Genomic DNA, 60,948 nt, shown 5'->3' on the forward strand with positions numbered 1-60,948 from the left:
ACGTGTCAGGACGCAGAGACGCATCAATACGATCGATCCGCTGATGGATCACACCCGGGGATGAATTACTCGCCGACAATTAGCTAAACAGGTAGCGGATTGATCTACGAGCGGGAACGGATCCTCGTTAAGGGAATGTGACGCTGGGCGGCGGCGAGGCTGGAGGAAGAGAAACGCCGCAGAGATGCATCGGGTGTAGTGAAGGGTGAAGGGGAAGCAGGAAGCCACCCTCTGAGACGGCGTATCTGTAACTCAGGATGACGCTCCGCAGGCCCCGAACGAGAGCGTTCCTCGGAGCGCCTGTCAGTTTGTGTGCAGGATGAAGTTTGACTTGCGGGGTTTCTGGAACATATTGTTTACAAAGTGCTGCTGGAAGCTGTCTGCACGCTGCACAACACGGGAACATTTTGTCTCTTTGCATGCAACTCGCAGGATTTGCCTGTTTGTTGTGGCACATTGAACTTAGGCAAATAGCAGCTTTTATGTGCTTTAATCCTGCAGCACATAATAAATGTAAGCAGAGAATTTACCAGACAAATATGAGTTGAGGTCAGAGACTGGAAAATAAAACAAAAAGGGTCCATCTGCAGCCAAAGATTGTCTCTGAATTGTAATTACGTTGCTTTCTGAATTAATTAATGGCTTTCGATAGAATAATAAACTAAACTGCACAGCTGCATTATTACCCGCACCAATATCGGGTATTGGCCCGAAAAAAATTGGGATAAAAACTCCCAATTTGATCAATCTTGGGGAATTACTGACTTAATAAAGGAAGAAGGGAATGAAGAAATGATCCATACATAACCAATGAAAGACTTAAAATTAGTCCATTAGATTTATTTATTCAGCTACGTTTAGGATAAATTTCATTTATATCAGTTTAAAATAAACTATTGTCACTGAATTTGACACAGAAGCTTCTTTCATCATGCACTATATTGTAAAATCTGTATAATTATCATTTATAATTCAGAAAAAACCCAGAAATTTAAGGAGTTAAATAAAATCAGCATCACAGTGTTTCATCAGCCTGGCGGGCTGCCAGGCTTTACTTGCCTCCCCGCCAGGGTGAGCATTGTCTGTTTAATAATTTCAGCATTTTTATATACATTTGCCTTTTCTAAAACTTTATAGTTGGTGTTTAGGCATTGCTAAGAATGTCTTCCAATTATAAAGTGATATTTTTAAATTTACTATCAACTTTTATCATTTTCTGACTGAAACATGTCGGGGTGCTGGATGCCCATAACTCGGGGCTCAGCAGGTTTTCTGGGGGAAACTGCATCACTTGCAGCAGTAATCATGAGGCCTGTTGTGTTTCTGTAATGAAAGAAATCTAATTCTGGCAACAATGGCAGGTGGAGCGCCGCTCTCCTGACAGACGTACGCGGCTATAGAAAACCTCAAATTGTCGCCACAAATCATTATGTGAGTAATGAAACAGCACGCCCCGCACTCTGCTTCTGTCTTGATGGAGATGAATTAGAGGAAGAAAGAAAAATGGGGCGCCGCAAAAAGAAAAAGCAAAATAAAAAAAGAGAAAGCAGCAAGACGAGTGTGACAAGAGAGACGGCGGCAGCGGGTGAGGAGCTTCATCCATTTGGCTTGGCGGGCAAAGACACAAACACATTCAGTCTGCGGGAGTAAAGTAGACTTCAATCAGCTAAAAGGTGATAAAACGTAATTAATTCAATCACCCACACACACCGAGGCGCTTCCTGCACGGACGCATTCACACATGGGAGTTAATGGGAAGCTGCGCTCGCTGTCTTTCTAAGCCTTTCCTCGTTATTTATCAGCTGCTCGTCTGATTCTGTGGGATCACAATGGGGATCGGCGCCATTAAAGGGCCGGGCGGTCACACGGCCGCCAGGCGCAACGGACCGGCCCTGGTCATGGGGAGCCGCATGTTGAGACACCGCCGCCATTAACAGAGCGGCCAGGAAGAGGAGGGATGAACGACTGGAGAGAAAGGACAGCCGCTGGATTCAGAGAGAGACCATCAATAACCAATCAATACATCGATCAATCAATCAATTTAACATCCAAGAAACCAAAGTTACATCCACGAGTGTCCATGGAAGAAGAAGGATGGAAGGAAGAAAGGAAGGAAGGAAGGAAGGAAGGAAGGAAGGAAGAAACGGCAAAAAGAAATAATTATGTACTGGAAAAGTAAGGAAGGAAAAGCATGAAGAAGAAAGGGTAGAAAATGAGTGAAGGAAGGAAGGATAGAAAATGAGTGAAGGAAGGAAGGCTAGACCATTTGTTCAAGGTCAAAGATTTGATTAACAAGGAAAAATTGAAAAAGAAAATAAGAATCAAAGATGCAGAATGGAGTCAAAGAAAAACAGGAAGTCAAGAGAAATGGAAACATTTGGGAAATTGAACCGCTGACTGCTGCCGCCATCTTTATGGTGCGCCTTCTCTACCATTGGTCCACATGGCGGCGGCCATTTTTTCTCTAATTCTGAGCATCTCCAGAACCCAGCAGAAAGAGAAAGAGTTTGACGCTGGGAGAAAGTGCAAAGTGAGGATGTACCAACTCTAAAAACGAGCCAACATCAGGCTTCTCCTCGTCAGGCAGGTGTGAAATATGCACCGGGAAAATTAGCTGTTTGTCTGTGAAGATGAGGGCGGCCTGCAGGTCGATGCGCAGAGATCAGAGGAGTGTGTGATTTGAGAACGGGAGGTAAAAAGGCGCTGGAGCGAGAGACTCCATGCTCATTTGTGGAAGGAAGTATATCCCTGAGAACTGGAGCGCCGCTGAAAGTCTGCTTGTTTCCCACCGGAGCACGGTGTGAGGAATGAGAACAATGGCTACCGAGAGCGGAGTCGTGTTTCCGTCTCCCATGACAACCAGGCGCTGCGCTCCAGGGAGCGGCTGGTGTTACAGGAAACGGTTTGTCCTCCCCAGAGTAACCAGGGGATCACTGTCACCAGAGAATCCAGCAAATTACTACAACAACCAGACTGGTGACTACAGGGGCTCTGAAGGGTCAAACTGCAGGTTCAAATTAAGACTTTTAAAGACATTTTTAATGGCATCAAATGTAATTTAAGACCCAAAAAACTGTAAATGTAGAGGATGGTTGGAGAAGCTTATTGCATTACAATCAGGTGTATTTAAAACTGTGGACCCAGCTTTGGCCCACGATAGAGGCAAGGAAGAAAGGAAGGAAAAATGGTAGGAAACAAGGATTGAAAGAACAAGAAAAAAGAAGGAAGGGACAGAGGAAAGAAGGAAGGAAGGATTGAAAAAACAAAGGAAAGAAAGAAGGAAGGAAGGTAAAAAAGAAGGACAAAACAAAGGTAGGAAAGGATGGACTGAAAAAACAAAAGGAATGAAGAAAGTAGGGACGAATTAAAAAACAAAGGTAGGAAAGGAGGACAGAATGAAGGAAGCATTATGAAAAGGAGGGAAGGAAAGAAGAAAGGACTGTAAAAAGGAAGAAATGTCAAGTGAAAAAGCTGAAATTTGAGACTATAAATATAGGGAATGTTTGGAGAAACTTACTGCAATCTGGCTCATTAACAGCTATTTGCCTGGGATCGTGCTAACAATAGAGGCAAAGCAGCTAGCTAGCAGTGGTATATTAGCAGCTAGTTAGCAAAAGCCTCAACTGCCGCAAGTCACAGATTGCAATGAAGATGTTTCAAACTTCTTGCCTGACAGAAAAGTTCTGTATGAAAAAAAACATTAATTAGTCCTGCTACAACATTTAAGACCCCTGATTAATGTATTTAAGGCCAGTTTACCATTTTTGTACGGATTTAAGACATTTTAAGGCCTTATTTTTCTTTTACAAAGCAGCTGAGCTGTTTGGCTAAACCCCAAGAGCGTAGCTAAAGACTGATGTTAGTTTCTGCAGTAGTGCTAAGATGGTTTCCACGGTGTATTAATAATACATGTTAAGGTATATTTGGTATTTGAACTATTAAAACAGCCAGTTGTACACAATTTGTAGAGGCAATATTTGTGGATTCTCATTATTTACAGTTGCACTCCAACCTGGACTGAATCATTGTGAACTAAAATCTTCTTGTTCTCACGAACCCAGTGAAATATATTAATCGCTATACTGATAGCATGAACCTGTCATTTACTCTGTTTCTGTGACCCTCTAGGCTAGGAATCGCCCAAAGCATTATATTTTATTTCAAACATTCTCCATGTTTTTTTCCCATGTTTCCCATATTGGATTACTGCCAAACTTGTTGAAATCAAGAAGTTTTACCAGATGGGAAATCAGCCCAAGTGGAGGATGTTCAAAACAAATACATTCAGTGAACGGTTTCGACAACACAACTGCATTCAATATGAGATTTTGAGAAAGTTTCAATGAAGCAAAGATAAATCAGTGGAAGGTTTTGAAGAATTAAGCACATGAAAGCAGTGAAAACCATTTAATGTGACCACATTAGATTGGACGATTAAAACCTAAGCTTTAAATGGACAAAAACATTCAATATTCAGTGGAAATTAGAAAAGGAGCAAGGTTTTAGTTTTCTAACATTATTTTAAAGTGAAAAATGGTGTGACTTGGCATCAGTTCAATACAATATGCTGCAATGTATTGCAGTTTTTCTGTCATAAGAGTATCCAATATTTTTTAGCATCTAAGATCTAGTTAATGAGCGTAAACGAGATTAGACGGTAAAAACAACATTTATAATAACAGATTTTCCCTGAGATACAGCTTAGCTCTGTTTCTGTGCACCAGCTGCTGATTTTTGCTCTGGAAGAAAATAAAAGCAAGCAGTGAGAAATATTGTGGAGCCGGGAAGAAAAGCGCAGGTTTCTGTTTAAATGCGGATAATTACTTTACCACCTTTCTCCGGCAGTTGCGTTGCTTTAATGCTCATAATTAATTTCATTATTTCCCGCCTTGGCTGTTGAGCGCAGATTAGTTCTGTCTCCGAGTCTGGAGGATGAAAAAAAATTAAAAATTAAAAAACGCAGTAATTGCTTATGACTCTCAGAGCTCACATTAAATTATAGTAAAGCCAACGAATTAGAAAATATCCAACCACCTTCAGTTAAATACAAGACTGGCTCTTGTTTCTATTGGAGCTTTTTTTGTACTTCGGCTATTCAACTTCTTTCCTGTCTTGGTGCTGAAAATGTGATTTTATCCAATCTAAATATAAAAAGGAGTGAAACAAAAGTAAGACATTTGGATGATGTACAGACGGGAAAGCAAAGTTTATCGACTACTGAGCAGTTTCTTTTTCCAACCAACATTTCAACATTGTTTCAACTGCAAGATTTCTCTTTCAAGTTTGATTTCTGATTAAAGTCTGGAGTGAAAATGTTTCACCTGGTTTTAAAAAGTTCTGGGGTACATTGCTTTTAATAATAATATCTCCATCATGCTGCTTTAGGGCAATCCTCTATCCTTCCTGTTTGTGGAAGCTGTTGCTTGAAATATTATTAAATATTTCTTTTTGTTTTAAAGCTTTTCTTCTTGAACAAAATCAGAGAGAGAAGGGAACAATATCTAGCAAAGGTGTCAAGATTGGTAATTGAAATCAACATTATTCTCGCTAAATATTTGGAAAAACTGATCATTTAACCTTCCTTTACGTCTTAAACCAGAGGTAAATACATTTTGTCCTTCTTCCGGTTTGAGAAGGCTCAGATTTTTTACGCGCTTCCTTTTTAGCATAAACTTTTTCCAGAAAACTAAAACAATATTAACTAAATATTGTATCACTACAACGGTGTATTAGGACTGTTATCAATAGAAGGAAAAATGAGCAAATTTCCACACAAAAAAATTCTTAAAATTTGAGATTAATTTCAGAAATTTTCAAGAAAAAGACATGGACATTTCTGAACAGTAAAAGATGGAAATTTGAGAGAGAAAATTCAGAAATTTTAAGAACAAGTTCCAAAATTTTCAAGAAAAAAACTGTAAATGTCTGAGCTCCAAAAGTCCAAAATATGTGTGAAAAAATTCAGAAATTTTTGATGATTTTCAGAAAATTTAAAAAAGTAGTTTTTAGAAAATGTCTGAGTTGTTTTCTATCAAATCTTCGACTTTCTAAACTCCACTATTGCCAAGTTTTTTTCTAGAACATTTCTGAGAATAATCTCAAAATGTCTGAATTTTTAGCCATTAGGCAGCCATTATGCAAATGTGTTTCATTGTGATGTTGGCAAGTAAAAGAGCAAAAAGTCTGATCTGCAAAGGGAAGAGTTTCAGTCTTTTCAACAGGCAGAAGGAGCAACTGCCTCTGATGTGGCAAAATCCCCCGGAAGTAAAACCGGGACAACCGTAACGATTCTATTCCCATTCGGTTTTTATGTGGTTTTTACACAATTCACACATATTTACAGCAGATAAACTACATTGTTTGGACATTGTTTTGTTTGCTTGAGCCTCCAAAAGTCTAACAACTGATAATTAAAAAAAATGAACGAGTTCCACTGGCTGATTATTTTAGACATTTTGCCCACATTATGTTACATTTTATATCTTGTTGAAATGTTACTTGCAGTTCAGCTTCGTTTTATTTGAAGTGCACTAAGAAATTTGTACAAGAAACTAGAACAAAAAGACTTGGTAAGATTGTGTTTTTGCAGTGTAGTGATGGACTCAGACATTCAGAGTCACATAAAAATGGTTACAAAGTCGGCCTTCTACCACCTGAAGAAGATTTCCAGGATTAATGCCCCAACCAAATATTGAGAAACACATCCATTCATTTATCTTTAATCGCATTTTTGACAGTAAAATTCTCCTCACAGATCTGCATAAAAATTGTAAGATTTATCATGATTTTTTTTTTTTCTTTTCATGATTCAATATTATTGTCAAGAGAAATTGCACAAAATCACAAAATCTTGCCAAGTATTTTTGGTCTAGCTTCTAGCGGAAATATCTCAGTATACTTGAAATAAGACAAAACTAATTAATAGAAAACCTTTCAGAAAGATACAGGAACTTGCTTTAAGTAAATAATTCCTTAATATTGTTAAAAGAGTTATAGTTCCACTAATAGATTATTTCACTTACAACACTGAAAAAATGTCTTGTTATGAGTTAATTTATCTGCCAGTGGAACTAGAACCTTTTCACCAATATTAAGGAATTACTGACTTAAAAGAAGATCCTATTTCTTGCTGAAAAGACAAAAACTAGCTTACAACTAACTTTTCAGAAAGAAATACGAGTTTGTTTTAAGTCAATAATTCCTTAATATTGATGAAAATGTTCTATTTCCATTGGCAGATTATTTCACTTACTGCAAGACATTTTTCTCCATGTTGTAAGTGAAATAATCTGCTAATCAAACTATACTTTTTAATCAAAATTAAGGAATAATTTACTTAAAACAAGGTGAGATTTTGTGTTTTTGCAGTGTATTGATTAAAATAAAATCCTCTTGCCTCCAACCAAGCCACGCACAAAAACAGAATTGCCACAAAATCTAACATTATTTGTTAAACTGAAATCTGAATGATTAGTTTATTGTTGAGCTGGCAAAAATATTCACAATTTAATTTTTCAGCACTTTTGACTTGCTGATTTCTATATAAAAAAAAAGTTTGGTCACCACTGATGTGTCACTGCTTTGTAAATTGGAGAGCTTCTCCCCTTTAAAGACGTGTCCTAAACCCTGACTTCACACTCTGTTGTGAGGCGACACTCCCTGCCTGGAGGCTCAGTATGCAGCGAGCTCTGTGTTCAAAGGAAGAAAAGCAGTAATCTGTCAGCGGCAGCAGAAAATCTACCTGAGCGGCACATCAGAGGACAGGTTGTTAAGAACGGGTCATAACTTCAGTAACAAGATCTCCACACATCTCCATCAGGAAGGATGAGAGCGTTACACGGGCCTCTGATGATGCCTCTTTGTACGTATTCGGGTTTTAATGCGGCTCAGTGGAAAGGCAGCGTAACGAACGCTGACCCAAATAGACGGACAAAAAGGAGAGCAAAGATCACAAATAGAAAAACATCTTTACTCATGTTTTCATCTTAAGTTTGGAGATTTGAAACAAAGTATTGCCTCTTAAATTTAATGTCTGACTTCTTAAAGGGGCGGCATCGTGTAAAATCGACTTTTTATGAGCTTTACATTGTGTTATAATGTTATTCCCTTGATTTGCCTCGATTATTTCATGAATGTTTGAGGAATCCTTTAATCTCCATGGCAACCATTCAGCTGGATGGACCTAGCCCCGCCTCCGAGACGCAGCTCCTCCCCTTCTCAGCTCCTTCAGACTAGCCAGCAGCAATTAGCAAACAGCTAGAGGAACTGCGTATCAATAATAGGAGTTACTTCTCAGAGCAACGCTGATAAAAATGTTGTTAAAGGGTTAACGGAGGAGCCATGTTGGGATGACTTCCTGGAGACGGAGTTTCAGAAACAACAGGAGATTTTAAGGAGACAGAGAACCAATTTCAATGAGTTAACTCATAAAATCACATTTCTTTTAAGTCATATTCGATATGCATGTCATTTTTACAATAACTGACGGGAACATATTTGCTTTAATGTGGTATAAAAAGGCTCAATGTGTCTGGAAAACACAAACTACTGGCCATTTGTAACTTCTTCTGATCGTAAATATAAAGGCTCATTATGTGGCAGCAAAACTAGAAAAGTTTCCATTTTACATGACATGCAACCTTTTCAGTTATAGCTGACAATTTCCCCCAAAAGCCTCTGATATCCAATAAGAAACCAAACCGGTCTCAGGTGTTTCTCCTGTAAAACACGCAAAAAATTCACTCATTTCAAAGTGAAAAAACCCTAAATATTAATATAGCAAGACGTTATACATTAGTTTCTACAAGTTTTCTCAACAAAAATCGCATTAGTGAAAGGGATGTGGAGATGAAATGGGGCAATGCGGCTCACTTACTCTCTGGAAGATTAAATCTGTTTTGGTTGATTATGCTCGTTTTAAGTTTTATGTCTTTGAACAAAAAGTCCATCTGAATTTTGAGTTGTGATTGAAGACCAATCGCTTTAACTGTAGAGCATGAACAACATGTCATCTTTCATCTATTTGTAGTTTATTTTATGAACTTTAGAGTTTCATGTCGACCGCCTGGGAGCTAAATGAGCTAAGCACTGAAATAAATAACCTTTCATTATCTTATGAACCTTGACAAGTTCACAGTCGATGGACTCAACATCTCATTAATATATTCCAGGTAAAAACTAAATCTCCATTTGCTGTCAAGACCTCGTATATGAATAAACATAAACCTAAGACATGGAGGGGTTCTTTTGGGATGCCTGCCACTACATGTAGTAGGATTAGACAGCTGCATATTCGCCTTTGAAGAGTAAAACAATATCAAGGTTTGGATATCGTAGAGAGGTGAAAATGGAAAGTTTTTGGTTTAACTCAGCAAACCCGACCGTCATGGAAGAGAGGAAAAAAGAAAGATGATGTTCAGCTTTCAGAAATTTATTTATGGTAAACGTTTAGAATTGGGCGACACAAGGTGGAGGCAGTATCATGATGCGGGGACGTGTCTTCAAAGCAGGTTTAAACTTTCACTTTCACTTTTTAAAAAAGCTCAATTTTAAGTTTGAATTATGACTTCTGAGCAGGACATTTATCGCATCGTTAATAATTTATCGTGATAAATTTCTTACTGTGATAAGATTTGTGGTTTATTATTGCCATAATAAATTCCTAATTAGGATGTTTTTTAGAGGGGTCTCAAGTATTCAAGATTTTATTTATTCATGGTCTCTAACAAATAAAATGGGTCCACTGTATTTGAAAACATGAAAAAAGGTGATATTTGTGCTCTTTTATGCAGTTTATGTGTAATAGTGCGCTGAAGTAGCCTTGGTGGTTTTGAGGTTTCATTTCAGGGTCAGCATTTGTGTTTGTGAGGCTTTTTATATAAGCACATACAGTCATAGTGGTATAATTTAGGTCTAAACAAATATAGTGTATCTTAAAATACTTTTTATTGCAACTTTTTAAGCACCATGATAAATAAATCTTCAATTATTTGTAGTATACCCTAAGAAGTTTAGGTCAGAATTAGTGCCAACCACTAAATTAACCCTTTATTATGGATCTTAATGTCAATGAAAACGTACAAACCACCTACTTTATGTAAATTGACTCACCTTAAAGGTACAGTGTGTAACTTTTATAAAAAATATTTTTTTACATATTTGACTTTCTCTGCAGAGAGAAGGTCAAAGGTCAGATTGGAGACTAAAGGCTGATAAAACTCTGATATTAGGATCATTATGATCCTAATATCAATCTCATACTAATATTAGTATGAGACAGAAAATCAAGCTCTACTCCTTTCTCCCAGTGCTAACTAGAATCAACCAATCAGAGCCAGGAGGCGGGTCTTAGTGCTGCCAATCATCCTGTTCACCTTCTCCTCCTTCCTTTCTGCTACAATACAGCTTTTTCCCCAACAGCATAGCCTTTTATGAATGCTAAGGCTAGTTAGCATGTCTACCAATAACAGAGTTGTTTCTCTGCCATTAGCACATTTAGCTGCGTGTTCACAAAGTGATTGACAGCACTAAGACCCGCCTCCTGGTTCTGATTGGATGATTTAGGTGCATTTATTCAGACAGCAGAGAGGAAATGGAGGATGTTATTTTTAATAGATTATCTTTCTCATATTGTGACATGGCAACAGTTTTAACAAATATATTACATACTGCAGCTTAAAGGAGAAATCTGAATTTCTCTGTAGCTTGATGTCGAGTCCATATGTAAACCGGGTTCAGAGATGGAGGAGTTCTCCTGGGCTGCAGCATCATAGCCGTGCTGTTAGATGTAATAGGATTAGACAGCCGCGTGTTAGCCATGTATCATCTCCTCTGACAGACACTGATCTGAGTGGCAGCGTTTCCGTACCTGCTCCTGGCAGGCACGCCCGTACCGAAGAGAGCATTCGGCCATTTTACTACCTTAAATTCAGTTTGCTGACCTTTACTTCTGTTTTCAATTACTTTTTTAAGTGCAGAAAGATAAAACTATTCTTTATTAAGAAGAATGACTCTGCTTTAAATATAAACAAGAACAGAAACTGAAAGTTGCTCATCTGAACAAAACAAACAGGATGCTGCTAATTAGAAATGTAACAAAAGCGCCATCAAATGTTTGTTTTTCAACAAAGACAAAACTGGGGAAAGTATTTCTTCTGTTCTTTGTTTGCTGCAGCTGAATGTTTTGGATCAAATAAATTGAGTGCATGCTAAAATCTTGACACTAAATGAAAAGTAATCATCCTCTTGCTAACCGTTAATTAAATATGATTAAACATATTTTTAGTTCAGAATCTCAAACGTCACTCAAACACTGATGGTGTGGGAAACTTGAATCCTACTTTCTTTTCTAAAAAAAAAAGAAAGATATCAAGCTCAAATTCAAATTAAGCTCACAAAAAACATACAAAATTAAGTTCTTTGAGCGGACCAGTCAAAGTATATATTTAAATCCAACAGAGACGCTTAAGATTTTACAGAGGTGTGAAAACCGTCAGGTATTCAACAATACGGGAAAAGTGGGTCACAGTGATCATAGAGACTCACTGCCAGTTGTCGTAAACAGCTGACGAAGGGCAGATCTATTCAGTGTAATTCTACACTTAAAAAAGGACAAAACTAACTCATATGTAACATTTTAGCAAGACATAGAAGCTTGTTTTAAGTCAATAATTCATTAATATTGATAAAAAGGTTCTAGTTCCACTGCTAGATTGTTTCACTTTCAACATGGAAAAAATGTCTTATCAGTGAATTTATCTGCCAGTGGATCGAGAACCTTTTCACCAATATGAAGGAATTACTCACCTACAACAAACTCCTAATTCTTGCTGAAAGGACAAAACTAACTTAGAAGGAACTTTTTTCAAGTGTGCTAAAATATTTGCCCTAGAAACTGGACAAAAATACTCAAGAAGATATTGTTTCTTTTCCAGTGTTGCTGTTATACTCCTAATTATTTTTTTTACATGTTTGACCAAGATTGTGAAGCTACTGGTGTATTTAAGTATTTAAATTTGTAATTTATAAAACATTGAAAGCCAGTTAAGCACTGAGACTAATCCTCAAATATCGGTATTGGCATCAGAAGTGAAAAAAGTGGATCAGTGCATCCATGTTGTCATTGTCTGATATTAAAGTTTGCTTGGTGATCTGAAACATTTACATGTAATAAAACAGGAAGGAATGAAGAAATCTGTAGAGGAACAAATACGAACGTAATGCTGCTAACTCACAGTTAGCATCTTTTCAAGGCAACAAAGCTCTCCAGTCACAGCACTGTTCTTCTGCTTTAAGCTTCATAATAATATCAGGGGAGCAGAAAATGAATTCCTTCGTAGCTCGTAGTGATTAATGCTGCCTGACTGAGCAGGAGGAAATTTAGTTTCTCATTCAAGGACACTGCTGGAGCACATGTGGCAGGTGATGGACGTGTATCCAACCTGTGAGCAGACGAGTTCTTTAAAAGGGAGAGGGGGAGATAATCTCATCAATGAAGGGAAAGGTCAGCCAAAAGGAGATGCTGTGTTTAAAAAGGCACCTGAGATGGATCACATTTTGTACCGTTTACAAAGTTTGGAGACTTTTTTAACTGTTTACTGGAGATTAACAACGTTACTGCAACATCAGAGCTTCAAATAGTAAAGAATGTTGAATTCATCCAGTGGTCTTCCCTACAGTAATCAAATTTATCTGTGTAGCACATTTCAGCAACAAGGCAATTCAAAGTGCTTTATATCATAAAAACTCAAAAATAAAGTCATAAAAACATTGTTACAGCCACCAATTGAGAAACCAGAAAAAAGCAAGACATTTTGTCAAATCCCATCATCAAAATGATCAAAACACACCAAATATGGCGCAATGTCAAAACACAAAGTCTTACTGAGTGCAAATATCTTCGTACCCTTCACAGCAAGAAATAGGAGCTTGTTTTAAATCAATAATTCCTCAATAATGATGAAAAAGTTCTAGTTCCACTGGCAGATAATTTCACTGATAACATTAGAAAATATCTTATGAGTTTATGTGGCAATGCAACAATTACTTTTTCATCAATAATAAGGAACTACTGACTTAAAACGAGCTCCTATTTCTTGTTGAAAATTTACTTGCAAGTCAGAACACTTAAAATAAGACAAATATAAGAAATTTGCATTACAAACTGGACCAAAAATACTTTGAGATTTTGGTTTTTACAATAAGACTTACAATATCTTAAATTCATATCTTAATATGAATTTAAGATATTTTAAGGCCTTAACTTTAGATACATGAATTAAATATTTTGTTAAGACTCTTTAAAACTGCAGTAAAAACAACATTTTACATATCTGTTGTATCCAGTAGGCGGGTCTTAGCGCTGTCAATCATACCCAGCAGAACTCGTCATGAATGCTAAGGCTAGGTAGCACAATCACAGTGGATAAAGGTTTTCCTGTAACTGTAACTTGCTTCTCTGCCGTTAGCACATTTAGCACAACCTTTACGAGGATGATTGACAGCCCTAACGCCCACCTCTTGGATCTGATTGGTTGTTTTTGTTGCATTTCTTCAGACAGTGAAAATAGCTCATCGAAAAGGTCTCTACATGGTGACAGATTTAACAAATATCTAAAAGACATGTTTTCTAAAAGCCACATACTGCAGCTTCAAATTGACACTTGGCTTAAAGGCTCCAAACGCGCCGGGAGGTTAGGGTTCTTGCTCGTCTCCAAGATTGTCTTTCAATCAGAAGAAAGATTTCATTAGATAAGTTGTCCAAGCTAATCCAGGTCTTGGAGTCCCAACTCCATGGTGGAGTACATCCGGTTCACTTTGCATAAAAATACTCCTTCAGGTAGAAAATATCCCTCCTGGTCAGTTCTTCCAATTATGAGGTTTAAAACTGTCACATTCTGCTCCTAATACATCATGCCAAACTGACTCTCTGGCTGTAGCATCTCTACTAAATTTGCAAATGTCACTTCGGTGAATGTGGATGTGTCACTTATTCCCAGGTTCTGCATAGAGGATGGATTCTGGATTAATTTTCCCGCGGATAATGCCCACATCGGTCCCAGAAGTGTCACATCTTCAAACACTTTGGCAATTACTCCCAACTTCAAGCATCTTCAGCCCGCTTTCTTCAGCGTTCGTCGCTACCAAAAACATTTCCAAGAGTGTTGGGGTAGTCTTTGTCACTTCCATAAATGAGGTATTAAAATTCCTCTTTTCTCTCTGAAGCCGTCTATCCAGCGTAATAAAGTAAGGCTCTCCGTTTGGAAACGAGCAGCGGCGGCGTCGGAGGAAACAACGCCTCCGGATTCAGCAGCCCCGAATCCCGCCTCGCAGCGGAGCCGAGCGCAGCGGCGGAGTCATTAGAGCAGTTGGAGGGATGATTTCAGATCAATCTGTCAGCGGCTCCCGTGATGCCGCCCCAGTGTTGCATTAATGGGGACATTATTAAATCAGCACGAGAAACAGGTGCCAGATTTTACTGGGAATCAAGCTGCCACTTAAACCTTTGTTTCATCCCACTCTCCCAATTTTATGAATATTTTTTCCTCTCATGGTTAAAACCCTACCAGCACTTGAAAAAGAAAAGTTTATCATTTACTGAGATGCGAGATAAAAGGTTTGCACTTCAATACATGTGGAAAGAAAACAAACCTTTTCATCCTGAGGTGTAATTTAAACATAAAAGCTTTATCTTTGTAACTTTTCTAAACTTTGTTCCTGAGGTAAAAAAGGGAGACACCGAGAATCAGTCAGCTGAAAATGATACGTTACATCCTGATGGAACAATTTCAATGATTTCTGAACAAGCATCCAAATCACTGAATGGGAGCGGGCCTTTTTAGCGAGTTTGTATCTGGATTACTCAGATAATGTCGCGATCTCAAATGTTTCAGCGTGCTTCGTTATTGTTCTGAGCAGGTTTTACAACATTTATTGGTATTGTGTTTGTAAAGTTGCTCGTTCTGCACCGGGGCTTTTGTTTCACATTTGACTCATTTTCATGTTAATTCATTTTCAAGTAGTAACAAAAATCTTGTGTGTACAGCTTATTAATTAACAAAATCATCAAAAGTTAATTAATTTCTGTAAATACATTGAAAATGTTTTATGTGGACAGTGAAGTAGATGACATTTTATCCAGGAGGCAATCAGTGATGCCATCCATGAGAAGGTGCTGTAGAGTATAATAAAGGAAAGTTGAGTGGAAGGAAAAAGTGTGATGGGAAAATTTTTACATGAAACAGGACAATTGCTTATTTTGGGAGGGAGGGAGGGAGTAGGGCTGAAACGATTCCTCGAATGATTCGAGTACCTCGATTACTAAAATTCCTCGAGGAAAATTTACCTGCCTCGAAGCTTCGTTAATTTATGTTTTATTAGTTAGCGCACCGTGTTCCGGCCGGGACTTCATTTGCGTTGCGCGGAGCTCTCACTTCCGCCTCTGAGTTGTTGACAAAAGCTAAGTCTCAGCGGCATAAAGTCCAATCTTCAAGATTGGCCCGTGGGGATTTTATTGATTGATGATAATGCCCGACTTTTTATCGTTTTTGGGGAACCAATAAGCATCCTTAAAATGACTGGGGGAATGCCTGGAGTACGGCAGCATTTCTCCTCCGGGGCTGCTGGTTGAAAGCGAACGGCGGGAAGAGCGCTGAGGTGAGCGGATAGACTGAACAGGGCGGGCGGCTGAGTAGCTGATGCTTACCGTGTAAATGTAGCTTTACCGACGAACCGCACAATAAATTTCATATCCCGGTCTGAAGAAACGGGTGGCGGAGCGCATCGTACATGGCTGGTAGATGAGTTTCTGAGTGTGACCAGTGAAGGTGTCGTAAATATCCCATATTGCTTCCCCCCGTGTTCGTCCCCCGGTCTAACTGTTCGTCAGTCCGCTGGTCTATTTCCTCCCCTCCACCCCATGTTCGTTCATTCGCCCTCTCCTCCCACTCCAGGCGGCATTTCCCGTATTTTCAAACCCAAAGCGTGACAGGTTAGGTGGCAAGGTGAGTTTAATTAATCTATTAAACTCACTGAAGATGAATACATAAACTAAAAGCTGGATTGTAGACATTTTTTATAAGCATATTTGTGAGCCTGCCTCTTTGTTATTAAATTCAATATAATTTCAGATTTTTCTATAACTTTTCTTCTGGTTAACTTAGAAAGTGAGCTATTATTGTTACAGGTTAGTTTTCTAAACTACAAAAAAGCAACTGTTAGGGATGCTCAAATATGAAAAATTGGACTGATATTGATATCTGATAGTAACACCGGTATTATGCCAGATTTACCAATATTTCATTTTACTTTTTTTTTTTATCCGATTACTCGATTAATCGTAAGAATAATCGATAGATTACTCGATTACTAAAATATTCGTTTACAACAGCCCTAGGAGGGAGCATGGTAAACAAGCGTTTCATTAACATAAATACACAAACGTTTATGTAACCTTACATGTTTAAGAATAAAAAATAATAATGGTGTAAACAGTGACAATAATTATGCTGAAATTAGCATAAAGTAGCTAATATGTTGCAGTAATACAAGTCTATTTCTTCAAAAGCAAAATCAGACAATGATGTGTGTGAAATAAACTGCAGATGCCTGAAAAAAATACGTAACTAATTTCGTACCAAATATGAAAGTGGTACAAATCAGATTATTTGGGTGAAAAGATTGAAATTGGGCCGTTCAGACTGCCGTGAAACCCCCCAAAAAGGTTAGTCTGTCTGTGCCCTACACAAACCATGTCCAAAATCATTCTCAGAGAATGAGATTTTAGTCATAATGAGCTGTTTTAGGGCCTCCTGCCACTTTAAATCCAAATAAGCTGCTGCTGGCAACCCAACCCAACTCAACATTTACACTCGCACGCGAAAATTTTCTAGACACCAAGAACAATAACTTTTTTGCCAAAAATTAGCCAAGTGGTTTCTTTTAAGTACTTTGTTTTTAGAAGCAGTTGGGACCCAAATGAAAGTAAAGAAAATGTGCAAAATTCACATTTTAAATTAAAATTCAACAAAACAGAAACCTAATGCAGTATTGTATTGATTGCAGAGTTTTTATGTTTCTTTTAGGACATTAAACAGTTTTCAGTTCCAAGTAGCAGGTGTAAACCAACGCGGTGGGATGCAGTTACGCGTTTTGGTGTTGAGCTGGATTTTAGGAAAACAATCTGTTCTTCTGCCTCCATCTCTCCGTCATCATCCAGGGTGTCTAACTTATTGCTCCCTAAGCAGGAAACAACCTGATAAAAACAAACACCTACCTTCTATTCATCAGCAGCACCTTGTCAAAGGAAACATCAGGGTAGCCTTCAGATAAAGTGCAACAATGAGAAAGTCGTGTTCTTTGGTAAAAGGGTTCACTGCATAAGTTTTACCTCCAGGTTGTGTGAGTCAAGCCACACTGCTCAGGATCTGTGAATGCAGGACCTTTGGAGGTGAGCAGGTCCTGTGAAGCTTTTAGTTGCCAGGTGACAGAAGAGTAAAATGATTCTCAGACCGAACGCGCTGCCGCAGACCCGCAGGTGGAGGGACGACCTCATAACTGTCCTAATTGATTTTTTCATGCTTCGCTGGTTAACGAGGAGCCGGCCAAGATTGTGGGCGACAGCTCCATCTCCAGCGCAGCACGTGTTTCACAGGAGGAATATAATGGCTGTTTGGATTCAGCGTTTTGGAGAGAGAAGTTTTCATGCGTGCAGCTTCTAAATGAATCCTCAGTTCTGATAAGACGGGCTTGTGTAGTTCCCCGTCTGATTGTCGGATCAGAATTGAACTACCAAACAAAGGAGACGTTTATTCTTGGTGTGTTTGTTTCTGGTTAACTCTGGCAGCCGAAGCATGCACCCCAACCGCATACCAAACATGCAACGCAGCGGGAACACTCCCCCTAATTATTATTCTATTGATTCAGGGAAGTGGGGGTAGGGACTCAGTCAGACCTGATGATATGAGACACGTGCACGTACTGCTGAACAAAGCCATGTCGCTGAGAGATACAAGATGGAAAAATGACTCTGCATTTGAAAATAATCGAATCAAAGGCCGATTTAACCCTTTCAGATCCAACATCCACTGGAATATTGGCATTTCTGGGCTGAATCCAATAAAAAAATGGGGATTTTGTCATTTGGATGATTGTTAGTTTCGTATTGACCAATGACACAGTTCACTGTCATCCAACAAGACAAGCGTAAGTGTCCATTTTCCATCAAAAATATAAAGTGCATTGGTAGCTTAATAATAAATTGCTCTTATAATTTTAAATGATCCCAATGATTGTATTTAAAGCTATTTTTAAATATTTTCCATCAAAAAAAATGATCCCAATGATTGTATTTAAAGCTATTTTTAAATATTTTCCATCACTAAATTATAGGGGGTTTTTTTTCAAAGGTGAATGTCCAACCCAGTGGTCATCAGGACTTTGGATCTATTTCTTTTTTGAGACAACAAAAAGTAAAAGCAGAAAAAATAAGACAATTTGATATAAAGTTGAATTATTTAGTGTTACCATGCAAAGAGAAAAAATGATCTACAAGCATTTTATAGCTTATTTTTGGTTTCATATTTCATTGTTTTACTTTTATGTTATTTCTGAGTATAACATTATTTTTTCCTTTTATTTTAATGATGAAATGGAGGAAAAAGAAGTGTTTTTGCTCTGAAGGGGTTAAAACGTGTCATCTTGAGATGCTAGCTTTCATCGTCAGGGACTTTAATTGTTTTTGTTAGTTGCGTTTAAATAATGAAACGGGGCATAATTTACCAGACGGAAGAGTTTAATAATTCAAACATGTTTCGTGTTAATCTGTGTTTCTTGCTTGCGTCAGTCAAAACATTTGCGATGCTTCAGAAGTTAACTCCCGTCTTTCATTTGGGATTCAGCTGCAGAGATGGGGGTCACAGGAACAGAGCAGCGCAGCGGTTATAAGAAACGACAGAGCAGGGAGGGGTAAATATCAGAGCAAGATGTGCTGCTCCTTAGGTTTGTGGTCCTGCCGCTTCAAGGCACCACGTCTCCTCTGCTCCTGTCAGCTCATCAAGGCCACATCCCAGCCGATCCCCGCAGGAATATTGCATCAAACAGCCCGGGGAGCCTTTTATCCTAAACAGAACGCCGCCTCGTGTCACGGCGCCGGCTCCTCCACCAGTCGCACGCGGATGGCGGAGTTTAACGCAGCGGAGAGAAAGTCAATAACCCTGCTGAGGTGGCGGAGCGCAGACATGAGAGGGGAAACGGTGAAAAGGTCGGCAGGGTAAATGATATCCTGAAGGTTGTCAAAGACAGAAGCACAACTGGGGGGCGGGTCAGACGAAGCAAGCCAAGCTAATGTCAAAGGTCAATCCTTTAAGACAAAAAACAAAACAAAAAACACCAGAGCTCGGAGTTATGATAAAAAGGACTTTGACTCGGAGTTTCCAAGATCTCACAAGCCAAATTTTATGAAGAAACACAAAATACAAATTAATTTTCAGTGACAGCAAGTCAGAATCTCACCTGCTGCAGAAAACAGACCGACTTCAGTCCAAATGATGAACTTTGTATGGAAGAGTTAAGCTAATAAGTAGCAACTTAAGCAAACCGCTCTTTGCCACTACATTGGCTAACCAAAAACAAGCTAATGAAAATAGACAACTAGCTAACCATTCCCTAAGCTAATTGTTGCAGAAGATATTTTCCACTTGAATTCCATCTGTGATTTAGGTGAACAACCGATCCACCTCATCGTTATTTAAGCTAACAGCTGCTAAAGTTAAAAGCTGGCAGGATTACATTTACTTGAACTTACTGTTTAGCTAACATCTGCTAATGCTAAAAACTGACTGGCTAACATCTACTTTCATTCATTTACTTATGGATAAAACACTAAAAACCAAAAGCAATCAATGTGCTGTAACGGCCAATCAGGAAATATAAAGCTGACACATACAATCGCTAATAAAAACTATAATGCTCTCTGGAAGTAAAAAAAGTGAGTAGCTAAAGGACATTTAAATCCTACCTGAGGTTGTTACTCAAGCTAACTGTTGCTAACACTAAAAGTTGACACACTAATACCCATGACCTGACCACCTTACCACCACTTTTTAAATTGCTTTACGTTGCATTAAGCAACAATTGTACCGCTACTTAAATCCTTAGCCAACTCTTACTGCGGTCCAGGCAGTTCTCCCAGATATAAACACTACTTTAACAACAGATTTGCAACATATTGTGCTGCCTGAAAGTAAATTGTACAGGTTTTCTAACAGGTTCTTCGTCTGCACACAAGAAAAATATATTTTGAGGGTTATGAGTCACGGCCAACAGGCAGCAGTATATGCTCAGTAATGCAGAGCAACTGATACAGTTTATGGCACAGATAACAGTTTTATAAGAAAGAACTGATGGTTAAAATTCTTAAAACAACTCTCAGTAAACCACTTGATGTTAGATGCAGCAATTTGTATGTTTTATACTTATTTCTTTAACAAAACCTAACAGCATGTAAAGCAATTCTTGCAATAGAAAACTGAACTATTGCCCTGATCCAACAGCAGCACAACTTTATTTTGTTTGTAATTATATGAAACCATTTTCTTTTGTTTAAAGGTGTGGTCAGATAAAGAGCACAGTGTTGATGAGGCTGCCCTTTAGATGCAACCGATTCTTTTTTAAAGGTAATTACCTCAATGGAAGAAACATAAATTCTTGACAAATTGTCTGATGCTGAAGTTTTATTCTACCTTTGGAGATGAAATATCTCATCAGCCCCGACTTTAATGAGACAACGTCTATATGCATTGTTTTACATTAGTGCTAAAAATTTGATTACAAATGCGTTTGCGTCTCTCAGTTGCTTGAGAATTTAAAAAAACCAATAGCATGCGTGCCCTGTGGCACTGCTGCTGTTTCACAATTAAGGCCAACCATGTTATATTTATCTTTTCACCAATTACTGTAAAGGTTAAGGAAACTTTACTTGGTTTCTTCTGGGCTTTTCCATCAACAAAGATGCAATGACTTCCCAATCTAATTTTCCTTTGTTGCAATTCTCAGCCAAAAACACAGACATGAAAAGCCCCAACTGTGGATCCCAAAGACACAGAGTAGCTCTTTGTACCCTGACTTGTTCTGCTGCATGCCATTTTTAATCTTGGGCAGAAGGGAAGAGAGCTGCTGCTCTTATCTTAGATGACATGGAGGCTTTGCTCCCTCTCTCTGGGGCTCTCTCGTCTTGCTCTTCTGAAACCTAACCCTCTTTTATGCTCTTCCCTCTTGGTGGTTTGGTGGCGAAGAGATACAGCGAATGAGACTGGCTAACTTTTGTTTAGCTTATTCCATCTGAAGTCTGTTACATGATACAGGGTGTGAAGAGGCCGGGTGTTGCCGTTCTGTGATAAATTGTGTGATTGCTAACTCCTGTTGATACCCTTAGCTCTTCTTTTATTGCCCAGGGCCGGTGGAAGCTCATTCAGCAGGTAAAGAGAAGTTATGATTTGGAAAATAAATTACTGCCTCCTTATTCCACATCTCTGAAATGTTCAAAATCCATGCAGGTCCTGGCAATAAGGGGAGGTTTTACAGTGCCGTGAAAAGATTTTTACACAGACTGCATCGGTTTCTGTCACAGAGAAATGTTTCAGATTCTCCAATAGTTTTACATGGAAATGGAAAATAGTTTTCTAATAATCTGTTTATTCTTTAAGAGGGCAAAAAAAACTCACCCAAAACAAACTGGTCTAATGTTAAAAAATAGCTGTCCCATTTTGATGAACAACTTACTGCACAACAAAGAAAATCACTGAAAGAAAACCCGGCTGACTTCATAAAACAGGCTGAAATATTTCAAAACCTGCTATAAATCCCAAAACGGATAAGAAGTAAAGCTTCTTTTCCATTACTAGTGTGTGTAAAACTCTGTCAATATTCCACTAACTTTGAAAAAACACAACTTCGCAATTGCTATGTTTCCATTAAAAAAGAAAAACTATTAAAATCACACGTAAGTATGTTTGTTTGCAACTTCCTGTTTTCTTCTTCTCTGTGGTTTGCGCCAGTGGCAACATCCTGTTGTTGATCATGTGACTCGTGTGATGCAAAAAGAAGTGTCTCCATTGAAGTTTTCCAAAATAAACCAAAAAAATCACCTCATGCTAGCGACAAAACTTTTTATCAAACAAAGAACGAGTGTTTTTTTTGTTGTTTTTTCAGAATTGGTGAAAAGCAGATTTATTGTCAAAATGTCAAATCGGTCGATGGGAACGCAGCTAGTGACATCATCACTCCAGAATGGATTATATATTTCTAAAGTTTTGAAACTACACAGTGAGCCAATATCCAGTCACATACAGGAGCATGTTTCAAGTCAATAGTGATGAAAAATTACTACAATAGGCAAACGTCTTGTAACAAGTGAAAAACATCTGTCAACTAGAATTTCTATATCAAAAATAAGTTATTTTCTTAAAACAAGCTCCTATATCTTGTAGAAAAGTTACTTGTAAGTCAGTTTAGTCTTACTTGAAGTGTACTAAGTTATACTTGGTAGGATTTTGTGTTTTTGCAGTGTGCATAGAGTATTATTCTAATGTCACACACAAGAGGAAGTGGATGCGAATGTCAGGAAATACTTCTTGTAAACCAATCGTTACCTCCATGTAGGTCTAACAGGCATGTAATGTGCTTTTCACTCGATTGTCGGGAGTTGCGATAAAATCTTCTTGTAGGTGTCGGAACAAGTTTGGCCTTTATAAACCGACTTAAGAAGAGGCGTATTTGTGTCCCTAAAACATCCCGCCAAACCAAAGTCCAGAAACATGCAGAACACAAGTGTATCCAATCTATTTCTACGCCGTATCCAAGCTTTTGTGCCGAGGCCTGAAGGGACTTGTTTTCCAAACGCCTGCAACTATAAAAGACTTAACTGACAGAGGCGCTTCCACGAGTCCAATGGGTTCAATTTGTTCTGCTAATCATTACCAGCTTCTCCGCCGCAGTAATGGGAGGCGTCGTTCAATGAGCTTCAATGCCGCTCTTTGCATGGACGGTCCAGACAAAGAGGGAGACCCCTGCTTTTATTTCTCTCTCTCTCTCTCTCTTTTTTTTTTTAAAGGGGGGTCCAGTGAAGCATTCACAAACAGATTGGTAACCAGTCAGGTCTTCAAAGACACAAAGGCAACGGGGTGGGCCGCAATGATGGGAGGGTGGGGCGAATGTGAAGAAGAATGACCTGCCAAATGAGAAAGAGGACTTATTGAAAGGGACAGAGTGGGAGAAAGGAAAAACATATTGAACCGATGGAGAAGCTCAACCTTTTGACCATCTGCCTCAGTGGGTGACAACAGCCTTCATCTGTATTTTTAGAGCTGTACAACACACCAAATTACTCTGTCAGAAAGATTAAGGAGAGTCAATGGGCTGTCGAGTGGAAAAACAGGGCAAAGTCATCCCAGTGTGGAAACTTTGCATGTTTGTGTCTGCAGCAACTTTATGGCGTCAAGGAAATAATTCTGAAAAATTAAAAAAACAGAAGCCTGAGAAACAAATTGTGGAATAAAAATCTCATTTATGTTTAAACATGGTTGAGTACATCTCCAAAATGATTTCAATTTCATCATCCTTTTCCTCCTGTGGAGAAATTTGCAAAGGACTTGACTCTGAAAACCCTTTTTTTTGCTGCATTAATTCCATGATTGCTTTAAAGCAGAAATGCTATTTTCTCCCTCTGAGCTAAACAAGAATCAGATCTCCATGACTAATCTCCCAGTGTGGGTATTGTGTTTTGTTCTGTACCTAATATTTGAGGCTTTTTCTGCAGATTTGGAAAACTAATTATGCTTTTTTCAATAGTGAAGTGGCCAAAATTAATGCAGGTAAAAACTGCTCTCAAATTCAGACATGGCTTAAAGGTAGCATATAAGCTTTTCTTCTAGCTTTGGAAAAATCTGAAGAAAAGTCTGATCCAAAAGTAATGTTTACTTTAATGTCGACTCAAGCTACTCAAGTAACATTTAGACGGCTAATAGGTATTCAGGTTAAATGTAACTCCACCAAACACTTGAATTTACTGCTAAAAAACTACATTTGTATGCAACATCAAACCTCCCCTAGAAATAAAACTCTATGCAGATGATTTGACACAAACTGGCAAGAATTTCCAATCCAAAACCAAATCTCAGTTATCGGTAGAGCTGGACAACATGGCTGAAAAACTTATCACGATATAATCATTTCATATCAGTCGATATCAATAACTGTCGATAATAATAATTGATTTATTTTTAGTTTTAAATATCTGGTGGTGTGACCTTTAGCACAGTTTTCACTCCACACTGTTTTTTTTTTTATTTTCAAGCAGTTATGACCCGCGGTGGCAAAACTTGAAACTGCTGCTGCGCAAGTTCCTCAAAAGGTCGTTGCTAGGTAACGAAAGAGTGAGAGAGAAAAGAGAAATTTATTATCAGATTTGTTATCTACTGATATTTGTTATTGATTTATTGTCCAGCTAAAAACAAACGGGATTAGAGAAACAAAAAATCATAAAGAAATAACAATGAACTATAATGAAAAACCCAAAACCATCATAACCCTGAGTACCACCGTCTCTCCTCTCATTCCTCCATCCCATGCTCGCCTGATTTTCCACCCCTCCCCTCTCGCTGTAATTTCACCCCTGCCCTGCTGTCAATCCCACTCCCCTCCCTCCACTCCATCTACTTTCTCCTCCTCTCCTCTTTCCGCTGCTCGTGGTGGGAGATTGGTGGATTACGCCGGAGTCGGGGGGGAGCTCGTGGCGCTGATTGTAAAAGAGAGGGACAATAGGTCCTTTAGTCTGATTGGGTCCCCAGGTTGGCAACACCCGAGATGAGAGTGCACAGGAAGCCGCTATAGAGGGAGCATGAGAATATGCACGTTTATTTATATGTAGATGGAGAAGAGGGGAAACTTTACCGAGGCCAACAAGGCAGAGCACCAACTCAAGGTGACTTTTAGAGAGATTTCATACCTTTAAGAAAAACTTCAGGCAAAGGAAGAGGAAAGAAAAATTAGCAGAGGATAAATCAAAAAAGCGGTAAGGCACTGATTTATTATTTGAGTTTTGTTTTAATTTTTTTATTTTTCACAGATGCTGATGAATTTGCTTTATTTGATAGTAACTATCTGCAGATAAGTAAGAGGTTTGCATGCACTTTGGAAAGTTTGAGGCTTTAATTCTGAACACGTCTGCACTTTTGCGTCTTCAAACAAGCATCGGTATCTGCCTTTTACGGAGCGTCGTTTGGCATTCAGACCTCATTCCTCAGTCTGAGCCAAGGTTCTACTCTCCCAAAATGAGAACTCTCTTTTTTTCCATTTTACTGTCAAACCCATTAAAGTACAGCCTGTCTTGTAAGGAAGAAAATAAGGTACGAGATTGGCATGTGTACCCCGGCTGGAGCGCGGAGACGCTTCTGTGATATTATCATATCAGGGGAAGGGGGTGAAGATGGGCTTCGGGTTGAGATATCTTCACTGACATTTGCAGCATCTGACAAAGGGCTTTAAGAGAACATGAACCTTTTTCTTTCTAAGGAGATCCAACGTAATGCTGTTTAATTAGTGACAGACTGCAAACTTTTCCAGATGACGCTTATGAACGGTGACATCACTTCCATGCACCAGTGGCTGGGATGAATGCCAGTTAGTGTAATTTAATGTATACACAAATGATGACAGTTTGTCATTTCTGAACTACAGTGGCTCTCTAAACTTTGGACACTCCTCTTTTAAAGAGAGTTTTAATGCAGAAAATAAGACTTTGATAAATAATTTCTAAACTTTTTCCGTCTTTAATATGAATATTTCAACTGCTGGAATCTAGAAACTGCAACTACCTGGTTACATAAATGTCTACACAATAAAACTAAGGGTCCATTCACACCAGCTCTGTTCGGTCCAATGAATCCAACTCCAGGCCGTTAGTCTAGAAAGTTTGGATGCACAATCAGACCAAAAGAAACAAACTGGTTCCCCTAAAAAACCTTGGTCTCGATTGAGTTGAAGTGAACTCTGGTACTGTTCGGATGGTCTGGAGACCGCTCCAAAAGCAGGAAGTGGACTACAGCGCAGGGCATCGTGGGTAAACACAGCCAAAATAAATGTGCTAGTGCTAACAAGAGGAATAGCTACAACCGCTAAAATATGAATCAACTCCATTTTTATTTACATTTTGTAAAACCATAAGTTGTGCTCAGTCTTCTTCAGCATCGTTTCCTTCAGTGGTTCTTAGTGCAGCGCCCCCACAGGTGAGGAGAGGAACAGGTTTTTGAATTAGTTTGGCTAATTTGGCACAGTGCAGTTTGAAAATGAACCACAGCAGCTGAAAATGCAGCAAATGTAGCAACTTTGGTCCCTAATCAAACCGACTCTACTGGACTATCCGGTAGGAAAACATCATAAGACTTCATCACAACAGATTTTGATTTAATTTTAACTTTGACTTTTCTAGAGGATTTCATCATTTACAGATGTTCTGATTAATGAGAAATTATGATAATGAAGGATTACACTGTACAAAGGTACCAGTCAGGACAAGAGAAAGAGAGAGAGAGAGAAAGAGGTAGAGAGATAACTTGAAATAGAGATAGCTAGCTAGAGAGAACCAAATGAATATATACAGACAGAGAGACGGAGAGAAATAGAAAGGAAGACAGACAGACATTTCTCCAGTTTCTTGTGTTCCTTTTTAGGAGGTTAAACCCAACCAAAAGGTTATTCTACAAAGTATTAATTTAAGGTGTGTAGCTTTAAATAACTCACTGAAGTTGAAGGACACTTTCCAGAAACGTTTATCATGGCCTCCCATTTTAGATCTACTGTAAACGTACCCTGAAGAGGAGGGGAAGGAGGAAACAGATGTTTTAAACAGCAACACAGATGTTTAATTGGGCAAAATGTGCATCAGGTTTGCGGTTCAGAAACCCAACTGGTGCACAAATATTAAAAAAAGGGGTAGATGAGAAGAGGAGGGAGGGCCGGGTAATTAGAAACACCTTGCAGTAAACGAACCGCAGGGAGGGGGACGGAGGCTGCGGCGTGCACAGCTGCACGACCCCAAAGCCCCGGGAGCTCCCCACAATTAAGAGAGGCCGGTTCAAAGCCAGCGCCTCGGTCCTGGGGGGGCAAGGATAAGAAGGCCGACACACAGAGCGAGGCACGTTCTGAACTCTGATTCAGACCAACACAAACAGGCGTGTGATGTTGGGAGAGTCTGGTCAGGATGCTCTCTGCCTTTGAAGGCTGCATTCCTGCCCTGAGAGCCAGATAAGAAACTGGGTCCTTCCTCCAGGCGCCGATGGGATGGACCCTTCACTTTAAAAACCACAGAACCTGCACGACTTCACCCAGACCAATCCACAGGCTGTGCTGCTCATTAAAAGCTGGAAAAGCAACTGCACAATCAAACTTCACTTATGTTTCAGTAAGCAAACTGAAACACTTCTGCATGGAAAAGAAATATGGGACGGAATCACGGAAATGAAAAACCAAAAAGGAATTCACAACAAAACGCAGAATTTCACAAAATTACCTAATATCCACAACGGCGTGTTGTGGCCATCTAAGATTTAAGAAATTTATGACTTTGAGAAGTCAAAAACGTTTAACGTTCTCCGCTTTAAACCAGGGATCGCCACACTTTTGAGAGCCGCTGCAGGCCAGAAATAAAGAACTGTCAACATGTGTATGTCAGTTTTTTCTAGAAAATGTTTTAGGTCAGCCATAGCAACAAACTCTCTGAAACACCAGCAGCTTCGCCAAAAAATTATTAAGTAACTCGAATCTTAGCGCAAAATTCAGTGCCACAAACTTCTATGAAACGGGATAAAACCTTTACGTACATTTTATCAGAAAACGGTTGATTAGAGGTGCAAAGAAACGACGGCCCTCAAACACATAAGGAAACTACCAGCTAGCCGCTAGCTAGCCGCAGCTAGTTACGTCTGCTAACTCTTGAACATTTAAATAAATCACTAGAAGTGAGAGTTGAAGGAACATTTTTAGTAAACAATGATCCTGATCATTGTGGAAGTGTGAACAAGCTTTTACTTCCAATAGTTTTCATTTCCTCCATGTGATAATTATTTTGGTGTCGCATTTTTAGAGATTCTTAGTTTGTACAAAATGTTTGAGTTCTTCCAAAACATGAAACACTTTAGCACTTTATTAAGCCATTTTTCTGTTAAATCATAGCAGTTATAACAGGAAACACGGACCTCTAGCTAATTTTCTTTCATCCACACCATAATTACGTTTTATCTGGTTTAATAAAAAGGGTCAAAACAGAAAAAATGGTTTAAAAAAAGTTACATTTCTGCATTTAGTTTCAGATCTATAGCCGTCTCTGTGCTGACCCCCGTGCAAAATCAATTGTGGTTAACAAATTGGCCGTGACGTCTCACCCCTCCATGATGGGCGGGTCCAGTTTTCATGGACCCGCCCAGTTGTTGCTGTTCTCCGTCCTGGGAGGCCTCTCTTTAAAAGCCGAGGTTAAGTTAAAGCCGGTGTGAAATCAACAGCAGACTGACCCAAACGGACCCGCCACACACAGAGGCTCCTCTGGATCAGCAGATCAAAGGTTGGAGGCTTCACCAAACCTTAGGAATCAATTATTTCACATTTAAACTGACACACAAAACTAAATGTGGAAACATATTAAACTTCAACGATTTCCCCATTAAAATATCAAAACTTTACCTCATCATTATATATTTTTTAAAAAGATTTTATAACTTATCCTTGCTCTTCAGAGGCTTCACTAGTTTGTTTTTCTTGTTGACATATTTTACATGTTTTAAAGATAAATACAAATAAAACTGAGAAACTGCCAAAGAAACTACCACTTCTTTAACATTAAGGCCTTACTGATTAAAGCAAGCTCCTATATCTTGCCGAAAGGTTATCCGAGTTAATTGTGTCTTATTTTAAGTGTACCAACATACTTCCACTAGAAACTAGACCAAAAATACTTGGTGAGTTTTTGTTTTTGCAGTGCAACATCTCTACTTCCTTATTTTTATAATTCTGTTGGAAAAACATGAATTATTCAAAACAATCTGAGCTCCTGATCCCTAACCGGTCGTCGTGGCGACCTCTCACGTTGCTGATGTTTGATTTCTGATCAACCCGAGTTTCATGTGTGCAACCGCAGGGATGGCGCCGGTTTCGGCTCATTATTCCCAACAGGTGGAGCGGGTCGCATCCAGCTGAACCGTGCCTCTCGCTCGCCGTTTGTTTTCCTCCCTCAGAAGCAGAGCTCACCTTTCTCCCTGGTGTCGCAGCAGTTTGATGTAGTCTGCTGTTGACAGATCGCAGTTAATGGAGCAGCAGGTGGACTCGGAGTGCGATGATACAACAATATGGCCCGTCATTTTCTCACGCCAGCTGCTCCCCCCCTGACAATCACAGCCTCCTCCGCTGTCACTCAAACTCTTCCTCCGTCTCGATAAACACCTCTGCCTTTCAGGGCTTTCTCATATTTCAAAACAAACGCACAACAAATTGGATGGCTCTGCGGCTCCTTTGCCACGGTGGCTTTTCTTGCAGCGTTTTCTAGATAACAACTTGAAATTGGGTTATTTTTTCTTGAGAATGCAGGAGGGGAAAAAACTCCTCTTAGTCGTAAACTTTTTTCATACGACCGACTGTCCAGGGATTCCTGCAGATGAAGAGGTTCAAGACTTTTCCAGATTCAACTTCCAGAGTTTCCACTTCCTCATGTTCACTTTAAAAGGAACAAAGAAAGGAGTTAAGGAAGGAAGGAAGGGAGAAGGAGAAATGAAAGGAAGTGAAGAAAAACAGAGGTAGGACACGAGAAGGAAACAAAATTAAGACTACAAAGGAAGGGAGGAAGGAAGGACATGAAAAAGGATGGAAAGACATGAAGGATGGAGGAAAGAAGAAAGGAATGGAGAAAGGACGCAAAGAAGGAAGGAAGAAAGGAAGGAAGGATAGAAAGAATGGACTTTCTTGCTCAAGGCGGGCAAGGGAAGAGTGAAAGAAGAAAGGAAGAAGAGGATGACATCAGCTAGGAAATCATAAGGAAGGAAGTGAGGAATGAAGGAAAGAAACAATAAAGGAAGGGAGTAAAAAAGGAAGGAAGCAAATAAGGAAGGAAGTAAAGGAGGACATGAAGTAATTCATAAGGAAAGAAATGAGGAAGAAGGACTGAAAAAGGAAGGGAGATGAGGCATGAGCAAGAAAAAAGGGAGAGGGTGATAAGACAAGAACATGGAAGTCAAGAGGAAGGAAGGAACAATATGCAACAATATGCAAATAAAAGAAGCTGGAAACAGAGTTTTCTTTACTCTCCTCCAGATCGATGCTCCTTTAGACGTTTCCAGAAGAGCAGCTGCTAAAACAGCAAACACTGTCTGCAGGCATCAACATGTTCTGGTGGAGCCGTTTCCGTATATCTTGCTGAAAAGTTACTTGAAAGCTAGTTTCATCGTACCAAGATATTTGCACTACAAACTATACCAAAATTACTGGGTAGGATTTTGTGTTTTTGCAGTGTAATAAAGTAATTACTCATTTATCTCCAGTGATATCGACTTTAACCAACATGATAGTGTGTTGCGTGTTTTCCAGGCATCATGTGTTATTTGTAGGAACCCCATTTATCCCGTCTGTCATCCGTCAGCGGCTTGTGCAGCAGCTGCTTCCTTAAACAAGCGAGATACCATCACATTACCAGGAGAAAGGACTGTGAAATGTTTTACTTTGCACGTCGCCTCATTAAGCTTAACAAAACGGAGCAAAACGGCCTGGGTGAAGGTCACGACCTTTCACTGGGCGTGGCTTGGAGCGGGGACTTCATAATGGAGACCAGGCGGCATGAATGGGCTGAAAACGAAGGGAGCAGCCGGGTCGAGGGTCAGTCGTCCTGCTAAGCTGAGTTTTCTTCAACAAACACACACCAACGCACACACACTTTGGCCAGGCGCCCGCTCACAATGCAGCCAAGCCTCCCACCATTCGCTGCCTTTTGTGCCTCCACCACAATGACTAACTGGGTTTGGTGATTCAGAGAGTCTACAGAAGCACAATGCTCTCTTTTACAACACATAATGGAGTCGGTCCATGAGTCAAACAGTCTGCTTTTCATTCCTTTCCTTTGGAGGACCAAACTTTCCTTTCTGCCCCCCGCTCGCTGCCTTTTCACGCCCCTTGTTCTGTTTTCTGCCGATAAATTTGTCTATTTTTTCCCTCAAATTCATTAAATCAAGAAGCAGGCTGCCTTTATACATATAAACAAGAAACATGTGGAAATGTAGAAAGTCAGGCTCCAACTAACAATCATTTTAGTGTCCGATTAATCGATTATCCGGACGATTAATCAATTGTTCTGAAGTGTGATTGATTAATCACATTTTTTTCACTTTTTAAAATGGCATATTGTACAGTTTTTTCATTTCACCACTTAAGTTTTGTATTATTTATACAAAATTAGAAATACGTTAAGAGATGCAAATGAACAGTTGGATTCCTTTTTTAAATGAGAAAACAAACACTTTAGTGCCCAAAATGCAACAACATAACATGTTTCCATTAAGAGGATTTATTTTTGAAACATCAAATTGTGCAATTATGTGGTCATTATAACATTGGCGATAATCTCATTTATCAATTAATCGTGATTAATCTGATTAATCGTTCCAGTTCTAGTGAGAAAGTATCAATCAATAACTTCTCCTGGAAGAAAACCATAGAGCTGACCTCCCTGGTCTTAAGTATCCCTTTGATTTGAGGAGAAACGTGGATGGAGATGGCGTTTAAATCTCAAGCAGAGTCAGAGGAGTTTCTTACAGCTGAGATACGGAGGGAAAAATTGAGAAAAAAAAAAGGAGCATTCTTGTAATGAGCAGCGTGCAGCACTGAAGGGAGCTTGTAGAACATGGTGCGAGTGCAGCTGAACAGGAGTGTTGACAGAAACACTGCAATCTCAGAACATCACACCCCGGGCCAATTACACGAGGTGTGAAGGAGCGCACCTCTGCTGATGACAGGAAGGGGAGGAAGGAGAAAAGAGTGTGGCTCCTTGTGAAGACGGCCTGTCCAGAGCTGGAGGGAAGCAGCAGCAGCAGCAGTTTGGCAGGTTTTCTCCGGCTGTTAATGTATGCGTCATTAAGAATTTGGGCAAACTGTTTGAAATTTTGAACAGGAACACTGGGAGGGTTTAAAAATTAAGCAAGCAGCCATGATTGAGTCAGAGGTTTGGTGAAACCAGCCCTGAAGGCCGATTGCAGCCCGTCCCCCCCTGCCGTCCGAGCAAACGCTGCCACTCCTGTTGATAAACTCAGATAAGGTAAAACCTCCTGGTCACAGAGTGGACGAAATCTGGTGGCGGTTTTTCTAACGTCAGTTTGTTTCACGTTGCCTGGAAGGTTACAGAGTTCCTAGAAAAATGTTTTAATGATTAAATTCCCAACTGACTGGACGGATGGATGGATGGCTGGCTGATCGATCGATAGGTGAATGTACGTCCTGATATAAACTTGTATTTTTGACGTTTTTCCTTCTCGTGCCTGAAGCAGGACTTTGCAAACACCAATCAGCCGCTCCTTTCTCAGCAGCAGGTGAACGCTCTGCTCTCTTTGTGTTCTCTCCTCCATTCTGTGTGACTTTACTGGGCTCAACAGGATCCCTTCCTATTCAAACACACACAGGCAACCCAACAAAACCTCAGCAGTGGAGAAGTAATCTTGATGCTGAATAAAAGGACGGCTGCTTTATCCACAGGCTTCCAAAAATAAAAATGATGCACACTCATCTGTCCTCTCCTTTTCTTTTCTTTCCTCAGAAAGTCTGCTGCAGGAATCAGAAAATAAGAGGAAATAACACGTGAACAGCACGAGTCTGTTCAGCATCGCTGGGTTTCACAATGGGGGTCCAAGTGCATCTTCCAGCCACTGCGGGCAGCTTTTTGCTCCCCGTGACCCTTTGCATTTTGACCCTTCTGCCTCAAGGCCTCCTGGGTAAATCAGGAGACGAGGAAAATACCAGAAGCTCTGCGCTGCTGCAGAGGGTGAAAAGAGGATGGGTGTGGAATCAATTTTTCGTCTTGGAGGAGTACACCGGACTGGAGCCGCTTTACATTGGAAAGGTCGGTGCCGACTGAAAGCATGGCTACACACACACTCACACACAGTATATATATATTTATATACATATATGACAACATGAAGGTACAACCTGAGGAAATGCGAGGTGAACAACTTTTCAGCGTGACCTTTTCAGTCAGTGTTGCTGGTGTGAAGAGAAGCTCAGTGTAGGAGTTGCTAAGTTTCCAAACTTTCAACCAGAGCAGAGCAACAGATCTTCCAGAGAGCTCAGCAGCCTGCAGGAGGAGGGATGATCAGACGAGAGGCAAAGGGCGGCTTCAAAGGTATAAAAAAAATCCAGATTTAATCCTGAGGTCTTCAGGCCCTCAGCAGTGCTGTCGTTGGAGCTTTGACATACCCCCGACCAAAGAAACAGGCAAATAACACGCTCAAAATAGAAACGGTGAGAGGATTATTGTCTGATCTGGTTTCATTTGACCTGAGATGGGATAAATAGGTAAAACGGGAAGTTTTAGCAGACTGAGTGAAACTTTGGGAAAGACTTACTGGCTGCAATGTAGAGGCTTTCATTGTTCATCCCACTTGGAACGACAAGGCTAAGTTCTAACCAGATAATGCTCTTACAATCGTACAATGCTTCGTCATAATCGTACAATGCTTCGTCATAATCACGCAACGCTTCGTCATAATCATACAATGCTTCGTCATAATCGTACGATGCTTCGTCATAATCACGCAACGCTTCGTCATAATCACGCAACGCTTCGTCATAATCGTACGATGCTTCGTCATAATCACGCAACGCTTCGTCATAATCGTACGATGCTTCGTCATAATCACGCAATGCTTCGTCATAATCGTGCGATGCTTCGTCATAATCACGCAATGCTTCGTCATAATCGTACAATGCTTCGTCACAATCGTACAATGCTTCGTCATAATCACGCAACGCTTCGTCATAATCGTACGATGCTTCGTCATAATCACACAACGTTTCGTCATAATCACGCAATGCTTCGTCATAATCGTACAATGCTTCGTCATAATCGTACAATGCTTCGTCATAATCACACAACGTTTCGTCATAATCACGCAATGCTTCGTCATAATCGTATGATGCTTCGTCATAATCACGCAATGCTTCGTCATAATCGTACGATGCTTCGTCATAATCACGCAATGCTTCGTCATAATCGTACGATGCTTCGTCATAATCACGCAATGCTTCGTCATAATCGTACGATGCTTCGTCATAATCACGCAATGCTTCGTCATAATCACGCAATGCTTAGTCATAATCGTACGATGCTTCGTCATAATCACGCAATGCTTAGTCATAATCGTACGATGCTTCGTCATAATCACGCAATGCTTCGTCATAATCGTAAAATGCTTCACCATAATCACACAACGTTTCGTCATAATCACGCAATGCTTCGTCATAATCGTACAATGCTTCGTCATAATCGTACAATGCTTCGTCACAATCGTACAATGCTTCGTCATAATCACGCAACGCTTCGTCATAATCGTACGATGCTTCGTCATAATCACACAACGTTTCGTCACAATCACGCAATGCTTCGTCATAATCATACGATGCTTCGTCATAATCGTACAATGCTTCGTCATAATCACACAACGTTTCGTCATAATCACGCAATGCTTCGTCATAATCGTACGATGCTTCGTCATAATCACGCAATGCTTCGTCATAATCACACAACGTTTCGTCATAATCACGCAATGCTTCGTCATAATCGTACGATGCTTCGTCATAATCGTACAATGCTTCGTCATAATCACACAACGTTTCGTCATAATCACGCAATGCTTCGTCATAATCGTACGATGCTTCGTCATAATCACGCAATGCTTCGTCATAATCACACAATGCTTCGTCATAATCGTACGATGCTTCGTCATAATCACGCAATGCTTAGTCATAATCGTACGATGCTTCGTCATAATCACGCAATGCTTAGTCATAATCGTACGATGCTTCGTCATAATCACGCAATGCTTCGTCATAATCGTAAAATGCTTCGCCATAATCACACAACGTTTCGTCAATCGTACGATGCTTCGTCATAATCACGCAATGCTTCGTCATAATCACGCAATGCTTAGTCATAATCGTACGATGCTTCGTCATAATCACGCAATGCTTAGTCATAATCGTACGATGCTTCGTCATAATCACGCAATGCTTAGTCATAATCGTACGATGCTTCGTCATAATCACGCAATGCTTCGTCATAATCGTAAAATGCTTCGCCATAATCACACAACGTTTCGTCATAATCACGCAATGCTTAGTCATAATCGTACGATGCTTCGTCATAATCACGCAATGCTTAGTCATAATCGTACGATGCTTCGTCATAATCACGCAATGCTTAGTCATAATCGTACGATGCTTCGTCATAATCACGCAATGCTTCGTCATAATCACGCAATGATTCGTCATAATCACGCAATGCTTCGTCATAATCACGCAATGATTCGTCATAATCACGCAATGCTTCGTCATAATCACGCAATGATTCGTCATAATCACGCTCTGCTTCGTTAAAATCATGCACCGCTGCTTTCTAACTATTTAGACTATTTCATTATCATGTAACACTTCGTTCTAACCGCGTAACGCTCCTCTCTAACCACACAACATTTTGTCATCACATAATGCTCCGTTTCAATCAGGCAACATTTTGTTATCTCGTAACGCTCCGTTCCAACCACACAATAGTTTTTTCTAACCACGTACCATTTCGTTATCACACAAGATAAACTGACCTAAAATTCAGCAATCCGTGTGTTTTTCTCCTACATAACACTTTCTATACTCACTTCTACTGTTTTTACATTGAATTACTTAACATTTTTAATAATGTTCTAAGATAAACACATTCTTAAAATAATTTTTGTATTTTAAACTGCACAGCCTAAATTTCTTTCACTTTGAAAAAACTTAAATGCTGACACGGCTTTTATATGGGAATGAAAGAAACCTGCCAAATTTCTATTCTTGATGAATTTCATTTGAAAATATTTTAGAAAATTATACATTTTTAAAGCCAATGGACAGAAACTCCAATGGTGTTTTACATGGATTGATTTACGTGCTAAACGCTTTTTAATTTACTTAGTCACTTTAACATTTTGTTGTTTAATTTGCTATACTGGTCAATTTTTTATCTTGATCTGAGCTTTTTAATTTCGCTTACAGTGGTTTACCGAGTAACATTTCATGAATGATTACAGTGGTTCAAACAGGTCAGTCACCAACAGAGGGAATAGAAAACATGAAAAATATATGGCATAACCTCATCTTTTAACATATTTCACCTCGATTCAAAGCTCCTCTGAGCTGTTGTTCAAAGCCTTTAGGTTGGGAGATGAAGCAGGTAACTAATACCCTAAGTTTTCAAAGCCCTTGGAGGTATGAAGGGATTAGTGCTGGAGGTGAAGGAAAAGTTTCGGCCTAAGATGCATCAACATAAAGAAGTCTAAAAGCAACAACACAGTTTTGATTAAAAAATTCTGCCCGAGCCTGATGGGTTTGCAGGTGGAGTGCAGGTGAGCATGAGGTCCAGAAACAGAAAGGGACGCTCCATTGTCTGCTGCACAGGAATGATAGGTGTTGCAAAGAGAGCTGGTGAAGCATCAGCGGCCTGACAACAAGGAGCTGTTTTACAACCCTGTCTGGGTCTCTTCTTTCAGAGGCCACAGATGATGAAAGGCCAGAGCCAGCGTCTTGAAAGCAGTGTGTTTTCAGATAGAGTGCTGAGCCTGTGTGCTCGCCTGTTGATTATATACAGCGCAGATACCAATGGAGGCATTGAATTTCACTCTGCCAACGTGATGGCAGTAAGTACTCGTCATCATACAGAGAGGCCCTCTTAGTACAAAGTAAAGGCTGATTGCACATCAACAGGCTGGCATTTGCACTTAGAGGCCACAAAAGGCTGCTGATTGCACTGCTGGGTCCATAGCAACAAACAGGGAGCGAGCTGTGATTACAGGTCTGCTGCCTGTTAACAGATTAAAGTTATGCATGTGACCACACACCACCCCTCTGGTCTACAGTTAACTCATCTTCACATCCAAACTGGACATGTACAGGACCTGTCAGTGTTGTCAACATAACGCCAAATCTTAAATGTACGCGTGATAATACAAAAGGAAAAGGGATGCAGTGAGTCGATACGAATTTTCAAAACTACGACAACTAGATAACAAGGTCGGGAAAAAGTTTTAATCAAAAAACTGAAGGATATGGAAGTAGGCCAGTTATGCTAGCTTGACTTTGGCAACCTTACCATGTAGATGTGCGGTGCAGTTCAGTTCGACCCACACTGCAACTCCAACAGCTCATCAGTAGAGCAGGTGTTTACATTTCTAATCTGCTAATGTGCTACCACATTGCTAATGTGCTGCTAATTAGCTACCACAGGCATAGCTAATCTAACACAGCAATTAATAATCGCAAAACAAACACCAAGCCTGAAAACATAAAACTGTAACAGAGTGAATGTTCTGTTCTGTGTGTTTGTTTTTTGGTGTTGCATCCTGATACATTAGTGGTGTTGTAGTCAGTCAGTTGCTATGGCAACAAGCGTCAGTATAGCATAACCGACACAGAGAGTAAAAAAAATTAGAATACATATGGTTTGGAGTTGTTCAACGGTTTTTCTGCGTTATTTTCCCTTTGCTGTGGCGAATTGCACTAAATAATACGTACATCTCTGGGTTTCATTTTCATAAAGGAGTTCATGGAACACTTTACAGAAAAATATATTGGAGATACTTCAGAAGAAGGAATTTCAAATAGCTTTAAGAATGTATTTGCAACAAAAACGATTATACCGAATGATTCTTCTTAATCCTATATGGCATGCTAAATGCCTAAAGCATGGCATTATATCACCACCAGCCTAAACCAATGATACCAGGATGGATCATTGTTTTCCTGTTGTTTACACCCAGTTCTGACTCAGCCGCTGAACTGGTGAAGCTAAAATTGAGACTTATTAGACCAGGCATCAATTGTTCTCCAATGTTGGGGAGGCTGTGTGAATTGTAGCCTCAGATTCCTGTTATTGGCTGACAGGTGTGATACCCATTTTGGTTTTCTGCTCCGAGGCTCAGCCTGTTGTGTGTCCAGATGTGTTACTCAGCGCACTTTGCTAGTAAACAAGTGGATGTTTGAGCTCCTTTTTCTACTTTGTCATCTTGCACCAGTCTGCTCATTTTTCCTCTAACATCAACAAGACCTTTTCAACCACATAACTGAAGCCCACTGGTTATTTTCCCTTTCTAGGACTACTTTTTGTAAAACAGAGATTTTTTTGTGCTAGAAAATATCAGTGGAGCAGCAGTTTCTGAAAGACTCAGACCAGCATGTCAAAGTCACTGAAATCCAAGTTCTTCCCTGTTCTGATGCTCACTTTGAACTTCACTAAGTTATCGTCACCACAGCTAGAATCCTGAATAAGTCTACCATCATGTGATTAGAAATTTCAATACTTTTGTTAACCAGCAGTGTTCACTGCTGGTAGGTGTAGCTTGTATGAGGTATTGGGGTTAGGGTACAGAGTCAGGGTAGGGTTAGGTGTATGTGTCAAAGAATGAGAGCTAATATTTTTCTGAATGCATGAAAGTGAAAATGGCTGACAGTGGTGCCTGCTTCCTATCTCCTAAAATTGTTAATGAAGTGTCAGTTCTGGTGTCAGATGAGTAACTAATTAAATTATACAACTAGAACTCCAGAAGGAAGCAGTTAAATGTCTTCAGTCTGTATTTTTATGTATTTTTATCCCTTAAAAGGACAGTTGAAGGTCAACTACATATGTTGTAAACTTTAAATTCAGTCATAAGCAGATGAGATTTAGGCACATACTGTAAGTGTTGATGCATTAATTAGCATAATCAACCAACTTCTTGATTTCTGTTCACACCTGTCATTAATCTGAGTTTATGCCACCTACTGGTTATTTATAGTTTCTGCCGTCTTGCCTGATGAGAGACCTTTATTAAACATGAAAACCTTCTATAACATTGTGGTATTTTTACAAGCGTTCTAAGTTAGCGTTTCTTTACTTGGATATTAGATTTCATACAACTTTCCCAGAAACTAACTTCATGTAGTTTGAATCTGAATTTATCTTCATGCAATCATCCAATCTGGTCCAGCACCAGCTTTAATTTGAAAGCTTTTATCAGCCAATACTGATAATGTGCTGATAATATTGTTAAGCCCACATTTCCACAAATAACTGCTGATTATTTTCTGTTTAAATCAGCTCATGTTTATCTCTGCAGGCATTTTCTTTCCTCCAATCGGTCTGCTCTTCAGGGATTGAGGCACATGTTAACTTGGACAGAGATCATAAGGCTGATTTGGCCTGGAAAGTTATTTGCTTGTCTTATCTTCATGTTTAGCAGAGCAAGGCAGCTTTATTGTTGTAAAACTGGGAGATGTGACCCATTTGAATGCCCTCAAAAAACACATCACCACCCAAAACACTGAGCTTGTGGCTGAATTTAGAAGCATTCACTGTTGGGATCAGATTGGTCATAAGAAGAGTTTCATTGTCTTAAAGTGTTGTTTTCCTGCAGCTCCACTCGGACATGGACAAAGGTGACGGCTCCATCAAGTACATCCTGACGGGCGAGGGGGCGGGAACCACCTTCACCATTGACGACAGCACCGGGGACATCCACGCCATCCAGAGGCTGGACAGGGAAGTGAAGTCGCAGTACGTTCTCCGGGCCCAGGCCCGAAACCGCCTCACTGACCGACCTCTGGAGCCTGAATCCGAGTTCATCGTCAAGATCCAGGACATCAACGACAACGAGCCGAAGTTCCTGGATGGTCCCTACCAGGCCACCGTTCCAGAAATGTCCAGAATAGGTCAGCAGAAGGGAAAAATCACGGCAGCTTGGGTTTTATCACCAACAAATATCCTCATCAAACTGTCTCTTCTTCCAATTTGCTCAGGAACGTCTGTGATCCAGCTCACTGCCACAGACGCCGACGACCCCACGTATGGAAACAGCGCTCGTGTCGTCTACAGTATCCTGGAGGGGCAGCCATACTTCTCTGTGGACGCAAAAACCGGTACGACCGCAGACATGCTGCAAACCTTCCTGATTGACTTTCAGCATCACGGAAGTTGTTTTTGGGGAGAGTTGTTTTTGCAGATGCTGGTTTACATACGCTACAAAGTTAGGAAAGTAGCTGATCTACAAAGTTAAAGAAAATCAATGGAGGATTTAACTTTCTATGTATTAAAAGTGGAATTTATGTACAGAAAAATAATTTCCCAATTTAAAATTTGAAATAATGGAAGAAATGCTTAGGATACACAATTTTATCTTAAGTATCTATTTAAAAAGCCAAACAGAAAACTTTTTGAACAACCCTGCCCAGACATGTTCCACCTACCAGATTAAAATTAGGCATTCAATCTGTATCTCTACTCCTTGAAATGATTTGACAGTGATGATTTAAATCAAACTGTCCAATCAGATGGCAGATAATCAAGTCATTTCCTGCTCAACAGGTGCTTCATTTAAACAAACTTTACTTATTTCACCTCAACCTTCAATCCAAATTCAATTTAAACCAAGAAGTGAGCAATTATTCAGCTTCATATTTTCCTTTATTCAGCCTGCCTCATTTTAATCTACACCACTGAGGAGAAGCTTAACTACTGATGCATATAAAACTACCTTCACACAGCATCCTTTGCTGAAACCAGATTTCTTTTTTTTTTGCATGGTCGTTCATACTACTAATTAAATGTGGCCGCGGTCTATGACTCCAGACTGACTAGCAGAAGAACAACGTATTTTTTCCAGGACTGCATGTGTCCTTTCTGTCTTGTAACCCAAAGCTGAGCTATATGGAGAACAAAGACGACTGTTGTCACTTTGGAAATTCCTGCAGGTCATTCAGTGTCTGTTTGCCTCTTGGTGGAACAGTTTCCATCTCATCTTTTCATCCGTTTTGCAGAACTTTCCAGTTTTTGTGATGTCCTTCTCGTCTCAAGTTTCCTTTTATTGGTGACCGTTTAAACTTTGTACATTTACAGTAAGGAGGAAATGTTTTGTACCCTTCTCCTGACTGATACTCCTGAATCCGTTTTTAGGGGGATTTAACAAAACGTGTGTCACAGTACAGGGAAAATCATATAACAATAACTTTTGCATTTAAATTTTTACAGATGTGTCAAATTTTTGGAGCCAGTGGTAAAGTAAAAATCTTCCTGTGGCTGCTGTTTTTTCCTCCTCTCTGTCACGTTCTGAGATGTAGCTGCAGTGATTTCAGTGCTTGCTTTGTGCCCCCTGTGTAAACCAACCAGCTCAAAATGGGGGGAGCTCAGCATGGTTCCTGTTGTTGCTACGAAACTACCCAACGTGTTTCTTTTGTTGCTACATCTAAAAACTCACTCATGGCAGCTGACAAAGAAGACGTGTTAAGCTTAAAAGTGTGACTTTCCTGTTGATAATGAGGACAGAAGGCAGGCTGTAGTGTGGAAAGAGGCTTCCTGGAAAAAAAACTTTCAGCTTATAATTGAAATCTAGTCTTTTAGACTTTTTTTTTTTAAACCAAGCTGTGTTGGTTTGATTTCAGTTATTTGGCTCTTACTTTGTAGTCTTAGTTACTGCAGGGTCAATCCTTCAGCCTCTGATCATTTTTATAAAACTGTAGTTTTATCTGGAGTGAATCTTTCCAAATATAACACAGATTATAGTTTACAGAAAAATGTGGGTTTTATTTTCAGGTATCCACATGTAGATCGCTTCAGAAGAAAACAAAAACAACATCTCTGTTTTTCAGTGACTCACCAAAAACTCTCAAAGGCTGGAAAAATAACTAGAAAACAGGAGGAAATTATATTAAGCATAAAAATCAAACTCTAGACCCGCATTATACCTGCAGAGGAGGTGATTGGAGGAAATCTGACCAAAACAAGCAAGCGCTTGGAAAAATATCACAAAAGAAAAATCATAATACAGTCTTTGGGCAGCAGCCTTGGATTAGTTATTAAAAACCCTTTAGACGGGAATGCTTAGAGAAGCCGAAGCATCTCAAGTGGAAACAACAATTAACAGTGAGCTCAAGGCTGTACTGGTTTGCTGTGGTGACCAGTTTACCACCTTGGTGATACTGGTTGGATCCGCTTTTCCCAACAGACCTGCCTTGCTCCCAGGAACAGACAAGCTTCCTGCCTTTAACCGAGGCTCAGCTTATCATAAGAAAATGTCTGCAAAATGAAGGCTGCAGCTGGAATCAAGGCAAATCAAACAAGGAATGTTTTTGTCATGTGATTTATGAGCAAGTTTTCAAAATGTTGCCAAAAAGAGAAAAAAAAAAGTGAGTTTCTATTTACTGGTCTGGAGCGAATCAACCAGGAGATGCAGAGCGTAATTTCATAAAATATTGACATGATATTTTATGAAATTAAAAATATCGTTTAATTTAATAAAATATGAAATTAAACGATATTTTAATTTCATATTAAAATATCGTTGGCTGCAATAAGTAGAATGAAAAGGTTGCAAACAGGAAAACTGGCTCAGGAAAATGTAGAGTCCTCCCCTCCAGGCTGGAGCTTTGTTCTTTGAAATGATCCGAGTTTCACACTCTGGTAAGGGAAAGTTTTCTGTTTTAGAACATATTCAGTAAATGTGTTTCCATCTCCCTTTTAGCACATTACTCTTCCAGAAAAGCCAAAAACTACCTCCAGCTAGACTAAAAACATTTTCTGCTAAATTAAAGCTACAGTACGTAACTTTCATAAAAATATATCCTTTTTACAAATTAGCTAAAACCCTCACTTTGTTTTGACAGCAGAGTATAAGACCAATAATCTATATAGAAAAACTCCTCTGTCTTCTTCCAGTGCTCCCAGTATTAACTGCAAACCTGCACAACTTGGTCAGAAATAACCAATCAAAGCTGGGAGGAGGGTTTTAGCACTGTCAATCACCACTGTGTATGTGCTACTCACCTCCTCCCTCTTTCTCTCAGCTTCTCCTGACTGTTATTAAACCTCAGGCTAATGAGCTAGTTAGTGTTGTGTGTGCAGAGATGCTTTTTAGCACACCTTGCTTGTAAACGAGTAGATACTTCAGCTCTTTTGCACTACTTTCTGTCTACTTTCTGTTCTCCTCTGACATCAACACGGCACTTTTCATCCACACACTGGATATTTTCTCTCTTTAGGAGCACCAGTCCGTCTGGCTGCAACAACCATGCCAAGTTCAAAGTCTCTTAAATCCCTTTTCTTCTCCATTCTGATGCTCGCTTTGAACTTCAGCAGCTCTTCAACACTTCTAGATGCAAAAAGGCGTCGAGTTGCAGCCATTTCATTGGTAGAATTGCTCATGTATTTGACAATTATGTGATTGGATAAAGAAATTAAATGAATGCATACTGTTAAAATTAGGATATTTCTTTCTTTTGATTGTGACTCTCATAAAATCGATTAATCAAAGAGTGCAAAATTTATTTTAATCTCTGACAAAAATGAGTTTGAATCGATTAAATGTCAGAACCATGGAGCAAAGGAAACTAAAGCTCATGGGCATTTATTGTAACCTTTATCGTTTATCATGATAAACATCTAAATATGTTTATTCAACATTGCCATGACAAATTCCTAATTATGCTTTTTTTTAAAAAACAAAACCATCTGTGTTGTCAGGATTGTTATTTTTACTATTTTCTCCACTATTTATGCAATGTGCATCAATAAATACCAATAAATTTGAAATTATGATTAAATGCAGTTCCTGTGTGCAGCTTAGTGATACAAATTGCACTTCTTAAAGTGACTGGTGTCCTGATGGTCCCAAAAGTACCACAAAATGTGATAAAACCTAAAGTCCTTATCGCCCAACCATACTCTGGGATATAATGAACGTCCTCCTTTTTGACCCGTCTGCGATTTGGGGTCAAAGTTCAGGTGTTATTTCAGCTTTTGACTTTGTTGTCATGGTTACGTAGCACAACAACTGCTCTAAATTAAAAACAAGTAAGAGCAAACATCCTTCCAGCTGCACAGCATCCAGAACCAGAGGGAACAATTATCCAAACATGCAATTCATGTTGTTGCCAAATTGAAAACAGTCATGAATTTGGCAAACAAAGCTAATTCCTAAAATTGCGCAACTTCAGGAAACCCTCACACTGAGACATCTTGTTGAAAAACTAACTCTTCTTTTAACGACCTTCATGATTTAATGCTGGCATACAAGAACCTTTTAGTTTTCCTGTTTTATTTCATCCGACGGCTCCCCTGTCAATAAAACCTCAGCATGGCTCTTGAGCAATGAATCAGCTTCCTGGGTTCCACTGTAACTTCTGCCTTTAAGGCTTTTACTGATGTCAACACAATATAAAACTCAAAACTGGAGCAGAAAACATCGTCAGCTGACCCAGACTTCTTGTTTTCTGCGTAGCTGTTGGTTTTGATGAAGACTACACTCTGGTGAAATAAGTGTGTCGAGTTGCAGGGTGAAGGCCAGATACATGCGCTGAACTGTTTCTACTGTAGAACCTGAGAGACTTCACAAATACTTGCCACACAGACAGCACAGATCCAAAGCATCCACAGCTATTTCAAGGTTACAACCATCAACTTTTTTATTATGGGAATAATCTCAGTTGTTCTGTGAAGACCTCAGGGTTTTTTTAAAGAACATTACAGAACAATTAGGAAGCCACAGCACTGCAAAAAACTATATTTTACCAAGTATTTTTGTCTAGTCTCTAGTGCAAATTTCTTAGTACAATTGAAATAAAACTAAACCAACTTACAAGTAACTTTTCAGCAAACAACAGAAGCTTGTTGTAAGTCGGTAATTTCTTAATATTGGTCAATTATTTGATCCACTGGCAGATAAATTCACTTTAACAAGAAATTGTTCACGTTATACATGAAATATTCTGCCAATGGACATAGTTCTTTTTCATCAGTTTTAAGGACTTACTGGCTGAAAACAAGCTCCTATTTCTTAATGACATGTTATCTATAAGTTAGTTGTTTTATTTAAAGTGTACCAAGATATTTTCACTAGAAACTTGGTTAGATTTTGTGTTTTTGCAGTGAAAGGAAAGGTTGGGGAGGAAGTTACGGATTAATCAGAGTTAAGCAGAGAACCACAGTAACTCTGGCGTTAAACATGCAATAATCTGCTTTTAGAGGGAATCTAACACTGAAAACACCGTCTTCATGCTGAAACACAGTGGTGACAGAATCATGCTGTGGGAATGCGATTCTTCCCATAGGACAGGGATGCTGGTCAGCTGATGGAGCCAAACTGTCAACCAGAGCTACAAAGTAGCATAGATCAAGTGATATCAATGTTTCAGAATGGCCTAGTCAAAGATCAGCAAATAATTGCACACTCTGGAGCAGCTCTCATTCTCTAAGCTTTAATTGACCCCGTGACCTTTGGCTTCTGCTCCCAGGTGTGGTCCGGGTGTCCTTAACGGACATGGACCGAGAGACCAGGGAGAACTACACCATCCTGATCCAGGCTAAAGACATGGGCGGACAGCTGGGGGGGCTGGCGGGGACCACCACCGTCAACATCACGCTGAGCGACGTCAACGACAACCCGCCTGTGTTTGACCAGCGTAAGCAAAACACCGAGCGTGTTTACGATGCATCTTCACCACCATGACACACTTTATTACCTCCTCGAGTTTTTAACAGCTCATTTACTGTAAACAAATGGCTGCTGGCTGCTGCATGCACAGCCTGCAGCTTTGAATATCTGATGCTGCTGCAACAAACCTTTGTTTTTACAGAGAGATATGCTTCAATTGTCTTACAAAGTACAAAACAAAGCTCATTTTTGAATTTTATTTTACAGATATCGTGTTTAAAGGGGCAGTATTTAGTAAAATGTTATTTTTCCAGCTCTCCATCATGTTATAATGTTATCCCCTCATCAAAAACATTCCTGGAGTGTTTCTTTGATTCTTTCATTCATGTTTAAGAAATCCTATAATCTCCCTGGCAACCATTAGCTGTGCAAAACGCCTGGCTGGACCTAACTCCACCTTCGAGTCGCAGCTCCTCCCCCACTCAGCTCCTTCAGACTAGCCAGCAGCAATTAGCAAACACCTGGTGGAACTGCACATCTGCTGAGCTCATTATAGGAGCTACTTCTCAGTGAAACGCTGGTAAAAATGTTGTTAAAGGGTTAATAGAGGAGCCATGTTTGGATGACTTCCTGAAGCCGCAGTTCCAGAAAGGGCAGGAGTTTTTAAAGAGACAGAGGCCCAATTTCAAGCATTTACAATACAACGTCAAACTTTAAGTCTTATTTGATACATATAGAAAGCATTTTTATAACTAAAGGTAACAGTGATTGTGCTATAAAATGGAATTATATTCCTGGAAAATGCACAATACTGCCACTTTAAGGGAACATAATAACCTCTGTCTGGGAAGTGCTTCACTCCTTTCTGTTCAGACCCATTAGGAAATATTCATGGGATCCAGAACTACATAAAACGCCTCGGTTTCAGCCCAGTTTTGTTCCTGGGATCACTCCTCAACTTATTCACATCATGATGGTTATATAGTGGGTTGTGGCACTTCGAAAGTGTTTTATAAATAGTTATTATTAATAACTTCAAAGTGTTGAACATTTTCAATAAGATAAAAACAGTACAAGTAAAACAAAAAAACAAGATCTGCACATTGTTGACCAGAGTAGACTGAGCTTTAAAGAGATGCAAGCTAAAAATGAGCGATAATATAAACATGTAATTTACATCCCACTTACTCCAGCAGACCGTCAAAATAAAAGTATTCACCCAAGAAATGAGGGGAAAAAACGGAAAATAATGTTTTAACTTGATGATAAAAATGGTCAGAAGTTGTCAAAAAGTGCTTAAAATTGGAAGAAATTGGTGTTATCATGCCAAATACAGCAGAGTGTTAAACATAATCACTGCTTGCTTTTTACTCCACTCCAAGAAAATCACAAATTCTCCCTGAAGTGCAAAAAGCAGCGGTTCTTACCGCGCTGTTAGAGTTCACAATCCCCTCAGTTTTGATTTATTTAGCCGCTTTTCATCCAGAGAGAAAAATGGAGCGTGTGAGCGCAGTAAAGTCAGATTTATTTTCCACCTATCTTAATCCAGATTAACAGACATCAAATGGCAACATGTCATCAGGAGAAATGACAATAATAAACTGTGTATCATCAGCATAGATGTGAACATTTATCTCAAGTTTTTTTATCTAAAGAATAAAAAGAGAAGTATCTACGGCTGGATTCCCAACAACCCCCTTTAATCCAATTCCATTTTGTTGTCTAGAAAGTCCAGTTCGTTTGGGAAGGTGTGAATGCACAATTGGACTAAAACAGCAAAGTGAACTCTTTGAATGCACATTTGAACGCCAAGCTGACCAGAGACCCCTCCAAAATCAGGAAGCAGATTATGATGCAGGGAATTCTGGGTAAACACAACCAAAACAAACACACAATTTTAGCGTTAGCAGGAGAAATGGTTTGTGGTCCTTTAACGAAGACTAAAGAGAAATCCTACAACCGTTAAAATGTCACGCTACTCTGCTTTTGTTTCTATTCTGTGAAGAAGGAAGTTGAGCTCAGTGTCTTCTTCAGAGGTTTTTGTATCATTTCCTTCATTAGTTCTTGGTGGAGCGCCCCCACAGGCAAGGAGAGGAACAGGTTTTTCAATTAGTTTGGTTTAATTGACAATGCAGTGTGAAAGAGAACACCACCAACTGAAAATGTAACAAACGTTGCAGCTTCGGTCGTTGAACCAAGCCTACCAGACTATGCTGAGGGAAAACAACCTGATTCACTGCTAATGTTCTGAATAGATTGTGTTTTACTCTTCATCCAGTGATGCGTTTCCTTCCCAAAAAGCATCCAGGTGCTGAGTCCTTCAGTCCAGCTCCATGTTTGGCTCATGATAACTCCACATTAAAATCCAGGGCTGACTCTCTCTCTTTGGTCATGTTCAGGTGGCTGACTGATGGCTTCAGTCCCCAAGAGAAAGAAAACTCACCACCCACTTCCACCTCCATCATAACCAATTAGCTCCGACCAATTAGCGCTGTCACTCAGTGTAGGTTTGATCAGCTGCCCGATCACACCACACTGGGCAGCTGCCACCTTTTCTTTGACGCTAAGCGGTAGATGAAGCCCTCGCCGGCCCACAAGGCAGCGTATCAGGACTTTATGGAGCCATTTATGTTTCTCTGATTTGGAGTCAAGCTGCAGTTCCGATACAAGGAAGGTATTTGGCTCCCTCTAGAGGACAAATGAGTGAACCATGTCTGGTTTGCGTTGTCAGGGTTGTATCAGATAAGCGTGCCAGAGTCGGCCCCCGTGGGTTCGGTGGTGGGCCGGATCTGGGCCAAGGACAGGGACATTGGGGTCAACGCCGAGATGAAATACAGCATCATCGACGGAGACGGGAGGGACACGTTTGACATCAGCACCGACGCCACCAACCTGTTTGGCATCATCACCATAAAAAAGGTAAACATTTCAGCGCAAATATTGATTGATTTCTGTCAAATAAATGCTGATGTTTTTTTACTTTGCTCATTTCTAAATCATATATAACCCTGATAGGTAACCATTGGTGCCACAATTTATTCCACATTTTACAATTATATATATATATATATATATATATATATATATATATACATACACACACACACACACACACACAATATTTTCCCTTTATAAACTATATTTGAAAATGTTAGTGGTGGCATTCAAAGAAAGGAGAAGGGTTAATAATATTAATGAAAATAAAAAGCATGATGGTATTATTTAATATATTATGGTTATTAATAATCTGAATAATTATAAACTATATATTGTTATGGTTAACAGCAATATATAGCATTTAAAGGTTTCTAATATTATCTTTAATAATCGCAATAATTAATACAAATTATTTATTATAACATGAAATGAAGCATTTAAACAAGTTTTTTTTTTTGCAACTTAAACCACTACAAATAAATAAAATATACTCAACATGTCACAATTTAAATTTTGTTTTTTCTACATTTATATGTATTTTTCACTTTTTATTTAATTAAGCTTTTAAAAATATTAAATTGCAGCTTTTAGTTAGATATGTGTATCAGTGATAGATTAGGACAAATTAACAAAAATATTAATTGAAAAAAGAATGTAATTTATGTCTATCATTAATTTATAAAAATGTGACAGGATTCACATAACATTAAATACAGCAATATAACATGAGTTTAACATGAAATATTATTAAACTATTTTCCAAAAAGTTAATGTACACAAAGTTTTACATTTAAATAATAAAAATAAACATACTTGCTTTTAATAAAAGTAACTTTTATTGACCCACCTTAGTGCTCACACCAATGTCTGCCTCATTTAGTTAGTGGCATGAATGAAATGCGGCCATTTTTCTTTCCATGTAAATCAAATACCATAATCCAGATTATCTGCTTCTCTGTTCCAGCCGTTAAACTTTGAGAACAAGCCAAGCTACACCCTGAAGGTGGAGGGAGCCAACACCCACCTGGACCCGACCTTCCGGCACCGCGGCCCCTTCAAGGACGTCACCATCGTTCACGTGAGCGTGGAGGACGTGGACGAGCCGCCGCTGTTCGGCTCGCCGGCGTACTACATCGAGCTTCTGGAAGACGCCGAGATCGGGACGGTGGTGAAGACGGTGTCGGCGCGAGATCCCGACGCTGCCAACAACACAGTGAGGTGAGCAGGAGAAGGAAAAACACATTCACACCACAGTTTGTTATTTTCTCCTTTTACAAATTCACAGTTTTTAATTGTGATTATTTCAGCCAGTAGTTTATTTCAGGTTGATTTACGTCAGTTTAAAAAAAAGTACAAAAGTTTTTTGGATTCATTTAGTTTTTCTTCAGATGATGTTCACAACAAATCAACATAAAAATAAGAAAAAGTTGTTTTTCCAAAAAGAAAATCTTTAATTCTCTTATTTTTGGCAAATACAAATAAAGAAAACACTCAAGGTGCATTCAAATGCAAACGTCAGGGAAAAAAACAAGACAAACAAATCAGTTTCAAACTTATTGCAACTTATTTCTATTTAAAAACAGAAAAATATTAAAATTATTAAGTATTTTTTTAAGGTCAGAATTAAATATCTCTATAATTTAAGCAAATTAACCAGACTTCAATTCTTCCAAGGGCTTAAATTATATGTAATGTTGCCTTTGCACCACCAGAGGGCAGCATTATAACACACATTAAAGCTGATCACTGCTGAAGCCTCAGAAAGAAAAAGATACTGATCAATATGAGCTTTCAGCTGATGAAATAACCAGTTTGACCAGTTTGGACCCTAACCAGTACACAGCATGACTTCTTGTGTTTTATATAAACAGATGTTGGTGTTCAGATTCAACCGTTCATAAACTGATTAGGCAGAAATCTCTTACTTAGTTCAGTGACATGAAGGAATATTAGCTCCACTATAAAACTTCAGGTTCAAGATTAATTAAATTATTTGTCATGCATTTTTTCTTAAATCTGTCATTTTGTGTCACTTACCCATTAACTGCCTGTTGAGACGAAGAGGTAGCAATTTTTAATTATTCTTCATATACTAACATTTTTTATTCAAATGTAATTCACGGGCTTTTATTTTGTGTTATGTTGATTTAATATCTTTAAAAAAACATTTTTATAATTTTCCAGTGTTCTTAATGGAAAAAATATCTAAAAATCTACTAATGAATGTCAAATTAGAGCTACATTAAAAAGTAAGATTGTGTTTTGATCTGTGTGGATTATTTTAGTTTAAAACAATGCACCAATTATTTAATACATGCTTCGTACATTTTTGCTCTAAACTTTTGAAAATAAATATTAACAATAATCTCCATCACTTATTGACAGGACCATGATTTTTTAAACAATGTTTTTGCAGCATTACACTAGTTTTATCATTTTTGAAGGTTTGAGACCAAATTAAAAAGTTTTCTTCTTTCATCATGGCTTCTTCATGTCAGTTTGCTGAAAAAAGGAAAAACTTTGACATGCTAGAACCTGTTAGATAAACAGATTTGAAACTTAGCCAACAAAACCTCAATACAATCAAGCAGTTTGGTCAAGGTAGTCAACCTCTTTTTATCAGTTTCAGTTTCTTTATTATTTATTTTACATTTATTTTAAATTAAACAGAATATAAAACACCCAACTGTGCAAAGTTCCAATACTTAACAGTGGTGCTGCGTGCTGGGACTGCGCTGACTGAACAAATGAAAGTTGCTTTTACATGTTTGACCAAACTTGTGAAGCTATTGGTGTATTTAAATGTGCTGTACTGCTGCAGAGTCATCAAATAAATTTGATTACAGACATAAATGTAGTGTGACTCAGTACATTTATGTAATTTTAAGTCAATTCAGCCGTTTTTCAGTATTGGATCGGTATCGAACGATACTAAACCTGAGATATCTGTATCGGTATCGGAAGGGAAAAAGTGGATCTGTAGTACATACTTAAAAATCCTCAACAGGAAAGAGTTAGTGAAATTTTCCTTTGTAGAAATGATCTCACTTTGAGAATCTCTCATATTCAGTTGTCAGCATCCTGCTCCTTCCTCTGGGTATCTTGCTTTAGCTCGGCTCACTCAGAGGAGCTGTTGTTGGAAATCGGCCCACAGTGACAGAAGATGAGCCAAAGCAGCTCTCTGCAGGTTTGTGTTTTCCTGCCGCCTGTTTGGCACGAGGAGCAGATACTCTGATTAAGCCTCCGATCAGGAACGCCGTCTCCTCGCTGCGCCTGCAGGAGCTGCCAGACGCCTTATCTCCCCGCCGCACACACGCATGCACACGCAGCATCGGATACGAGCGCGCGGCGGCCCTCAGATAGGATTACAGCTCCACCAAAGAACACGCAGAAGTGCACTTTATACAGTGCTGATGTGTTGATATCACTGCAAAAAACAAATCTTATCAAGTATTTTTCCATCTAGTTTCTAGTAAAAATATCCTAGCACACTTGACATAGAACAAAACTCACATAGATAACCTTTCAAAAAGATATAGGAACTTGTTTTAAGTCAGATTGATGAAAAATTACTAGTAGCCAAAAACTGTATGTATTTTACTCAAGTAAAAAGTACAGCAGAGTAAAAATACTCCTAACATTACATTTTTTCACAAAAGTAAATGTGAGTAAATGTAACTAGTTACGACCCAAAACAGGACAATATTAAGTGACTTTTTCTGCCAATGGAACAAGAACTTTTTCATCAATATTGATGAGTTATTGATTTAAAACAAGCACTAGACCAAAAATTCTTGATAAGACGGTTTGTTTTGTTTGAAGTGTGATTTTTTGGTTTGCAGGTACTCCATCGACAGGAGCAGCGACCCCGAAAAATTCTTCTACATTGAAATCACTTCCGGGATGCTGATGACGGTGCGTTCGCTGGACAGAGAGGAGGTGGGATGGCACAACATCACAGTCCTGGCCATGGAGATGAGTGAGTAGAAAATAACCCAGATTAACTCCAGCATCAGAATGTGACCCAATTTGTAGCAGAAACACTTCCTGTAGATCTAGAACAGTCTCTCATAACTGTGGCCCCCTAGTGGTATGCAAGGTACTGCATATAAACCACAGTTTATTTGTGTCCTAAAATGTTACTAATGCACACATCACAACTTCTTTTTTGATTTTCATGTGTTTGACATTATTGGAAAGCTTAGAATCCACACGTTCATGTTCATGGTTTTGTCATGCCAGTCACATTCACAAAAAACCACCACACTCCTCATTAAGATGAACAAAGAAGACAACAATAGGAGGTAGGGCAGTGCGGGGCAGATTCAAGTTAGGTGAGTGTCTGTTAAATGGGTTAAGTGGTCTTGAAAAAGTTTAAGACTGATCTAGAATAACTCCTGTTGCGCATCAGCAGACGCACCAAGTCACCTTCATCCGTCATCCATTGGGTTTGTTTGTCTGGAAGAGTCTTTGTTTGCTCGACACACCTTAAAGGAGGCGGTAATGGAATCACCGGCTGATTAAATAAGTTCTCGTGTGACGGCTAATTGAAAATGAGACGTTGAGGGCAGCAGCAGGAAGACCTGGTGAGGCAGAGCGTGGCAGGAAGGAGGAAACGATGAAGAGGCAGAACGAGAATCAACAGGGAGAACAGAGGGAAGCCGATTGATTTAGAGGACAGACAAAATAAAGTTACACACTTCCTCCAGTTTTACTCTCAAGGATTCTGTCGCTTTTTGCTCACAATGCAATGTTGGAAAACTAGCTACGATCACCAGGATATGATTATTCAATAAGAATACTAAAGCACAAATATATGATGGATGGACAGACGGACGGATGCTATAAACTTTCATTTATATAACAGATCAAAACCTTTCTGTATATTAATGTTAGATTTAGTTCTGGGCTTTGACTAGACCATTTTGACTGAGAATTCAGTGTGACTGAGCTTGAGCTAAGTTGGTGAAAATCCATCCCAAAAGCCTTCAAACTGTGATAAAAAGGTGTAAAATGTGAACAATGAAGCTTAAAAAAGTTTAAAAATACTGTTTCAAACCAATGTAAGATGCATTTTTAGTAAAAAGAAAAAAAATTAATTGTATCAGCAGCAAAATAAAAAAATGACACCCAATTTGAATTTTTTCCTTTGAGAAAGCATCAGTAAATGAAAGAAATGTTGACATTTAAAGTGGGCGGAGCAATCCGACTCTGTAGGTCGGACACTATTAGACCCCGTGGAGCTTTGACCTCCAGAATCAAAGTCACATTGCTGACTGATCGATCGTGTGATGAAACCTGAGAAAGTAGTTACCGCCCTCTAATTGTATTTTTATAGCCCATTACACAGTTGGTTAAGGTATGCAAATCGCTGACTGTAATGAAGAGTAATAGAATTGTGATGGGAGCGTGAGAAGCGGTAATGTGCTGCGGGTTGGCAGTAAATGAGGGGAAGATTAACCAAGTCCCACCGGGAGCTCAACGCCTCACAGCATCTTTGTGTCTTCTGCAGATAACCCCACGCAGATCGCCAGCGTGTCTGTGGCTGTGAGAGTGCTGGACGTCAACGACAATCCACCGTCGCTGTCGCATTACTTGGAGACGTTTGTGTGTGAAAACGCCAAAGCAGGACAGGTACAGAGACCAAAGTTACAAATCTAATGGTTTGGTTCATTCACACTTAGACAAGTGAGAGTTTTGTTGAACGGACGGCATCAATGGATGCAGTTTGAAAGGAGGCTTACCTCCACCAGCTGCTCAAAGGGCTTTTGGTGTTAAAGGATGACAGAAAATCTGAAAATATGACTTTGTAATTATGCGTTATTGGACACCAGCTGTAGCCTTAAAAAAGACAAACAATAAAATAAAATCATCAATTTGTTTGCACTTTAGTGGATCTTAAACAAACTATGCAGTTCTGGTTACATTTAAGAGTAGATTAAAAAGAAATATTATCTAAAACGGTCCATAATAAGTCACTAGTAACTAATAGGCAGTAAGCAATAAATCGAATCATAAAACGAGCTCAATAATTTCCATTTGCATGATTTATCATTTTTCTCTCTCTCTCTCTCTACCAAAGACTGGATGGTAAAAGTCTTCAGTCTGGTGCTTTTTTGAAGGAAAGTTTTGTTTACAGAGACTTCATAGTTCATTTTATTTGTATTTTGTTTATTTTGGAAATTTAAAATGTCTTCCAGTTCTTTTAGAATATGCTGCCGTTGCTATTATATTACTGGAGTATGTTCTGTTATTCCGTAATCACCAGTGAAACTCTGCGGTTCAGAGCAGTAACCACACCTGTCGCTGTGTTCCAGCTGATCCAGACCGTGACGGCGGTGGATCCAGACGAACCTCTGGGGGGCCAGCGCTTCTACTACAGCTTGGCTCCGGAGGCCGCCAACAACCCCAACTTCACGCTGCGAGACAACCAAGGTAGATGATCTGAAACACTGAGCGTGGCGGCGTTAGCTGCATGGAGCCCATCCCAACTGTCCCCGTCAGTACAGGACAAACGAAGCTCCACATGGAGCAGCAGCTCAGAGTCGGCTCTGCCTGAACTCCCTACTGTCTGCTGCATTACTGTCTGCTGCATTACTGTCTGCTGCATTACTGTCTGCTGCATTACTGTCTGCTGCATTACTGTCTGCTGCATTACTGTCTGCTGCATTACTGTCTGCTGCATTACTGTCTGCTGCATTACTGTCTGCTGCATTAACTGCAAAAAACTAAATCTTATCAGGTAGTTTTGGTCCAGTTTCTAGTGCAAATATCTTAGCTCACTTGAAATAAGACAAAAACTAATTTAAAAGTAACTTTTCAGCATGATGGAAGTTTATTTTGAGTAAATAATTTCTACATTTTCATGAAAAAGAACCAATTAACTGGAAAATATCTTAGTATGCTATAAATAAGACAAAACTAACTTATAACTAACTTTTCATCAGGTACAGGAACTTGTTTTAAATAAGTAATTCTTTAATATTGCTAAAAAAAAAAGTTAGTTCCACTGGCAGATTATTTCACTTATAACAAGAAATTTTTTCCATGTCCCAACAAGAAATAAATTGCATGATAAATAAAAATGAACTTGATCATTCCCATCATAATGATTAATATTTTTAGAACAGCAATTTTATCTACAGATATAATCAATTTCATTATTTCATTGATTATGTGTTTATTTCTGTTTTTAATTATTGTAACTGGTCGTCTTGTTTGTTTTTCTTTTTTTTAATAGTCCCCATGTTAAGTGTTATTAGTTCAGGTTTATTGATCTTTGAAGGGAAAACTCGCATTATTGTGCTATTACTACCATTTTACTTAAAAATAGTCTCAAAACAACATTATTGTTGTAATTTCTTTGCCAATTTATCGTCCAACAAAATTTGTTATTGTTTCAAAATACTCCATATCATGCTAAAAAGTTACTTGTAAGTTTGTTTTGTCTTATTTCAAGTGCACTAGAAGCTACACAAAATACTTTGTAAAGATTGTGTTTTTGTATTAAACTTACCCAAAATCAGTGTGAAATTAGTTTCATAGATTCAATTTCTACCATAATAAAGTCCCAAAAACTAATATATGATTTAATCTCCTCCTTAATCAGCTGCAGTATGAGCATCTCATCAGTGTCGGCAGTCCTAATAGCTCTGGATGCAGTAGGTGCATCTACTGGATGGAAGTCAGGCGCTTAAACCTCCACAGCTGTAACGTCCCTGAACAACCATCTGGGACTAATTACTATGAAACTGCAGATACTTCATCCCCACAGACTCTAGGGCTGCAACTAACGATTATTTTAGTAATCAATTAATCGGCTGAAAAACTGCCACATTCTGCAGATTTTTCCATTTCCCATCTAAGCCTTTTTTAAACAATATTAGAGATAAATTAAAAGTGGCACATAAATAAACAACTCTATTTTTTAAATAAGAAAATAAACACTTTAGGCAGTAAAATGTTTGCTAAAGCTTAAAAAATATTTGAGAAAAGTTCAGCCTTTGCTTGACTAACAATACAGTGTAGAGCTGATTTGTTGATCATTTTATATCTATTAACTGATTAATTACTGATAAACCATAATAAATGAAACATTGACCAACAGTTTGATGTGTAACTTGATCAAATGTAATGTTTACTGGCTTTGTATTTTTATCAATCAATTAAGTTTATTTGAATAACACATTTGAGGAACAAGGCGGTTCAAGGTTCTGTACATAATGAAAACATAAAATTACAAAGTGATAAAGAAAACAGTCAACAATTGAACAAACGTTACATTTTGATAAGTGCCATCACTCAAATTCATGCACATCAAATATGTTGGTCAATAATTCATTTATTATGGTTTCTATGACGTAAAGTTCTTTAAACTGCTTTGTTGCTGAAATGTGCTATACAAATAAAGTTAATTGAAAGCAAAAGTTGCTTAATAGATTTTATTTTTATTTTTTTACATAATTTGAACCTGGTGAAGCTCAATCTGAATCTGCCAGAACTGTTTCAGATACGTTTTATCTGAAACATACTTTCAGATAAAAAGGTTTATTTTATCTTAAATGCACACTGTATGTATTAATTGCAGTTTTGGTTCAATGGTTGCTTTAATTGTGTTGTTCTTACAGCACATGGGCTTTTTTTGAGTCTTGTCGATTGCGAAATTAGTCAACAATGAATCAATCAATCATTGATTAATCACGATTAATCGTTTCATCCCAAACAGATTGACAGTGACTCTTGAGCTTCTTATGCTACATTACTGTGCAGAAATTATTATCCAGCTCTAAAATCCTCAGAAGGTCTCCAGTAAGAAGAGATCTATTGATAACGATGGCTTTATAAATGTCGACTGAATGCTGGACTAAGACTTTCACCTTCCCTACAGTCAGAGCTGAACCTTATCTCTGCTGTCTGCAGACAACACGGCGTGGATCCTGACGCGCCGCGGCGGGTGGTCCCAGCAGGACCAGACCGTCTTCTACCTGCCCATCTTCGTGTCCGATGGCGAGCAGCCGATGCAGACCAGCACCAGCACTCTGACCATCCGGGTGTGCAGCTGCGACCAGGAGGGAAACGTCATGTCGTGCAACGCCGAGGCCTACAGCCTGCCTGCCAGCCTCAGCAAAGGAGCGCTCATTGCTATTCTGGCCTGCATCTTCGTCCTGCTGGGTGAGTGAGCAGCCGGCGCTGCTACTTGTGCAGAACAAGTTGTTTCTTGTGGTTTTCCTTGAACAAAGCCACCAGTGGCTCCTTGAACCTTCTTCAATGGCTCTTAATAATTTAGCAAAATATTAAAAGGAACCAGTTTCACATTTATATACAGATATTAACGTTGAGCAATTAATTGATTTCAACGATTTAATTTGAAAAAATCCAGATTTTCCAAAAATTAAATCTTTAAACACCAAAAATTTGATTAATTTGAATATTTCCCATCGTACTACAGTAGATTTTTGTTTTCTAAGGGATGATAGCTGTAATAATGTGGTTGTACAAGTGTAAAAAAATAAAAGAAAATGCATAGTACAAAAATGTAAAAATTGTACATAAATATTCTAGTAACGTTTTGTACTGACTTCCACTTTTTTTTTTTTTTTCACCAGTGATGATTCTCCTCATGCTTTCCCTGCGGACACATCGTAAAAAGCCCTACCTCTGCGACGAGGAGGAGAATGTGCACGAGAACATCGTACGCTACGACGACGAAGGCGGCGGTGAGGAGGACACCGAGGCCTTCGACATCGCCGCCATGTGGAACCCCAGGGAAGTGCACCACCCTCTAGGCAAGATACGGCAGGACATGATGCCGGAGATCGAGAGCCTGTCGCGCTACGTCCCTCAGCCGTGCGTGATCGGCGTGGGCAGTGGCGAGGACAGCAACGTCCACGGCTATGTGCTGGCGAAGCTCCTGGAGGCCGACCTGGACCCGTGCGCGCCGCCGTACGACTCCCTGCAGACGTACGCGTACGAAGGCGAAGGCTCGGTGGCCGAGTCGCTCAGCTCGCTGCAGTCGGGAACGTCGAACAGCGACCATGAGTACGACTACCTGAACGACTGGGGGCCACGCTTTAAAAAACTGGCAGAGATGTATGGAGTGCTGGAGACAAACACGCCTCCCATGTGGTAGAAGAAGAAAGGCAAAACACAAATGAGAAGACAACGCTGGGACGCCCGTATTCTACATCCGAAGGCTGGATTATCAGCAGCCTTGAAGGCCTTCACGCCTGCAGAGGCAGTCTGAGCCGGGTTTAAATCTTCTTCAAAGATGGGCTGGATTTTTGGGCCTCATGGGGTCCGGTAGAGGAACAGCTTCAAAGCACATGTTAACCCCCTCCTCGGGTCTGAAACACCCAGAGACAGAGCCTCTTTGGTTCAAAGTGTTTGAGCTGGAGATGAAAACTCCCTGCACCACAGAGATGTTTTCTTCTGAGAGAAAGTCAGTGTTTTGATGTGTTTTTGGTCCTAATTTACTCCTTTGTTTAAACTTTTGTATTTATGTTTTAATTTATTTGGGTTCTTCAACTAGCACTGTGCGTAAACTTTTAAAAACATCACATATGTTGTGACAGTAGACACCTTCGGGGTTTGCTAGAAAGGAGATTTCAATGCTTCTAAAAGTCACACCCATTGGTATAAATTACTGGATTGGACATTACGTCACTATCATGTGTCAGTGAAATTTGAAGTCCTGAAAAATCATGCCGTGCCATCATCCTCCTACTACTACTTCATGTTGTCTTCTTTGTCGTCTCTGCCAGTAGTAACATCCGGTTGTTGATTATGTGATTCCTGTGATGCAAAAAAAAAGTGTTTCCTTTGCAATTTTGTGAAATAAACTAATTTCAATACAGTCTAAAAAATTAACTTGATGCTAGCGCCAAAACCTTTTAATAATAAGTTTATTTTTTCTGAAATTTCCATGTTTCCATTAAGCAAATTTGACTTTGTAATTTGAACAGTTATGTGAAACGCATCTGGTACGGGTTGTAGACATGACTCAAGGCACAGAAATGGCATCACTACCTACAGAGGCTAATAGGTGATGTCCAGTCCAGTGATGTATATCAATGGTGCGCTGTATTCTAATATGGGTCTTCGATGTGTTTATTGTGATGTCTGTCATTTTTCACCCCTTTGTATTACGATTCCCAAACAGTTTTCTTGAAAGCATAAAGAAGTTGCCATGAGGCAGGGTGGAGGTTTATCTCGACAGAAATCTGAACGAGCACACGACCAAGTCGCCTTTCGTTTCCGATCCCACCGCCGTGCCAAACGGAGTCCGACAGCGGAGAGGCTCCAACCGTCACGTTGCTTTTCTCCAACCGTTTGGGCTGCAGGGACACTGGTCAACCTGCAATAAGTGCCAAATGTATAAAGAACAAAAAGACTTAAGAAAAAAAAAGAATCCAAGAGAGACGGAAACACCAAAATATGAAATAAGGATTTTAGAAACTGAGAAAGATGTAAAAAGTGCTTTTTCATTATTGAATTGGGCAGATTTACTTGAATTCAATATGGTGAGTCATACTGCACTAAGTGGTATGTGAATGTAGATATTTTTTGTATTCTTGTTAATAAAAACTTTTTTAAAAAAATGTTTGCTGTTGAACGATAATTAAGCCAAAGTTTACAGTGAGCACCTCCATAAAAACACAATACCAAGAGAAATGACATCAGCAGTGGTGTTAAGGGGCAATTGGACGATTTGAAGTTCAAAATTTACCCAGTCCAAAAATACTTTAATTATACAATCAAAGAGGTATGAATTATTATTCCCTGAAAAGCTCTTGACTTATGGTTAGCACTCTTTGGCCTTGCTATGAATGAGCAGTCTGCACAAAATGGAGTGGCATCAGATTTTAGCGGTTGTAGGATTTCTCTTTTGTTGTTGGTAAAAGACCATGAGATATTTCTCCCCTCAGTGCTAGACTCTTACATATGTTTTGGTTACATCTACCCAGAATTCCCAGCGTTGTAGTCCACTTCCTGCTTTAGGAATGATCTCCAGTCTGCTTGGCGTTCACATAGGCATCCAAAGTGCACTTCAACCAAATCTAAACCTATGTTCGTAGGCAGATCAGAGATTGCTTTTTTGGTTGATTACGCATTCAGACCTCCCCAAACAAACCAGACTTTACCAAATGCACTGGAGTTGGATCAAAGCGGACCAAACAGGGCCTGTGTGAATGCCTATTATGGTTAAGAGGTAAACAAAAACTTGGTTGGTTTTGTACTAGTCAAGAGATGCTGAGAACATTCAGAATAGGTCTGATCTTTAAACGTCTGA

At 39.3% G+C, this 60,948-nt stretch overlaps 1 protein-coding gene across 1 annotated transcript; it reads left to right on the top strand.

Annotated features, from left to right (window-relative positions):
• The first annotated feature begins 32,880 nt into the window (after positions 1–32,880).
• LOC106933884 (cadherin-20) lies at positions 32,881–60,486 on the top strand. Its single transcript, XM_015013409.2, has 11 exons — positions 32,881–33,136; positions 39,717–40,011; positions 40,099–40,218; positions 45,583–45,750; positions 48,454–48,641; positions 49,624–49,877; positions 52,502–52,638; positions 54,172–54,293; positions 54,977–55,094; positions 57,579–57,830; positions 58,265–60,486. The coding sequence occupies exons 1-11, from the start codon at positions 32,915–32,917 to the stop codon at positions 58,786–58,788; spliced, it is 2,400 nt and encodes a 799-aa protein (XP_014868895.2). The 5' UTR covers positions 32,881–32,914; the 3' UTR covers positions 58,789–60,486.
• The last annotated feature ends 462 nt before the right edge of the window (positions 60,487–60,948 follow it).

This window comes from Poecilia mexicana, unplaced genomic scaffold (genome assembly GCF_051168715.1).
Source record: "Poecilia mexicana isolate PSO_F unplaced genomic scaffold, ASM5116871v1 scaffold_20, whole genome shotgun sequence".
Taxonomy (NCBI): Eukaryota; Metazoa; Chordata; class Actinopteri; order Cyprinodontiformes; family Poeciliidae; genus Poecilia; species Poecilia mexicana.

Bases quoted from the DNA above. Each gene is read 5' to 3' on its own strand.
- LOC106933884 (XM_015013409.2), top strand. From the start codon at position 32,915: ATGGGGGTCCAAGTGCATCTTCCAGCCACTGCGGGCAGCTTTTTGCTC. The intron at 33,137-39,716 runs GTCGGTGCCGAC...GTTTTCCTGCAG, and splicing joins AGCCGCTTTACATTGGAAAG to CTCCACTCGGACATGGACAA. The intron at 52,639-54,171 runs GTGAGTAGAAAA...TGTCTTCTGCAG, and splicing joins AGTCCTGGCCATGGAGATGA to ATAACCCCACGCAGATCGCC.